At 47.5% G+C, this 71059-nt stretch overlaps 3 protein-coding genes and 2 long non-coding RNA genes across 6 annotated transcripts; 2 read left to right on the plus strand and 3 right to left on the minus strand.

Annotated features, from left to right (window-relative positions):
- Positions 1-6227: 6227 nt before the first annotated feature.
- Positions 6228-17839, minus strand: LOC134990515 (ankyrin repeat and SOCS box protein 17-like). The gene is made up of 3 exons (XM_063950692.1): positions 17797-17839; positions 17372-17540; positions 6228-13952 (listed from the first exon to the last, which is right to left on the minus strand). Exons 1-3 carry the CDS (start codon positions 17837-17839, stop codon positions 13688-13690), a joined length of 477 nt encoding a protein of 158 aa, XP_063806762.1. The 3' UTR covers positions 6228-13687.
- A 2144-nt stretch (positions 17840-19983) lies between these two features.
- On the plus strand, positions 19984-23098 carry LOC135002659 (uncharacterized). Its single transcript, XR_010203851.1, has 3 exons — positions 19984-20854; positions 22582-22731; positions 22841-23098. It is a non-coding gene; the product is annotated as an uncharacterized LOC135002659 (long non-coding RNA).
- On the minus strand, positions 21237-23848 carry LOC135002643 (myb-related transcription factor, partner of profilin-like). The gene is made up of 4 exons (XM_063951683.1): positions 23510-23848; positions 22867-22926; positions 22579-22791; positions 21237-21964 (listed from the first exon to the last, which is right to left on the minus strand). Exons 1-4 carry the CDS (start codon positions 23835-23837, stop codon positions 21285-21287), a joined length of 1281 nt encoding a protein of 426 aa, XP_063807753.1. The 5' UTR covers positions 23838-23848; the 3' UTR covers positions 21237-21284.
- A 1427-nt stretch (positions 23849-25275) lies between these two features.
- Positions 25276-27887, plus strand: LOC135050562 (myb-related transcription factor, partner of profilin-like). Its single transcript, XM_063957029.1, has 4 exons — positions 25276-25614; positions 26197-26256; positions 26332-26544; positions 27160-27887. The coding sequence occupies exons 1-4, from the start codon at positions 25287-25289 to the stop codon at positions 27687-27689; spliced, it is 1131 nt and encodes a 376-aa protein (XP_063813099.1). The 5' UTR covers positions 25276-25286; the 3' UTR covers positions 27690-27887.
- On the minus strand, positions 26079-28557 carry LOC135050563 (uncharacterized). 2 transcript variants are annotated; one of them, XR_010241664.1, is made up of 3 exons: positions 28270-28557; positions 26392-26541; positions 26079-26282 (listed from the first exon to the last, which is right to left on the minus strand). It is a non-coding gene; the product is annotated as an uncharacterized LOC135050563 (long non-coding RNA). The 2 variants fall into 2 exon arrangements; XR_010241665.1 differs by lacking the exon at positions 28270-28557 and adding an exon at positions 28092-28259.
- Between the last annotated feature and the right edge of the window lie 42502 nt (positions 28558-71059).

The raw sequence follows: 71059 nt of genomic DNA on the forward strand, positions 1-71059 counted from the left end.
TCTCAAAACATAATACAGCTAAGATGTAAGTAGCGAGGGAGTGATCATCGTATTACTTGTGGCTGGCTGCCATAGATAGAGATGAGCCTTTACCAGCAGGAGAAAAAGCGGGTACAGATGGTCGCTGAGTAGGAGAGTGAAATGTGTCGAGAAGAGGGCTTAGACAACAAGAGGAAAGAGGGTCCTGCTCTGAAGAGCTAACAATCTAGTGGGAAGGGGCAACAGACAGATGACATGAGGTGCAAGCAAGTGGAAGGTAGCCTGATGGCAGAATGTACACAAAGCAGAGATTTTCAAGGCGTGGGGATGGAGGAGCAGCCTCAGGACTAGCTTATACAACGGAAGGGTACGCTTTGATGAAAAGGTGGGTTTTCAGTGCCTGTTTGAAGCTTTGCAAGGTAGGGGAGAGTCTAATGGAGCGGGGAGCGCATTCCACTGAAGGGGTGCAGCACGGGCAAAATCTTGAACTCGAGCATGGGAAGCAGTGACCAGGGCAGAGTAGAGGCGACGGTCATTGGCCGACCGTAGGGGGCGGGAGGGAGTATAAAGAGAGAGGAGGTCGGAGATGTAGGGAGCAGTGGAATTAGAGATGGCCTTGTATGTGAGGGTGAGGAGTTTGAAGAGGATTCTGTAGGGGAATGGGAGCCAGTGTAGATTTTGTCGAAGGGGAGTGGCAGAAGTGGAGCAGTATCTAGTCAGGGTTCAGTGTACACCTTAGCGTACAGACAAGGCGGCTATTGGAGGCTGGGCAAGAGTAGGTTGCAGTACGGTAAGATGTACACTGAACCCTGACTAGATACCGCTGCACTACACACGGACAGAGAGAAATAACCTAGTGCATGTGAGTGCGACTGTGTACAGGTTGGAATACAAAGTTTACATAATCACTAAGTACTGCACTACACACAACAGAGAGAAATAACCGAATGCACGTGAGTGCAACAATGCACAGGTTGGAATATAAACTTAACACAATCAATATATATATGCTACAATGCTTTGGATGTTATTAGCAACAAGATCGTATATACATGTAATAATGCACAGGGTGTTATTAGCAACAAGACTGTATATACATGCAACATTGCACAGGATGGTATGAATAATAAATAATTAGCCGTGAGTTCCTAAAGGAGCTTGGCAGAGCAAGGCAAGGTATGGATAACAAGATTACTTAGCTGCAGGAGACCCCTGGATTCCAGGCAAGGCAGGACAAAGCAAGACAAGGCAAGGTAGGGCTGGAGCTGTCTGAAAGTACTTCCAGACTAGGTCTCACATCCACAATCAGGAACTCAGGTGACAGGTGATGAACTCAAGATTCTGGCAGGACAGGGTACACAGGATTCTAACTGGACTGGGTATCGCAAGTAGTGTAATAGCACCAACTGCACAGGTACCAGAAACCACCATAGGACAGGGACTGGACACAGGTACAAACAGGAACTTGGAGCTATAACCAGCCTCAGATGAGGGGCAGGCTGGGAAATAAAGGAATCAAGCCCCAATCAGGATGGCTGGAAGCCAGACACAAGGTAATGGCCTAATTATCTGACAGGTGAGACTGCACAGACCACACATACACGAGACAGGCTGCAGTTACAAAGACTCACCAAAGGTGGCCCGCAACAGTACCCGAAACAAGTACTTAAGAAAACCTGGAATGCTAACAAAATACAACAGACTCACAACATAAAAACATAAACAGAAATGAGCAACAGCTGTGGCTCATGACTGCATGAGGGGGAGGCTTAGGCAGTGGGAGAGGCGGGTTAGGATTAGGCTGTGGGTGGGAAGGGTTAGGGGGAGAGTGTAAGGTGTAGGGTTAGTTTACTTTTCAAAAAAGTGTCTAAATTCTAACTGTTGGGATTCCATGGTCAGTATTCTGACCATCAGCATCCTGACTAGGGAGGCCAATCCCGGGATCGATTTGAATCCCAGGATTGGAACCTCCAATCCCAGAATTCACGGGATTAGATTGCGCATGTGTATTGTGGAATTGTGCAGTGAGGGAGGGTGGGTGTAAGTAATACTACTTACTATTATGCGGGCGGCAGATATTGACACGCTGAACGCGGCGGCATTTCAAATGTAGCGCCGGCCGCCAGCCAATCAGAGCTGGCGGACTGGCAGCCAATCAGGGGAGCGGCCGCAGTAGCGGCAGCCAATCAGAAGCCGCTGCTGCTGCCGTTTCCCTGATTGGCTGCCGGTCCGCCAGCTCTGATTGGCTGACGGCCGGCGCTACATTTGAAATGCCGTCACTTTCAGCATGTCCATGGCTGCCACCCGCCTAATATTAAGTAGTATTACTTACACCCACTCTCCCTCACTGCAGTGCTCTCTTCAGCCTCCCTCCCGGGCCATTATCTACACCAAACCTCCCGCGCCGCTCCCTACAGCCTCCCTGCTCCCTACACCCTTCTCCACTGCCCTCCACTGATCCCTACTGCAATCCCGGGATCCCGGGAATCCCGGGATTGAGCGTTTTTCAATCCCGGGATTGAAAAAACGGCCCGGGATTGGTCTCCCTAATCCTGACTATCGGGATTCTGTACCCAACCCGCACAATTGTGCTAAATACATATGTACCAAATCTTAAATTTTTAGAATTGGCATGACCATCACATTGTGGGAGCACAAGGTTACACAACATCATCCTCCCCTCAGCCGAAACCACATCTGTACAGCCACATGCATCAAAGACAGGTGTGTTCCACAGCAGAAAAACTCTGCACAAGACATATCTCCTAGCAGGTAAACTGGACTGAGGTATTTAAGGGTGGTTACACCGCTACAAAATATGTCTGCAGATAACCCGCTGTGCCAACCAGGCAGATGATTTGGCATGCTATTCACACCATATCTGGGCAGACATCACAAGTGGGCGAGCACTTACATTTACTCGCCCAGTTGTGATGTCACTGTCAGCAGCTCCGGTGGCTTCCCATCTTATGAATGCGACATTCCCTTTGAGGCCATGACCCTTGTTGCTAGGTCATGCCCTTGTTGTGAGGCCACGCGCACCTTCATGGGACCGCACGCCTTCGGCATGCACAAGGTGCCCTCCCTGTCATTTTTTCCTGGATCCGCCCCTGCTCACGCAGATTATCTGCTTAGCTGGCAGAAAATCACTTTTACAGTACATGTCATGGAATTTAAAATCTCTAGTTCTCAAATGGTACTATAAAGAAATAGTTGCCAATTAATATAGGGGGTAATTCAGAGTTGATCGCAGCAGCAAATTTGTTAGCAGTTGGACAAAACCATGTGCACTGCAGGTGGGGCAGATATAACATGTGCAGAGAGAGTTAGATTTGGGTGGGTTATATTGTTTCTGTGCAGGGTAAATACTGGCTGCTTTATTCTTACACTGCAATTTAGATTTCAGTTTGAACATAACCCACCCAAATATAACTCTCTCTGCACATGTTATATCTGCCCCCCATCCCCCCCTACAGTGCACATGGGGGGTCATTCCGACCTGATCGTAGCTGTGCTAAATTTAGCACATGTACGATCATCTTCCTTGACATGCGGGGGGATGCCCAGCACAGCGGCGATGCTTTTGTACTTGTAGAGTAACTCCCAGGCAGCTCAGCTCCTGCGGCTGGCCGGGAGCTACTCGTCGCTGCCCGCCTCGCAGCGGCTGCGTGTGATGTCACGCAGCTGATGTGGCCTGCCCCCCCCCCCCCCCGCACGGTCCGGCCACACCTGCGTTGGCCGAAACGGCGCCCAAACACCGCCATGTCGCCCCCTCCTGCCCAGCGAATGCCTCTGCCTGTCAATCAGGCAGAGGCGATCGCTAGTGAATGACAGCCGTCGGCTGTCTGGCATGCGCCGGTGCACTGCGGTGCTGGTGCATGCACAGATCTGACCTGAATGCTGCGCTGCGAAGAACTGCAGCGAGCGTTCAGGTCAGAATGACCCCCATGGTTTTGCCCTTTAGCTAACAAATTTGCTGCTGCGATCAACTCGGAATTAGGTCCATAGTCCTCAGTTACATCTAATACAGTTACCAGTTTAAAACAGCTGCTTAAAACTGCAGTAGAAGGTCCATCACCCAAACTCCTTACCTGAGTAGTATCCTAGCCAGAACACATAGCGATCAGTACTCACTATAAGCCTAATTCATGTTTGCACTCACATGCCTACGTTGCTGCAAATGTTTTGACAATGAAATTGCCAATCATCGTAAATGAAACTGACGCCCAGAAAAGGATATAGATGCCCAAAGTGCTCAGCAACTGTGTCAGGGTCGGTTCTAGACAGTTTGGCTCCCAGTGCGAACACTAAAAAAATGTGCAACACACACATATAAAAAAAATTACATTTGCGCGTACTCCAAAACGACCTCGATGTAATGGGCGTGGCTTTGCTGCAATGGGTGTGGCCTTGCAGGAAAAGGCTACTTTTCACCGACATAGTGTCCCTTACACCATATTATGCCCTGACTGTAATGCGCTTAACACCATATTATGCCTCCACATGTCCCTGTCACCATATTATACCCTCAATGTAATGCCCTTGACACCATATTATGCCCCCACATGCCCTTAACCATATTATGCCCCCACTGTAATGCGCATCTTGTTGATGCCTGAACAGTAAAGCATATTCTACAATATATACAATACTAGCTAAAGTACAGGTTTAAATCTTCATGTTATTAAGTTACCAATGAGTTGGATGTAACTGTCAACAATTTAAAATAATTAGCAGCTCTTCCAACACACCCATGAGGTGGCTGCCCGGTGTCGTTTTTTTTATCTGGGGTGTCGCCAGTAGCCCTAATCCCCAATTATTACCAGCGGCTGCTGTATACCCTGTAGCTTGCTGAGTGCAACACATAGCCTTGAGCCGATGTGGCAAGGCTCCCCCCCTTTGCACTGTGTGGTCAGCGCTGCAGCAGCCGCCGCCGCGTATCACAATGAGATATTACTGTTCGAGATTTAAATACTCCTGCAGGCATCTTGGGATCTCCAGGCCTGGTATTGCATCTTGCAGGTGTTCGGCCGATAGCAATTGCTTACGTATCTGTGACTTGCACAGACGTACCAGCTGGTGTGGGTTGTTAGGACTGGTAGATGAAATGTAGTCCTGCCAGTTAGGAATGATGGGGGCTGCGTTACGCAGCTTTGCCTCTAACTGGGTGACAGGAATAGAGGGTAGTGTGAGCGTGCACCGTGCTGGGGGAACAAGGGAGGTCCCTCACCTTCATTTCCAACAGACGGGAGGCGGTACGCGGTGGGATGCGGCAGCGCAGCGAGCTTCCGGGACGGAGGTGCTTGCATCGGTTAGGATTCAAGCCCCTCCAATCACGTCGCGGCCATTTGAGTTTGGCGCCGGGCGTGAGCCAATCGGGGCTCACGTCCGGTCAGCCAATAGGAACGGGCCGCAACGAGCCCTCCCAGCGTCATATAACAGACGCTGCGGAGTGGGAGAGCTCAGTCGAGCGCCGGAGCAGGGAAGAGCTCCAGAAGATAGGCAGGAGCCAGCGGCGGATGAAGACCCGGTGGCTGAAAGAAGAGGAGGCGGCAGCCGAGGACCAGGAAGAGGCAGAGCCCCGGATCCAGCGGCGGAGGTCCGGTGGAGAGTGCTGCAGTGTGTGGGCAGCAAAAGAGCTAACGAAGCTCCTCACTGCAGCCTCTCCCACCGATCTGGGTAGGAGGCCTTGGGCCATCACCACAGTCCTCTAGACCACCAGGTGTTCAGGCATTAGGCCTGTGGGCATAAACAGGCAATAGGCCTGAGCTGCAGATAGGAGTACGGGCCACCATCTTGTCAGTAGTAACCTTGGCATTAGGTCAAAGTTACTTCTACCTTCAGTCAGGCAGGCATTAGGCCTGGGCGTACTACAGGCTTAGGGCCTGCAGGGATTTAGGAGTATTAGCCACAGGTACAATTTGTAATCTCGGCACTAGGCCAAGGTTACGGCATCACTAAGCAGGCAATAGGCCTGAGGGGCAATTACCAGCATTGGGCCGCGTGTGAGTTAGGAAATAGGAATTGGATTGTGGTCTTTGCTCTAGGCCAGGACCACCATTGATTAAGTGGAGGGCTCTAGGTCTACAGGGTTATTACAGGGTTTCACCCCCACAAGTGGGAGAAGTTCACAGTACAGACCCCCTCTCTGGCTGGGTACCCGCAGCGGGTGGGCTGTACGGTAGCTCGCTCGGGCCAGCTGCAGGTCAGGTGTGGAGGGCCGGCTGGCCCTCATATTCTGTACACAGCTTTAGTGTTAGGGAGGCTGTGGAGAGTCTGTCCCGCCACACACGGCCTACCCCATGACTCTGGAGTGGACGGCGGCCCCCATAGGGAATTAGATTACGCAGGCATTTGTCCACTTGCGCGAAGCGGCTTAATCTTCCACCAAACCGGACTAGAGGTAACTCACATTTTGTTTTATCGTCACTTTGTTGCCTTGTATGTGCTTGTACTGCTTGCTGGAGTTAGGTGTAGTAGCTAACCAAGTTGTATTGTTTAGAGTTTGTTGTAAATCAGCCCAGGTCCGTTGTTTGCCTATTTATTAGTTTGTAGGGAGGTTGCTGTCATTCTCTTTCCAGGAGCAGAGACCCACGACAGGCAAGTTGAGAAGAGTGTCAGTGTGAGTATACTCTGTGTGTGTGTGTCCTAGTCCATGTTGAGCGCCAGTTTGCGAGACCCCGCTAGGCCTAGTGGGCTCGCTTTCACCTAGGTGCGCAAGTGCCAAGTAGGTGACGTTTGGGTGGCTGAGGCCTTAGGGCCAGTGATGACATTCACCTAACCGGTGAAAGTCGTGGCCATCCCGATGTGTCCTCTTCCCCATCGCGGAAGAGTTGACACACGGTGATTAGTGTCTCTCTTCCCCCTAGCCATCGGGCCCTCCAGGCTGAGTCCCCATCTTGAGGTTCAAAGGAAGGATTTTCCTGGAAGAAGAGACTACGCAGTCGGGAACTAAGGAAAGCAACTTGTGGTAAGGAGCACGGTACACCTGCACAGCAGCAGGCACTACACTGCACCGCACCCTTACATTTGGTGTAGTCGGCAGGATCCTCTTGTAAGGATGGACCGGAAAGACAAGTCGGAGGGCGACAGTGATGAGTCCCGGGCCAAGCTACCCATTGGGGTGGCCCTAACCCCTCTACACAAGTTCGATGGACAAAATATGCCCCTGACAGAATGGATTGAACAGCTGGAGACCACTATCGAACTCTATCAGATCCCAAAGAGCGTACAGGTTAATCTGGCATTGAAGGTCCTAACTGGTGACGCCCCAAAAACGGTACTACGCCCCGAAAGGCTCCAGAGGAGCCTGGCGGACATCTTCAAAATTCTAAAAGGTGTATATGGAGACAAGGCTACTACGACCACACTGAAGAAGCGCTTTTTTGCTTGGGTCCAAAGGGAGGACGAGACCATTTCCCAATTCGCCAACGCAATATAGGAATACATGACCGAGAGCTAGACAAGGGAGGATGAGGAATTGATGATGGGGAATCCGGATTCGACCTTGAGAGGTATCCTAATTGGTAAACTGTGGAACTATCTCCAAGACAAGGTCAATGTGGATGACAAACTTACCTTCTTTGAAGTATTGGGTATGGCGCTGAAGAAGGAAGAAAATGCAGAATTTAGTTCCAGTGCCGTATCCACCCAGCAAGCACAACCAGTAGATAGAGTTCGGCCCCCGGAGGTTAGTCCCTTGGAGGGCTGCATCAACGAATTAACCACGACACTCTTGCTCATCCAGGAAGAGGTGTCCCAGTTAAGGCAGAGAGTGGAAAGGGCGGAGAGTCCGGACGTCAACCAACAGAAGAGGGGTTGGGATACGAGGCTCGTTATAAAGAAAAGTCTCCTCGGAAGAGGAGAGAACAGGGGATAACTGGACGTCGGGGAGAGGAGGTGCGCCCAAGGGGTTCACGCAAATTGGTGTGCTGGGAGTGTGAGAAGCCTGGACACTTTGCTCGAGACTGCCCGGTCAGCCGACGTGGCAGAGAAGAGCGCAGGAGACCTTTAAACTGAGGTCCCTCGCGGTGGCGGGACAATCCGTGCGCGGGGGGGAGGCGAGCGAGTAGATGTCAGCTCATCCGATTTGTTTGGTGAGTGTCCCACTGTAGTAGCAAAGTTGGGAGGGAGGGATCAACGTTGTCTTTTGGACACCGGATCACAAGTGTCCACTATGTCTGAGAAACGTTTTCAAGAAGACTATGCCCATCTCACGATGACCAGTGTCGGGAATTGGGTGACCCTCGTAGCTGCGAACAATCTCCCTATTCCTGTAAAAGGGGTCGAGGTGGAGGTGTATGGACAATCCCTCGGGAAGAAAGGTTTTGTAGTGGTCAGCGAAGAAGAATTCCAAAATGGACTGGTGATCCTGGGGATGAACATCCTTCGGAGTCTGGACCAAGTTCTCGTTCAAGACAAAGGTCCACAGTATTGGAAGTACCTCGGAGTCCAGAAACCAGTGCAACAAGCTTTTCAGGGGGCCGTCCGGCGGAATGAAGAGGCCACCTCCGTGGAGTCTTCACGTCCTCTAGATCTGATCAAGACACGACATAATCAGAAGGTGAGGATTCCGGCAAGACAAGAGGTGGTCCTGGAATTGCCCGTCTGTTCGCAGCAACGGTTGGAAGGGAGAGAGGTTGTGATAGAACCTTGCTGGTTCAGACAAGTGGAGGCCGGTTTGCTGCTGGCCAGAGCCATAGCGGTGGTGAAGGATGGCGTTGTACCCCTACGCGGCAACCTGGGAAACTCTCCGATCAAGATTCCCGCTAGATCTGTCTTGGCCCATCTGGAGGCCATTCCAGAGGATGGTATTGAACCTGGCCCCAGAGTTACCCTAAGGCCTGATGCATGTGAGCCTTGGACGTTGGCCGTCACAGTCGAGGAAAAACAAGAGCCAATCGCTGAGTGGAATGGGAGAGTAATACTGGAACAGATTGACGTATCTCTGGAGGGCCTTAGTAAAACAGAGGTAAACAGGGTGGAGCAGATGCTGTGGGCAAGACAGAAATCGTTTTCACGTAATTGAGGAAGACTTCGGTCACACGATGGAGATAGAGCATGAAATTAACACTGGAGACAGTCCACCTGTTCGGGAGCGATATCGACAGATTCCCCCAAAGTTGTACCAGGAGGTCAAAACTGTGATTCAACAGATGTTAACCAACGGTGTCATCAAGAAGAGTAAGAGTCCATGGGCTGCCCCGATTGTTTTGGTGAAGAAGAAGGATGGGACGATTCGATTTTGTGTGGATTATCGGAGGTTGAACAGCTGTACCATTTGGGATGCTTATCCGTTGCCCTGTATCGGGGAATCACTGGCTGCTTTGGGAAAGTCTTGGTATTTTTCCACGCTGGATCTGGCCAGTGGGTACTGGCAGGTGCCTGTGGCGGAAAAAGATCAGGAGAAAACAGCGTTCATCACTCCCATGGGACTCTTTGATTTCTGTCGAATGCCCTTCGGGCTCTCCAATGCACCGGCCACATTCCAACCCCTTATGGAGTGCTGCCTCGGGGACTTAAACTTTGAGGCGATTCTTATCTGTCTGGATGACATCATAGTGTTTGCCCCTACTTTGGAAGAACACTTGCACAGATTGGAACAAGTGCTCCAACGATTGGAGCAGTACAGTCTCAAACTGAAATCAAGGAAATGCCATCTCTTGAAGTCCAGTTTGGAATATCTGGGACATGTGGTCTCGGAGGAAGGGGTAAGGCCCACCCCTGACAAAATTGCCGCAGTCCAAGGGTGGAAGACTCCGGGCAGTGTGATGGAGTTGAGAGCATTTCTTAGATTGGTGGGCTACTACAGGCGGTTTATATGGGACTTTGCTAAGATCGCGGGACCACTACACAAATTACTGGGAGGTGTTGCTACCAGTGGCATGGAATCACGCTCAGGAGGATGCATTTGGTTGTCTGAAATAGGCCTTCACCCAGGCTCCAGTACTGGCTTATGCCGACTTTAATAAGCCGTTTATATTGTACACCGACGGGAGTCACCAAGGGCTGGGGGCTGTACTCTCCCATATACAGGAAGGCCAGGAACGAGTGATTGCTTACGGGAGCCAGAGCCTATGAGAATCAGAGCAGAATCCAGACAACTATAGTTCCTTCAAGCTAGAGCTACTAGGGGTCGTCTGGGTGGTTACTGAAAAGTTAGCGGAGTACCTAACCGCCGCCGACTTTGAAGTTGTCATGGATAACAACCCTTTGTCACACCTGAACACAGCCAAGTTGGGGGCTCTGGAACAATGCTGGGTGGCTTGTTTGGCAAAATTCTCGTTCAAGATTCGATACTGGCCAGGAAGGGCAAATACGAATACTTATGACCTGTCCCGCTATCCAGTGGAGTCACCTACTGGTCCCACGGATGAGGAGCAAGAAGGGCAGGAGATCCCTGACCTCACCAGGATGATTCCCCCTTCAGAAGAACCAAAGATGATGTGTGGAATTTTGCTACGAAAAACCTTGCCGAACTGGGCTGTGGAACAAGGGCGGGATCAGGATGTGCAATGTGTCCGCAGGTGGAAGGAAATGGATCACTGGTCTTCCTCTTCGGAAAGACTACAACTTAGCCAGTGGGGTAGGAAACTGCTCCATCAATGGAATCGGATGACCATACGTGAAGGGGTGTTATGTCGACAGGCTTACTTTGAGCAGGAGCTTCGGAAGGTGTGGCAGATCGTTCTCCCTAAAGATCTGGCCTGTGCTCTGGTGACCGAAGCACACAAAGAAGGGGCCCATTTCGGAGCTGAGAAGACGCTACAGTGGATCCGTCATAAGTATTTCTTTCCAGGCTTGCAGACAATGGTTGAAGAGGTGTGCCAGATGTGTAGAAGATGTGCCGATATGAAGGGTGGTGAGCAGAGGAGACCGGTACAGACAATTAGGACCACAAGACCCCTTGAACTCCTCATGGTGGACTATGTTTTGATTGGGGAGTCATTGCATGGGTATCAATATGCCATAGTGATGACCGACCACTTTAATAAATTTACGGTAGTTGTCTCTACCATGGACTAAACGGCCGACACGGTGGCCAAGGCTATTGTTGAACATTTTATCTGCAGATAAGGCTGCCCTGAGCGCCTCTATTCTGATCAAGGTGCGTGTTTTCAAGGCTGGGTAATAGAGCGGCTGTGCCGCACCTATGGCATGCACAAATCAAGGACCACAACATACCACCCACAGGGCAATGGATCCTGTGAGCGATTTAATCGGACTTTGCTACAGATGTTGAGGGTCCTAGAGGCCGAAAAGAAGCGGCGTTGGCCTGACTTCATCCCAGAATTGGTATGGGTGTATAATAATCGAGTACACCGGACCACTGGTTTCTCGCCGTATTTTTTGTCAGTGGACGCACAGTGGATGGATCGAGGAGCAGAAACGGCACTTAAAACTTGCCGGGGATGTGGCGGCGGGGAACATCGGGTCCAAACTGCATCCTGGATGGAAGTTGGGAGGACCATTTGCTGAGGGTCAGAGGGTGCTAGTTTGAGAGAAGCGACCTGGGAACAAGTTGAGCGAGCGATGGGAGGTGATGCCTTATGTCGTGCAGCGTCGGGTGTCTCATGACAACACGGTCTATGAGGTGAAGGCGGAAGACGGTAGCGGTCGTGTCCGCACTCTACATCGGAACATGCTGCGGCCTTGCCTCTTCGAGGATTTGCTTCCCCTAGAGGCGATCCCAAAGGCCACCTCGGGACTGGGTGAAGATGATTGGGAGTGCCAGCCCCACGCTTTGCGGATCCAAACTTTGACTGGATGATGGCTTGCATCTTTGTAGGGACTACAAAGGAAACGGGGGGGGGGGGGGGGGGGAATGAGAACGGGCACCGTGCTGGGGGAACAAGGGAGGTCCCTCACCTTTGTTTCCCCGCGGGCGGCGGTACGCGGTAGGATGCGGCGGCGCGGCGAGATTCCGGGACGGAGGGGCTTGCATCCGTTAGGATTCAAGCCCCTCCAATCACGTTGCGGCCATTTGAGTTAGGCGCCGGGCGTGAGCCAATCAGGGGTTCGCGCCGGGCGTGAGCCAATCAGGGGTTCGCGCCCGGTCAGCCAATAGGAACGGGCCCCGACGAGCCAATCAGGGCTCGTTGCGTCATAGCTCCACCCCCTCCCAGTGTCATATAACAGACGCTGTAGAGCGGGAGAGCTCAGTCGAGCGCCGGAGCCGGAGCAGGGAAGAGCTCCAGAAGAGAGGCAGGAGCCAGCGGCGGAGGAAGACCAAGCGGTTGAAAGAAGAGGAGGCGGCAGCCAAGGACCAGGAAGAGGCGGAGCCTGGGATCCAGCAGCGGAGGTCCGGTGGAGAGTGCTTCAGTGTGTGGGCAGCAAAAGAGCTAACGAAGCTCCTCACTGCAGCCTCTCCCACCGATCCGAGTAGGAGGCCTTGGGCCATCACTACAGTCCTCTAGACCACCAGGTGTTCAGGCATTAGGCCTGTGGGCATAAACAGGCAAAAGGCCTGAGCTGCAGATAGGAGTACGGGCCACCATCTTGTCAGTAGTAACCTTGGCATTAGGCCAAGGTTACTTCTACCTTCAGTTAGGCAGGCATTAGGCCTGAGCGCACTACAGGCTTAGGGCCTGCGGGGATATAGGAGTATTAGCCACAGGTACAATTTGTAATCTTGGCACTAGGCCAAGTTTACAGCGTCACTAAGCAGGCAATAGGCCTAAGGGGCAATTACCGGCATTAAGCCGCGTGTGAGTTAGGAAATAGGAATTGGATTGTGGTCTTTGCTCTAGGCCAGGACCACCATTGATTAAATAGAGGGCTCTAAGTCCACAGGGTTATTACAGGGTTTCACCCCAACAAGTGGGAGAAGTTCACAGTACAGACCCCCTCTCTGGCTGGGTACCTGCAGTGGGTGGGCTGCACGGTAGCTCGCTCGGGACCAGTTGCAGGTCGGGTGTGGAGGGCCGGCTGGCCCTCATATTCTGTACACAGCTTTATTGTTAGGGAGGTTGTGGAGAGACTGTCCACCTCACACGGCCTACCCCGTGACTCTGCAGTGGGCGGCAGCCCCGTAGGGAATTAGATTACGCAAGCATTTGTCCACCGGCGCGAAGCGGCTTAATCTTCCACCAAACCAGACTAGAGGTAACTCACATTTTTTTTTTATCGTCACTTTGTTGCCTTGTATGTGCTTGTACTGCTTGCTGGAGTTAGGTGTAGTAGCTAACCAAGTTGTATTGTTTAGAGTTTGTTGTAAATCAGCCCAGGTCCGTTGTTTGCCTATTTATTCGTTTGTAGGGAGGTTGCTGTCATTCTATTTCCAGGACCAGAGACCTGCGACAGGCAAGCTGACAAGAGTGTCAGTGTGAGTATACTCTGTGTGTGTATGTCCTAGTCCGTGTTGAGCGCCGGTTCGCGAGACCCCGCTAGGCCTAGTGGGCTCGCTTTCACCTAGGTGCGCAACTGCCAAGTAGGTGATGTTTGGGTGGCTGAGGCCTTAGGGCCAGTGATGACGTTCACCTAATCGGTGAAAGTCGTGGCCATCCCGGTGTGTCCTCTTCCCCGTCGCGGAAAGAGTTGACATACAGTGATTAGTGTTTCTCTTCCCTTTAGCCGTCGTGCCCTCCAGGCTGAGTCCCAGTCTTGAGGTTCAAAGGAAGGATTTTCCCGGAAGAAGAGAATACGCAGTCGGGAACTAAGGAAAGCAACTTGTGGTAAGGAGCGCGGTACACCTGCACAGTAGCAGGCACTACACTGTACCGCACCCTTGCAGTAGCACTCTGGCACATAGCCTGAGGGAGATCTTCACCTCATTGGTCGCAAGAATAACCGACCCATCCTGTCTGGCCCGATCTAGTACTTGATTGGTGAGAAGCATCATCAGAAGATCTAGTGGGTTCTTCTCCTCCTCCAATACCCCGTACGTGAAAGTTTCTGCTTTCTTAGACAGAACAGCCCAGTGTAAAGGTGAAAACGCTGTCCAGCGGGGGGTCCCAAATCGTTCTTTAAAGGGTCTGAAAATGAAGTAAAAGCTTATATGACTATTGATGTAACAAGTACCATGCATATACAGTCATATGGTCATTATCCAATAACCAACTCATATCTTAATATATTAATTACCCTTAATTGGGACAATTGAGACAAATATATTTAGTGCTGGCTTATGGTCGAAATAAACATTTATAAATGCTATTTTAGCATAAGTGCATTCAGTGGTAGAGACTGCTGTATACCAGTATGAAACCAGTCACCCTCTCATACACTATCCTACTATGTCCTCTTCTCAGGGGAATTATAACACCTCGGATCTGATGTAATGGGCCAGTCATGCTATTTCTTTTTCATGTGCTGTTCTGTATATCTGCGCCCAGGACATGTAAGTGCTGTATTGTGTATTGTATGGCATTTGCAGACTCCAGGAACTGTATGTATAGCATACAAGGTGCAGGGGAAATATCTTTTATAATAATAACTTGTTCAATTTAATAAAATATCTATTTTTTTCTTTCTTTTTTGTACAGGGTGTTTAAGATTTAGCCCCAGTTCTGACCAGTATGCTGTATAAATCTACTATATATAAAGCAGGAATAAAATTGTTGGTTGGTAAAATTAAAACTGTATTAGGAGATAAGTTGCAAAGGGAGCCCCAATATTTTGACTGACTTGGTACCTCCACAAGGTTTAATCTGACACCGCAGAAATGTATCAAAGCATAGCGAGAGATACAGTGGAGAGAGATAAAGTACCAACCAACCAGCTCCTAACTGCCACGTTACAGGCTGTTTAAAAAATGGCAGGCGCTGGTTGGTTGGGTCTTTAGATCCGTCCACTTCATCTCTCTACAAGGATTAGTACATAGCAGTGGCGTGCGGTGAGGTCTGTGGCTGGTGAGGCACTGCAGTCATAATGTTCGCTGAGTCCAACTGATGACCCATACCACCACTGTGTTTGTAGACATGTCCCCTCATAGAGAGCCTTCCTCATGCTGACGGCCAGGCCAAGCAGCAGAGGTTTGCAGTTGCAGCGATCCCTACTTGTACCCCCTGGGGCTCCCAGCGCCTGTAGTGATCCCCACTGCCAGAGAATCCTCTCATGGAGCCGTGATCCTCCCCTCCATGGCACTCCCTGCTCACCTGGACCCCCGACCAGCGCTCACTTGGACATTTGTTGGTAATGCAGTGTACAGGGAGGATCTGGAGATATGGTGTGGGGACACTGGGGACCAATAGACAAGTAGCAAACAACAACTCTCTAACCCACTGCTGACCGTGTCGGCAGACACCATGTGACCTGACCCAGCCGGAGACACATGGGGAAAGGAACCTTATACACGTTATGCCACACACTTGTGCCCCTTATACACGTTATGCCACACGGTAGAGCTCATTCACATTATGCCACACAGAGTTTCGCGTTATGCCACATAGTAGTTCCCCTTATACACATCACTAAATTTGCATGCTCACAGTAAAATGGAAGCACAATAATAGTTTAATACAGAATAATCTAATTGCTATAGGTAACACTAATGTATATGGTAAGACTACTGTATTTAATCTGAAGTAAACTGAAAAATAAAACATAGCTGTATTAACTAGTATAGCCAAGGATTTATCCAGTCATACACAAAATAAATGCACTCCTATGTATTATAAGGATATTGATATAAGGACAATGGACCCAGACTGAAGTAGGTATAATAAATAGCAGCAAACATTCCACTTTATGTCACAGATCTCATTATATATCAATGAAGGTATAATTTACAAGTGTATGCCAAGTGTTTCATGAAGGCTCTTTGGATTCAAAATATTGAGGCTGTCACTCCAACCTTCAGGCAGCAGGTGCTGTGCAATGGGAATCCTTCCCTGTGTGTCTAGCCTCCAGGGGCTCCTGTGAGTGGTGGGCTCAGTGGCGCATGTGTACCTTAGGCGCTTCCCCCTTAATCTGGCCCTCCGTCACCATGGTAACCAGCTAGTAAATCAGAATCACATATAACAATATTAACAGTTGACTACTGGATCGAGTACTCTGTTATCATGGTTGTATGTGAAACCGGTTTACTAGTTACTAGCTGGGCAGGGGTGTGAGTGGTGTTGGGGATGGAAGGGGCGGGGCATCAGACAGCACAGGTTGTGAGTGACAGGAATTGATTTTGCTTCCTGTACACACTTCCAGTCTCCAGCAGATCTGACTGATATAGAATAGATTATTGATGATGTCCGTGGGGAAGATACATATGTGGCATGCTCTCTATTGAAAGGCAGGGTGTGCTTGTTGTGTATCATTATTATTAACAAGAAAAAAGTAGTAAAATAGAGAAATCATCACCCGGATAATAGGCAGTCTCCTTAGACCGGACATGCTGTCAAGTGTAATAGCCCAGTAAATCTGCTTCTCCCGCCAGCCTCTGGAAAGGGAAGTTTATTATCTCATGTGCCGGCGCCGAGGACACTATCAGCAGTAGCTGCTCTTCACGCTGCAGCAGCCGGCAGCAACAACGCAAACCAGCAAGGCTGCAGACCACACCTCCCTGCTTTGCATCCCTTACTGAGCGGTGCGCGCACGGCCTGGGTGCAGGGACACTGGGGACCCATGGACCAGTAGAACACCCACCGCTGACAGTGCCAGCAGACACCATCTGACCCGGCCAGCTGCGGGGACAGCAGGAGAAACATGGGGAATGAGTGGATGGGGGAACACAGTGGTCTCTGCACCCAAGACAGGTGGGGGGCAGAATGACTTACTGCGGCATGGTATGTTGGGCAGTGGTGCCCGCGCCGTACACAGCGGCTGCCTCAACCAGGTCCAGAAGTAATGATCAGGCCGGCCCTGCCCCCCCTGCCCAATCACATCTTCCCCAGTGACAGGGGCGTGCTTTCATATGGACTGAGAGCACGCCCCTGTCAAAGCGGCACTTCTGTTAGGTGCCGCTTCTTCTGCTTTTTTTAACGTGCTTTTACTGTCCAGTGCTTAGGCCCGCCCCCCGCTTCCGGCGCTTTAACACTGATAGCGGGAGGCACAGAGATTGGTGCCTCCGAAACAAATTTAAAACTGGTTTTATATGGCAAAAATGAATAAAATAATACAGTCTAAAGCAGATACTTATGACACAGAACAGAACATGTGTCATAAGTATCTTCTTTGTATTATTGTACTCATTATGACAGGGGAGGCAGTGCCTCCCCTGCCTGCACGTCCCTGGTACATAGGTCCCACAGGCCTGTAACATGGCAATTAGGAACTGATTGGTTGGTACTTTATCTCTTTTCACTTTATTGCTCTCCAATGTTTGATACATATCCCCCTAAATATTTTACATGTTGTACCCCCCCTCTTGGAAATCCTTTTGTCCATCTGTATGAACAGAATAAATAGGCCCCTCTCACCTATGCTGCATCAGTCTTGATGACGGGGACATTATACATACCTGTAGGCAAAGTTCAGCAGGCTGCTCTTGTCCTTCATGTACGGCTTGGTCTTCCTCAGCAATAGTCTCACCAATGCAGGGTCATTATTCCTCTCGAAAATCATGTAAGATATCGTGTTCACGCAGATATCTATGAAGTCCTTCTTCAGCTCCTGGAAATATCCAGATTCTGATCAATCCACAAAGGATATCAGTTTCGTGAGCAGGACATCCAGCTCCTCTGGGGTGATACTTTGGAGTTTTCTTGTAGAATTCTGTCAGTCCTTCTCGTGAAGTGTTATATAACGTGAGGCTTGACAAACGTCGTCTCCATGAGATGCATGAAGAGATTAGCTTTGCTGAAAAAGCGAAAACGTCTCTGGCAACACAAAAAAGCCATAGCTGCAGATGCCACTATGGAGAAATGAGCAGTACTGCTGGGGCACCGCTATTTATCAGGTACAGTACTGTAAAGGTCTGTGATGTCATAATTACATCACAGAATACTGTTAGTGTCAGGTCAGTTATTACAGGTAGAGGTATATGATGTCATACTTGTATCACAGCTCTTGGTTTCTGAGTGGGTGTGTTTGGTTGTCCTGTCTGTTCTGTAGTGCCGCCACCATTTCAAAATTTAAATGTAAAAGTTTCACTTGTCAATAATAAATTTGAATTTTTATATTTTTTTAAACTTCAGCACTGCTGTCCTTGTTTTTCAACGTTTCAGGATCATTTATTTAGACTCTTTCGTCTGGATATAAAGTTACAAAATGACACCAACGCCCCACACCCTGTACACCAGTGGCGTGCGGTGACGTCAGTGGCTGGGGAGGCACAAGCAGCTAACATCCCTTCCCCTTCCCCCATAGAGGGGGGGGGGGGGAGCGTACCTCCCCCCCCCCCCCCCCCCCCCTATATTCGTAAAACCAGCACCAGGCAGAACCAGCCAGGGGGGGGAAGGGGGGGGGGTAATGCCATAGCACGGGAGACATGCCATAGCATTAATCTACCCCCACCCCCCCAAACTAGTCAGCCCAGGGCTGGAATTCCTCGGTAGTGGGGATCCCAAAAAATAAGAATGGGGTCCCCCTCCCGAGCAATAACCAGCACTGGGCTGATAGCCCAGTGCTATGCCGTGCACCCCTGGTGGCGGTGGGTGCTGGGTTCATTGTTAAAATGAGAACCACAAGTGCCAGCATGCCCGGACATAAATGGCCCGCTGGCACCTGTGGTCCACCTGTAAAGAATAGTAATATTGGCTCTCATTCCGAGTTGATCGCTCGCAAGGCGAATTTAGCAGAGTTGCTCAGGCTAAGCCTACGCCTACTGGGAGTGTATCTTAGCTTCTTAAAATTGCGACCGATGTATTCGCAATATTGCGATTACAAACTACTTAGCAGTTTCAGAGTAGCTTCAGACTTACTCGGCATCTGCGATCAGTTCAGTGCTTGTCGTTCCTGGTTTGACGTCATAAACACACCCAGCGTTCGCCCAGACACTCCCCCGTTTCTCCGGCCACTCCTGCGTTTTTTCCGGAAACGGTAGCGTTTTTATCCACACTCCCCGAAAACGCCGTGTTTCCGCCCAGTAACACCCATTTCCTGTCAATCACACTACGATCGCCGGAGCGAAGAAAAAGCCGTGAGTAAAAATACTATCTTCATTGTAAAATTACTTGGCGCAGTCGCAGTGCGATTATTGCGCATGCGTACTAAGCGGAATTTCACTGCGATGCGATGAAAATTACCGAGCGAACGACTCGGAATGAGGGCCATTGTTCTTTACAGGTGGCCTACAGATCCCAGCAAGCCTGCCCAAGCATGCTGGCACTTGGAGAACCACAAGTGCCAGCATGCCTGGACATAAATGACCTGCTGGCACCTGTTGTCCACCTGTAAAGAAAATTTTAAAATAAAAACACCACACAGGGGGAAATTTACTAAGCTCCCGATTTTGACCGAGATGCCGTTTTTTCTTCAAAGTGTCATCTCGGTAATTTACTAAACACTAATCACGGCAGAGATGAGGGCATTCGTAATTTTTTGCAAGTCCAAGTAAAAAATTACGAATGAATACACCATCGGTCAAATTACGCCTGTTTAGATATGAATCTCGGTCATTTACTAACCATTCGTAATTGTAATTGCTGCCGTGAAAATGCATTCGCGGCCGCGAAAAATTACAAATCGTAATTTTTTCCTAAAAAAAAACGCGCCAGCATTTGAAAAGCGTGTTTACATGTGTACTCAATTATCCATTACTCACACCTGAATGTTTGGCCCTATAAAAGTGTTCCAGGCACATTTTGAACTTCTCTCACTCTGAAATGGCGGCTGTGGTGTGTGGCAATGATTTTTTGTTTGCTGTGGGATACCTTAGACTGCTCCATGAGGCTTCCAGGAATCAGGCCCAGGTAAGTGAACATGGTCAACAGGTTGTCCAGGTACCGCGGAGGCTGCGCCAGCCTCGTTTTTTTAGAGGGCGTTTAAACTTAAATGCATTGTCCGATGATAGGGTCATACAGATGTTCCGCCTAAATAGAAACAACATTTTCCACCTGTATGACCTTGTCAAACTGGGCATAGACCCTGAGACAGCACGCTCTCGCTCTGTCTCAGGCCTACACAAACTCCTGGCTGTGTTACACTTTATGGCTACTGGGAGCTTCCAGGCTGTGGCAGGCGACGTCATTGGTATCTCACAGCCCACCTTTTCCAGATATTTGATGCAGGTGAGTCTAAAAATACATAGGCGGTTATGTCTAAGTGTTGCTTCTGTAAGTTCAAACAACACAGTATTGTAGAGAATACCTAACATGACACTCACCTTAGCTTCTTTAATGTCCACTCAGGTTTTGGATGTGTTGGAGCCACACATTAATGCCTCAATCTGCTTCCCTACCGAGGAGTCGGAGTGGAGTGCTGTCAGGGTAGCTTTCTATGAGCTTGCTGGCATGCCCAATGTGCTGGGGGCCATAGATTGCACACACGTTCAGCTGAGATCACCTAAGGGCCGCCAATATATATATACTAATAGACATCTGTCCCAATCAACTAATGTCCAGGTGGTCTGTGATGCAAACTTAAAAATTATGAGTGTTGTTGCAGGTTACCCTGGTGGCTGCCATGACTCCTTCATCCTCAGTCAGTCATCGCTCTTCGATAAATTTGAGGACGGACAAATGCCTGATGGCTGGCTGTTGGGTATGTTTAAAATGTTTTGTGTGTATGTCTTTTATCCACAAACTCGAGTTATGATTAGGTGAAAGAATAATCTAACATATGTACTAATGTGGACTATATCTGTTTTTCAGGTGATGGGGGTTACGGCTGCTACTCTTGGCTCCTTACTCCATTGTCCCAACCTGATTCTCCTGCTGAACACAGTTACAATCATGCACATAAGGCTACGCGGAATGTGATAGAAAGATGTTTTGGTGTGCTGAAGTCACGGTTTCGGTGTCTGGATAAATCTGCTGGCCTTTTGTTGTATAGTCCCTCAAAGGTGACTAGAATTGTGTTCTGCTGCTGTTTTCTCCATAATCTGTGTTTAACCCAACATCTGGCACATGATGAGGGAGAAAGCAGTCGGCAAGCAGAGGAGTTAGACCCATCTGGTGACAGTGTGAGTACATATGTAGGGAGGCAGGTACGGCAAGAAGTGATCCTGCGCTATTTTTCAGGTCAGTTTTAGTAGGCTGTAATTATCCTTGACTAAACACTTTGCACTACTTTCTATTGTGTGTTTTGTTACTTACTGTTTGTAGTTTATAGTGGTGTGTCCATTGTACTTAGTTTATGCTAAAAATACATTTTCAGTCATTACCCATGAAAAACATACATACATACAGAGCAGCTTCGACAATGTTTGAGACGGACACAGGAAGTTGTGTGTTTGTCAAATACAAATTTTTATTTTGCCAATCACATTGGGGTTATTTTTTCCGCTTGTGTGTGCTGGGTGCTGAGCTTTGTGCTGGCTCACTGGCACGTGCTCTGGAGGAACGCCGAACAGGGGAGGTTACTGGCGTTTGGATAGGGGTCGTGGTCCCCGAGCTGGAGGTTACTTGGTGAGCTCCCATCAATGAAATATTGCTGCTCAAATTATTAAGGCTTGCAATCAGCTGAGTGTTGGTTGCAGTGTGGCTGGCTACAATCCTGGATAACGACTCATTCACCACTTGGTTGTGCTGAATGAGCTGAACGAGTACCTGCTGATGGCGCTGTTGCTCATCTATGATGCGCGATAAATGAGCAAGCATTTGGCTGTTGTCAGCCCTTATTTGCTCCATTGAGGTTGCCATTCGCCCTACTTGTACAATCAGTCTGCCCGAGTTGCGACTAATACGCGGTAGATGATGGGGCAGACTGGCAAGGTGTTGTGTATGTGCGGTCAGGCTGGCATTGCTTTGGGCCTGTTGGCTTGTCCAACTGGCCCAAAAATCATCTGGTATTTGGCTTGGGGGCGGAGCTTGTGCCAGTTGTGGACTGATGGAGGCTTGGGGGATATCCTGCAGCTGTATTGGCTGGCTTGGGTCAACAGGTGTAAGTTGCAGTGTGATGGTTGCCTGTTGGTCTTGTCCCTGCTGGTCCACGTCGGCCATCAAGCTGGGCTCTGTATGGGGTGGCCAACATGCAATGTTTATTTGTAAATTTTTTGCAAGGCTACTTCTACACATTACTACATTCATAATACTCCATTTTTTAACTTTTTGGCGTTGATTTTATAAACTTATAATGTTTTTTATGCTCAAAAACATATATACCAACACAGGCGGCCACATAGACAGATTTGCATAATCCTCACCTAACTAACTCCCCTCCACAGCATTACACTGTTAGATTCCCTCCCCTGACCACGATATAGACTACTTACCTGGATAGTCCAGAGGAGCGGAGCAAGTAAGCCATCTACATACTGGACAGGGGAGATGTGTGAACACTATAATGTTGTGGATGCTGTTTTTTTTTTGGAATTTTATTGTTATTTTATTTAAATGTGCACGTGTGTGGGCCAAATTTTAAAAAAATTCTGATATTTATTAAAAATGATGTTGGCGAGAACATCCACTAAGACCTTATAAAAAATTTTTTTTTCACCTTTAGCAATTGAAGACGTAACATCACATTGCTTGTTCTGGAAAACATGTAATCTCAAAACCAACTAACAACATATTAACTGTACTGTGTATATTATTGCCTATGTGTTTAATTTCTGTTTTTACTCACCAGATAACTGAGGGGATCGGGGCTCATCACTCTGCGAACTCGCCAATAGTGCCAGTGGTGGCTGGGGTGACACTGCCGAAAGTCGTCGCCTGGGTGGGGATGATGGAGCCGCAGATTCCGAGCCAAGACGCCGTGTCTTACTTGGCCTCCTGGGTAAGTGGCCCAAGCCCTGTGATGGGCGCCTTACAGGAGGTCGGCTTCCAGAAGCAGAACCTATGTGAAAATATAAACATTAATATTTTGTACTTCTATGTGTTTGCAGAATATGTGACTACACTGAAGTCTTACCTGCAATCCCAGCCTCATCCTGACTTGTCTGAGGCCTGTCTGGCCGGCTGGTCTGTGGGACTGTTGAAAAAGTGTACCAAACATTATTACCATGCTTTATGTAAAAAAAAACCCCTGCAAAGCCTTATTGTACTGTAACCATCTATTAGGTATTGGATAAACAAATAATTTCTGATTAAGAGCTTCAAGCTTCATTATTTTGTGGTGTATATCCAAATGTACATGATGTTGCACACAATAAATCTGTTACATTTTAGAATTATGCCTCAGATATTGCAGAGATTGACTACTTGCAAATGTTTCACAAATTTAATGTTGAAATAATTGCACCGTTTTTCAGAAGTAAATAAATACAAAAATCTTTTTAAAATAAGCAGACAACACAGATGTCCAAGCAATATCGTCAAAAAAAAAATCTTTTTTTTTTTTAAATTAAAAAGCCATTGCACATGTTTTTGCGCAATATTAAATTTACCAAACAGCCAATGCAAGGTGAAAAAAGCACATTCTAAACACAAACACACCTTAAGGGTGCATAGGCCTGCAATATGTGAAACACAATTTATGCATCCTTTACCCTTTAAAAATGACATTTACAACATTTAGAGGACATTTAAATAAAAATATAACACATCAAACTTACCATCCTGCGTGGGTCGGTCCGAATCCCGGACATGAGTAGCAGACACCACTTCGGCAGGAATCAATGCCCGCACAGGCTCCTCCCAGTCCCGATAGGTGGCCCGGAAAGGGGGGCCACCTCCGGTTTTTCTTGCAGATTTGGCCTCTTTGGCCATCTTGGCCTTGACACGCCGCTTTATATCATAAAACCTCTTGCGGCACGTGTCCTCAGTCCGCCTCACCACACCCTCACTATTCACGGCAAGTATTACTTGCCCCCACAGGACAGACTTCCTGCGGGAGGACACCTTGCCAGCATCCTGACCAAACAATTGGCGATGGTGCTTCATCAGCTCACGCACCAAAGCCATGTTTTCAGCATAGCTGAACTTTATATTCCTGCCAGTCTTGGTAGTGGTGCGTGGCTGCGGAGCCACAACACCATCACTATCACTGGAAAATACAGCAACAGGCACCCCCTCCTCCTCCTCCTCACTAACCTCCTCCCTCTCACTACCCCCCTCCACCTCACTACCAGCCTCCACCTCACTACCAGCCTCCACCTCACTACCAGCCTCCACCTCACTAACCTCCGCCACCACACTGACCTCTGAGTCTGACATGACAAACAACAAAAAACACTGAAAAATCAAAACACAAAACACACTCCTCCACTACTCCTACTACTACACACCACACAGCCAACACACACGCTCACTCACTCACTCACAAACAATGACAAAAGACTGTAAAAAAAAAACAAGGACAAAAAAGTAGACAAACTGTGAAAAAACAATACTACAAATATGACAAGACTACTTACACACACAGGGGTAAATTTACTAAGATTCGTAATTTCCAGAATCATGTCCAAGTTCAATCACGAATGACATCGACAGTGTAAAATTGCAACTTTTTGAATTGATTACGACTAATTTACTAAGCTGTCGTATTCGTATTTTTCGTTTCTTCCGATGTCGATGTCATTCGTGCTTTTCTGCTGTAGATTGCGGCCGCGTTTGCTGTTTCGCGGCCGCGTTTATGGGTTTTTTTACGACTGCGTCACATGTCTGTTACGGCAGTGATTTAGAAATTGCTGCCGCGTTTTTAGTCCTAAGTTTCGTTTTCGTCACGCGGCCGTGATTGGTTGTATTCGTGAAGGAGGAGTGTCTGTGCATATTACTATAAAACCGCCCCAAACACACCGCACCTCGTGGGTTTAGCTAGTGGAGAGGAGAGAGGAAGGTGTATTTGGAGTTGGTGAGTTTGGTGGAGTTTTTGGTGGATTTGGAGAGGAGTTTGGTGATTGTTGAGTGCTGTACTGTGTGTGTAAGTAGTCTTGTCATATTTGTAGTATTGTTTTTTCACAGTTTGTCTACTTTTTTGTCCTTGTTTTTTTTTTACAGTCTTTTGTCATTGTTTGTGAGTGAGTGAGTGAGCGTGTGTGTTGGCTGTGTGGTGTGTAGTAGTAGGAGTAGTGGAGGAGTGTGTTTTGTGTTTTGATTTTTCAGTGTTTTTTGTTGTTTGTCATGTCAGACTCAGAGGTCAGTGTGGTGGCGGAGGTTAGTGAGGTGGAGGCTGGTAGTGAGGTGGAGGCTGGTAGTGAGGTGGAGGCTGTTAGTGAGGTGGAGGGGGGTAGTGAGAGGGAGGAGGTTAGTGAGGAGGAGGAGGGGGTGCCTGTTGCTGTATTTTCCAGTGATAGTGATGGTGTTGTGGCTCCGCAGCCACGCACCACTACCAAGACTGGCAGGAATATAAAGTTCAGCTATGCTGAAAACATGGCTTTGGTGCGTGAGCTGATGAAGCACCATCGCCAATTGTTTGGTCAGGATGCTGGCAAGGTGTCCTCCCGCAGGAAGTCTGTCCTGTGGGGGCAAGTAATACTTGCCGTGAATAGTGAGGGTGTGGTGAGGCGGACTGAGGACACGTGCCGCAAGAGGTTTTATGATATAAAGCGGCGTGTCAAGGCCAAGATGGCCAAAGAGGCCAAATCTGCAAGAAAAACCGGAGGTGGCCCCCCTTTCCGGGCCACCTATCGGGACTGGGAGGAGCCTGTGCGGGCATTGATTCCTGCCGAAGTGGTGTCTGCTACTCATGTCCGGGATTCGGACCGACCCACGCAGGATGGTAAGTTTGATGTGTTATATTTTTATTTAAATGTCCTCTAAATGTTGTAAATGTCATTTTTAAAGGGTAAAGGATGCATAAATTGTGTTTCACATATTGCAGGCCTATGCACCCTTAAGGTGTGTTTGTGTTTAGAATGTGCTTTTTTCACCTTGCATTGGCTGTTTGGTAAATTTAATATTGCGCAAAAACATGTGCAATGGCTTTTTAATTTTTTTAAAAAAAAGATTTTTTTTTTGACGATATTGCTTGGACATCTGTGTTGTCTGCTTATTTTAAAAAGATTTTTGTATTTATTTACTTCTGAAAAACGGTGCAATTATTTCAACATTAAATTTGTGAAACATTTGCAAGTAGTCAATCTCTGCAATATCTGAGGCATAATTCTAAAATGTAACAGATTTATTGTGTGCAACATCATGTACATTTGGATATACACCACAAAATAATGAAGCTTGAAGCTCTTAATCAGAAATTATTTGTTTATCCAATACCTAATAGATGGTTACAGTACAATAAGGCTTTGCAGGGGTTTTTTTTACACAAAGCATGGTAATAATGTTTGGTACACTTTTTCAACAGTCCCACAGACCAGCCGGCCAGACAGGCCTCAGACAAGTCAGGATGAGGCTGGGATTGCAGGTAAGACTTCAGTGTAGTCACATATTCTGCAAACACATAGAAGTACAAAATATTAATGTTTATATTTTCACATAGGTTCTGCTTCTGGAAGCCGACCTCCTGTAAGGCGCCCATCACAGGGCTTGGGCCACTTACCCAGGAGGCCAAGTAAGACACGGCGTCTTGGCTCGGAATCTGCGGCTCCATCATCCCCACCCAGGCGACGACTTTCGGCAGTGTCACCCCAGCCACCACTGGCACTATTGGCGAGTTCGCAGAGTGATGAGCCCCGATCCCCTCAGTTATCTGGTGAGTAAAAACAGAAATTAAACACATAGGCAATAATATACACAGTACAGTTAATATGTTGTTAGTTGGTTTTGAGATTACATGTTTTCCAGAACAAGCAATGTGATGTTACGTCTTCAATTGCTAAAGGTGAAAAAAAAATTTTTTATAAGGTCTTAGTGGATGTTCTCGCCAACATCATTTTTAATAAATATCAGAATTTTTTTAAAATTTGGCCCACACACGTGCACATTTAAATAAAATAACAATAAAATTCCAAAAAAAAAAACAGCATCCACAACATTATAGTGTTCACACATCTCCCCTGTCCAGTATGTAGATGGCTTACTTGCTCCGCTCCTCTGGACTATCCAGGTAAGTAGTCTATATCGTGGTCAGGGGAGGGAATCTAACAGTGTAATGCTGTGGAGGGGAGTTAGTTAGGTGAGGATTATGCAAATCTGTCTATGTGGCCGCCTGTGTTGGTATATATGTTTTTGAGCATAAAAAACATTATAAGTTTATAAAATCAACGCCAAAAAGTTAAAAAATGGAGTATTATGAATGTAGTAATGTGTAGAAGTAGCCTTGCAAAAAATTTACAAATAAACATTGCATGTTGGCCACCCCATACAGAGCCCAGCTTGATGGCCGACGTGGACCAGCAGGGACAAGACCAACAGGCAACCATCACACTGCAACTTACACCTGTTGACCCAAGCCAGCCAATACAGCTGCAGGATATCCCCCAAGCCTCCATCAGTCCACAACTGGCACAAGCTCCGCCCCCAAGCCAAATACCAGATGATTTTTGGGCCAGTTGGACAAGCCAACAGGCCCAAAGCAATGCCAGCCTGACCGCACATACACAACACCTTGCCAGTCTGCCTCATCATCTACCGCGTATTAGTCGCAACTCGGGCAGACTGATTGTACAAGTAGGGCGAATGGCAACCTCAATGGAGCAAATAAGGGCTGACAACAGCCAAATGCTTGCTCATTTATCGCGCATCATAGATGAGCAACAGCGCCATCAGCAGGCACTCGTTCAGCTCATTCAGCACAACCAAGTGGTGAATGAGTCGTTATCCAGGATTGTAGCCAGCCACACTGCAACCAACACTCAGCTGATTGCAAGCCTTAATAATTTGAGCAGCAATATTTAATTGATGGGAGCTCACCAAGTAACCTCCAGCTCGGGGACCACGACCCCTATCCAAACGCCAGTAACCTCCCCTGTTCGGCGTTCCTCCAGAGCACGTGCCAGTGAGCCAGCACAAAGCTCAGCACCCAGCACACACAAGCGGAAAAAATAACCCCAATGTGATTGGCAAAATAAAAATTTGTATTTGACAAACACACAACTTCCTGTGTCCGTCTCAAACATTGTCGAAGCTGCTCTGTATGTATGTATGTTTTTCATGGGTAATGACTGAAAATGTATTTTTAGCATAAACTAAGTACAATGGACACACCACTATAAACTACAAACAGTAAGTAACAAAACACACAATAGAAAGTAGTGCAAAGTGTTTAGTCAAGGATAATTACAGCCTACTAAAACTGACCTGAAAAATAGCGCAGGATCACTTCTTGCCGTACCTGCCTCCCTACATATGTACTCACACTGTCACCAGATGGGTCTAACTCCTCTGCTTGCCGACTGCTTTCTCCCTCATCATGTGCCAGATGTTGGGTTAAACACAGATTATGGAGAAAACAGCAGCAGAACACAATTCTAGTCACCTTTGAGGGACTATACAACAAAAGGCCAGCAGATTTATCCAGACACCGAAACCGTGACTTCAGCACACCAAAACATCTTTCTATCACATTCCGCGTAGCCTTATGTGCATGATTGTAACTGTGTTCAGCAGGAGAATCAGGTTGGGACAATGGAGTAAGGAGCCAAGAGTAGCAGCCGTAACCCCCATCACCTGAAAAACAGATATAGTCCACATTAGTACATATGTTAGATTATTCTTTCACCTAATCATAACTCGAGTTTGTGGATAAAAGACATACACACAAAACATTTTAAACATACCCAACAGCCAGCCATCAGGCATTTGTCCGTCCTCAAATTTATCGAAGAGCGATGACTGACTGAGGATGAAGGAGTCATGGCAGCCACCAGGGTAACCTGCAACAACACTCATAATTTTTAAGTTTGCATCATAGACCACCTGTACATTAGTTGATTGGGACAGATGTCTATTAGTATATATATATTGGCGGCCCTTAGGTGATCTCAGCTGAACGTGTGTGCAATCTATGGCCCCCAGCACATTGGGCATGCCAGCAAGCTCATAGAAAGCTACCCTGACAGCACTCCACTCCGACTCCTCGGTAGGGAAGCAGATTGAGGCATTAATGTGTGGCTCCAACACATCCAAAACCTGAGTGGACATTAAAGAAGCTAAGGTGAGTGTCATGTTAGGTATTCTCTACAATACTGTGTTGTTTGAACTTACAGAAGCAACACTTAGACATAACCGCCTATGTATTTTTAGACTCACCTGCATCAAATATCTGGAAAAGGTGGGCTGTGAGATACCAATGACGTCGCCTGCCACAGCCTGGAAGCTCCCAGTAGCCATAAAGTGTAACACAGCCAGGAGTTTGTGTAGGCCTGAGACAGAGCGAGAGCGTGCTGTCTCAGGGTCTATGCCCAGTTTGACAAGGTCATACAGGTGGAAAATGTTGTTTCTATTTAGGCGGAACATCTGTATGACCCTATCATCGGACAATGCATTTAAGTTTAAACGCCCTCTAAAAAAACGAGGCTGGCGCAGCCTCCGCGGTACCTGGACAACCTGTTGACCATGTTCACTTACCTGGGCCTGATTCCTGGAAGCCTCATGGAGCAGTCTAAGGTATCCCACAGCAAACAAAAAATCATTGCCACACACCACAGCCGCCATTTCAGAGTGAGAGAAGTTCAAAATGTGCCTGGAACACTTTTATAGGGCCAAACATTCAGGTGTGAGTAATGGATAATTGAGTACACATGTAAACACGCTTTTCAAATGCTGGCGCGTTTTTTTTTAGGAAAAAATTACGATTTGTAATTTTTCGCGGCCGCGAATGCATTTTCACGGCAGCAATTACAATTACGAATGGTTAGTAAATGACCGAGATTCATATCTAAACAGGCGTAATTTGACCGATGGTGTATTCATTCGTAATTTTTTACTTGGACTTGCAAAAAATTACGAATGCCCTCATCTCTGCCGTGATTAGTGTTTAGTAAATTACCGAGATGACACTTTGAAGAAAAAACGGCATCTCGGTCAAAATCGGGAGCTTAGTAAATTTCCCCCACAGTACAGCACTCAACAATCACCAAACTCCTCTCCAAATCCACCAAAAACTCCACCAAACTCACCAACTCCAAATACACCTTCCTCTCTCCTCTCCACTAGCTAAACCCACGAGGTGCGGTGTGTTTGGGGCGGTTTTATAGTAATATGCACAGACACTCCTCCTTCACGAATACAACCAATCACGGCCGCGTGACGAAAACGAAACTTAGGACTAAAAACGCGGCAGCAATTTCTAAATCACTGCCGTAACAGACATGTGACGCAGTCGTAAAAAAACCCATAAACGCGGCCGCGAAACAGCAAACGCGGCCGCAATCTACAGCAGAAAAGCACGAATGACATCGACATCGGAAGAAACGAAAAATACGAATACGACAGCTTAGTAAATTAGTCGTAATCAATTCAAAAAGTTGCAATTTTACACTGTCGATGTCATTCGTGATTGAACTTGGACATGATTCTGGAAATTACGAATCTTAGTAAATTTACCCCACAGTCTTAAAAAATAAGTTTTATTGCACAGGGTCTTCACCTGGGGGCGGCGGCCTTTAAGCTCTTTTGCATGGCCGCCGCTTCCCCAGGGCTTCAGGCATCTTCACCTGGGGGGCGCCACCTCCCCAGGGCTTCCAGCGTCTTCCTCTGACGTCTTCACCTGGGAGGCGGCGGCCTTAAAGCTCTTTTGCATGGCCGCCGCCTTCCCCAGGGCTTCCAGCGTCTTCACCTGGTGGGGGCGGAGGGATGACGCTGCGAGCCGTGATTGACTCACGGCGGCCTTCTTGAATTTCAAAAATGACGCTGAGGCGCCATTTTTGAAATTGGTACCGCTCCGCTGCTCAAACTCTGCACCGCCACCCGCACCCACGCCGCCCGCACCCACGCCGCCTGCACCCATGCCGCCCACAACCACGCCGCCAGCACCTCCGCCGACGCCCGCACCTCCGCCGCGCCCACAACAGTGATTGACATCGGACCCAGTGACAGATCCGCTGGCCAATCACTGTGGCCTCACTGACAGGGGCGTGCTTTCATGGGTTGAATGGTTAAATGGTGCCGCTGTCCCATGATTTTTCAATGGGCTTTTAATGCCCATTGCTAGGCCCCGCCCGCGCCCGCCCCCCGCTCCCCATACCTTTCCCTATCTGACAGGGAGGCACCACGATCGGTGCCTCCCAAACACATTTTACACAGGACTCGGAGTAATGATTAGGATAATATAAAGCAAATACTTATGACACAGAATATGTGTCATAAGTATCTTCTTTATATTATTTTAATCAGTAATGACAGGGGAGGCACTGCCTCCCCTGCCTCTCCTGACTGCACGTCCCTGCTGTACACAGACAGGTGTGGAGACATTAGTAACATATGTGAAACAATCCTCCACCACATAATGAGCCAATACAGACACCCAAAAGGAACAAATTACAATTCTCACATTGTTTCTGGTTAGATCCAATTACATTGCTAATTACAGGGCAGTAGCACATGGATGTTTTATAACCTACTCGCTGATGTGCCCGGTTTCACCCGGGCAAAGGTTTGCCGGGTGGAATATTTTACCCATTTTTTTCCCCCTGTATCTGGACTCTAGGTTGACACCCATTAGGTCGATACCCAATAGTCGACAGTGAATAGGTTGACACTAGAAACAAGTAGACAAAGCCATTAGGTCGACATGAACAAGGTCTACATAAAAATGGTCAACATGAGTTTTTCACATTTTTAGGGGGGACTTTATCATACTGTACTTCGATCCATGTGGACTACGATTGGAAACGGTAACCTGTGCCGAGCGCATCGGTAGTGGAGCGAGGCACCTTTCCTGCAGCATAGCGAGCGAAGAAGGAGTAAACGACACCAAAAAAACATAAAAAACTCATGTCGACCCTTTTTCATGTTGACCTTGTTCCTGTCGACCTAATGGCCACGTCAACATATATGTAGTGTCGTCCTACCCTCTGTCCACCAATTGGTGTCGACATAATGGCTGTTGACCTAAATGGTGTCGACCCTGAGTCCCATACCCTTTCCCCCCTAAGGAGTCAAATAAAAAAAATAAACAAACTGCTTAGTTTGTGGCTGCAAATAACTGTCACAGTTTCCAGACAACCCAGCAGGTCACATGTTCCAGGTTACCCAGGAGGTGTATAGGGAAAATGGCATCGGGAGTGTAACTATACATCTCTACATCCCGAACACTTTGGATTTTTACATGTCACCCCCTTCTTACCCCCACCCCTAGGGGTGTCTTACCCCCACAGTATTTTTCCTTCTCTGTCCCCATGCTGACGGGGGCTGAACTTATACTTAAACGGCATCGGGAGAGTCACTATTCATCTCCGCGACCCCGAACACTATGGATTTTTACATGTCACCCTCACCCCTAGGAGTGCTAGGGGTGTCTTACCCCCACAGTATTTGTTTCCAGATTGTAAGACATACACATCCATCCATTTTTATATATATATATATATATATAGTGGAGAGACGTGCGGCACTCAGCCCAACAGAAAACAGCAAAGAGTCAGAAGTATATAACAACGTTTCAGTGCATCCGCACTGTCGTCAGGTTTATTAAGAATAACACAACAAACATACCTTATAACGCTGTGCCACCCACGTGAAGGAACATCGGCTTCCGGGAACGGGACCACGCACCCGACCGGCGGCCGCATCTGATGACATCATCAGAAAGATTCAAAGTGCACACCCCCACCAGATGATCAGGCTGCCATGGAAACAGAAAAACAAATGCTGAAAGTACATGAAGCGGAGCAGTAAAGAGGCTATTGCAGCCGCATATAATTGCATATAATTGCATAATACCATAAAGTAAAACAAAATAGAACAGACTCAATGGATAGGGTATGTAATTATGCAAAATGCAACATGATGGAGAAAATGCGATATTATAAAAAACAGGCATAATTAATAGACTCATTGAGACCTTTAGGTGTAATGACATCTAAACGTATTATCCAGCGTGTCTCACACTGCAACAGTTTACGCCCCCGATCACCACCTCTCTTAGAGAGTGGAATGTGATCGATCATACGATATCTGAGACTATTTAAAGGGTGTTTAAATTCAGAAAAGTGCCGTGCCACAGGCTGGTCACTTCTACCAGTTTCAAGGGCATGACGTATGGCCGACCGATGCGCCGTCATGCGCTCTTTGAATTTGCGCTCAGTTTTCCCCACATAACTAAATCCACAGGGGCATAACAGCTGATACACCACGTAAGTGGAATTACATGTAAGCAAGTGGTGTATTTTAATTTTGTTGCCCGTATGTGGATGACAAAATGAATTGCCTGCAATCAGGAATTGACACGTAACACATGTACACCGAATGCAACCAGTTTTTTTAGAAGCAGAAGTTGTTTTCATAAGAGGTGCAACATCAGTTTTAACCAAAAAATCGCGCAGATTGCGACCTCTAGAATAGCAAGACATAAGGCTATGCTGTTGTAAAGGGAGTGATTTATCAGACTCAATTATCGGCCATAATTTTTTTGAAATGTGATTGATAGTGGGGGAAGCAAGATTAAATTTATTTACCCAGGGTAGCTTGGGTCTATCAAAGTTGTTACGGGCACGATGGGAATGCAGTAATGTATTTCTATCAATCTTCAAAACTCTCTCCTTAGTGGCTAATAATTCCTTACGAGAGTAACCCCTATGGATAAATTTTTCTATCAACACATCAATCTGTGCTATAGATGTCTCAATCTGGTTATTGATACGATGTATGCGTATCATTTGTGAATAAGGGCCCTCATTCCGAGTTGATCGCTCGCAAGGCGAATTTAGCAGAGTTGCTCAGGCTAAGCCTACGCCTACTGGGAGTGTATCTTAGCTTCTTAAAATTGCGACCGATGTATTCGCAATATTGCGATTACAAACTACTTAGCAGTTTCAGAGTAGCTTCAGACTTACTCGGTATCTGCGATCAGTTCAGTGCTTGTCGTTCCTGGTTTGACGTCATAAACACACCCAGCGTTCGCCCAGACACTCCCCCATTTCTCCGGCCACTCCTGCGTTTTTTCCGGAAACGGTAGCGTTTTTATCCACACGCCCCTAAAACGCCGTGTTTCCGCCCAGTAACACCCATTTCCTGTCAATCACACTACGATCGCCGGAGCGAAGAAAAAGCCGTGAGTAAAAATACTATCTTCATGGTAAAATTACTTGGCGCAGTCGCAGTGCGATTATTGCGCATGCGTACTAAGCGGAATTTCACTGCGATGCGATGAAAATTACCGAGCGAACGACTCGGAATGAGGGCCAAGGAACACCTCTGGTGAGGCTTTTAGGGTGACAACTCTGAGCTTGCAAAAAGGTATTACGATCAGTTGGTTTAGTATAAACCATGGTATTAATCTGGTTATCTTTAAGAGAGATTAAGACATCTAGAAACGCAATCTGTTCCTGATTAAATGTGTACGTGAATTTAATGGGGCATGTACCGCCATTATGTAACTCGATAAGATTAATCAAGTCCATAACATCACCCCGCCAGATGATAAACAGGTCGTCAATGTAGCGTGTGTATAGAATCAGGTTCTCAGTAATAGCAGCATCACTAAAAAAAAAATCATGTACAATGGCGAACATAACAATGTTAGCATATACCGGGGCTGCGCAAGACCCCATCGCGCAGCCCATGACCTGTAGGAAAAATTGATCATTATATAAAAAGAAATTCTTAGTGAGAATAAGTTCAAACAGTGTCAAAAACAAGTTAATTAAATCCATAGAAAAACAATTACATTTGATCAAAAATGTCCTCAATAATGCTAAACCAAAATAATGCGGGATGGAGGTGTACAAATTCACCACGTCAATGCTGACAAGCCAACACCCCTCAGGTACACTAACATTAGCCAATTTTTGCAACAGAGTGGTAGTATCCAGCAAAAAAGTAGGTTCAGCTTGAACAAAAGATTGCAATATAGCATCTAAATACGTGGCTACAGGTTGAAATAATGAACCACGGGCGCCAATGATGGGACGCCCTGGGGGTGGGAAAAGATTTTTGTGAACCTTAGGTAAGGTATAAAACAAAGGCACACAAGGATGCAACGGCAACAAAACATCAAATAAATCCTGTGAAATAATCTGTCTATCAAGAGCCTGTTGAAGAATATTTCTCAATTCACATTTAAACTTGATGGAGGGATCCTGATGTAATTTGATATAAACGGTGGAGTCCGTAAGTTGACGTTCCACTTCTTTATGGTAATCACCCAGATCTTGGAGAACAATTGCACCCCCCTTATCGGCGGGGCGGATTATCAGATTACGGTTCTCTGATAAAGAGTGGAGGAGTGGAGTGGAGGAGTTCACATTGAGACAAGTTGGAAAAGGTGCGTCTAGGTGTTTTAAGAAAATCAGTTACCTGTTCATCTAAAAGACGCATATAAGTCTTGATCGAGGAATTACTTGATAATGGGTCAAAAGTAGAGGTAGGGCGGAATTTATGCAATTATTTAGGGATATTGTCAGGACTGGTAGATGGAGTATCTTTGAAAAATTCTTTAAGCTTGAGTTTACGATGAAGAGAAAATTTCTCAATGTTCCATTGTAAAACGTCCGCAGGGACTGTTGGAACATATGACAGTCCTTTACTCAACAGCTTAACTTCACTCCTGCTCAATTCATAAGATGATAAGTTGAAGATTACTTCCTCCTGGGCAATGGCGGTCTTCCCCGTCCCCGTCCTCTTGTTTTGGCCACCCCGATGTGTAAATCGTCTCCTTCTCGGTTCTGAACGGTTCTGGTCGCAACGCCTAAAGGGCCCCCTCTTATGGTAGAAATATCATTCTCACTGTTGGAACTACCAGTGTCTTTAGATGTGTCGGTATCAAAACGTGAGAGCTGTCTGCGGTTTCTTCTGAAAAAAGGCCGTGGATCCTTATCACCTGACAGCCATTTATACACGGTGTGTCGCTCATAATCCAATTCCACTTTAGAGAGTTTCTCCTTCTTGAATTTAATGAGATCCCGTTTATATTGTGTAACTTGTGATTGTAATTTCTCAATCCAATCATTATCCTTATCTGCTTTAAGGACAGAGAGATGTTTAGTTTCAAAATCGGAGATCTTAGATTTAATTTTCTCAAGTTCTTTAGTGGATTGTTCAATTACTAGTAATAAAAGGTCAAAACTACACTTATTAAGAATAGCGACCCAGCGTTTGCAAAAGGCTGGGTCGTATCGTCCAATAGTTGGACAATTTCTAACTCGGAAGCCCCGAGGAATTTTTTTAGACTTGTAGTAATCGCTCAATGAGACTCCGTGTAAATAAAAATCGGTTTCTTTTTTCTTAAGTCGCAGTAGGTCACGAAAGATGCCATCCACAGAAATAGCTTCCGCTTCATCATCAATGACTGTGGTGTATAGCCGTGTCTCGGCTTCAGCCTCAGAAAAAGACAAGACATCACCAATAGGGTAGTTCAAATAGGAAGATTGTTCATAGATTTCCTCAGTCATGATAAAAATGCAAAAACACAGTCAGTCTGTTAGTAAAGGGTTAACTCAGCAAGAGTGCAACACCTTCAATAGAAAGCAGTATTGAATTCCAGAGTCCACATGCAGCGAGAGCAAAGTGCTGGTGCAAAACAAACAATGTGAATGAATGTCACATATGGACATTACATAATAAAATCATGTAAAAACAGAACTTCACCGGGACAGACAGTCTCTAGATGAACAAAGTGCTGGGTGCCTAGGCAGGGAGACACAAGGACCAATTGCGTTCACCCAAAAAATACACGAAAGGGAGTCTGGCACTCCAAATAACAAACGTAGCTGCGGCCGGTGCCCTCACATATGCAGTGAGATATAGTGGAGAGACGTGCGGCACTCAGCCCAACAGAAAACAGCAAAGAGTCAGAAGTATATAACAACGTTTCAGTGCATCCGCACTGTCGTCAGGTTTATTAATAATAACACAACACACATACCTTATAACGCTGTGCCACCCACGTGAAGGAACATCGGCTTCCGGGAACGGGACCACGCACCCGACCGGCGGCCGCATCTGATGACATCATCAGAAAGATTCAAAGTGCACACCCCCACCAGATGATCAGGCTGCCATGGAAACAGAAAAACAAATGCTGAAAGTACATGAAGCGGAGCAGTAAAGAGGCTATTGCAGCCGCATATAATTGCATATAATTGCATAATACCATAAAGTAAAACAAAATAGAACAGACTCAATGGATAGGGTATGTAATTATGCAAAATGCAACATGATGGAGAAAATGCGATATTATAAAAAACAGGCATAATTAATTAATAGACTCATTGAGACCTTTAGGTGTAATGACATCTAAACGTATTATCCAGCGTGTCTCACACTGCAACAGTTTACGCCCCCGATCACCACCTCTCTTAGAGAGTGGAATGTGATCGATCATACGATATCTGAGACTATTTAAAGGGTGTTTAAAGTCAGAAAAGTGCCGTGCCACAGGCTGGTCGCTTCTACCAGTTTCAAGGGCATGACGTATGGCCGACCGATGCGCCGTCATGCGCTCTTTGAATTTGCGCTCAGTTTTCCCCACATAACTAAATCCACAGGGGCATAACAGCTGATACACCACGTAAGTGGAATTACATGTAAGCAAGTGGTGTATTTTAATTTTGTTGCCCGTGTGTGGATGACAAAATTAATTGCCTGCAATCAAGAATTGACACGTAACATATGTACACCGAATGCAACCAGTTTTTTTAGAAGCAGAAGTTGTTTTCATAAGAGGTGCAACATCAGTTTTAACCAAAAAATCGCGCAGATTGCGACCTCTAGAATAGCAAGGCATAAGGCTATGCTGTTGTAAAGGGAGTGATTTATCAGACTCAATTATCGGCCATAATCTTGCTTCCCCCACTATCAATCACATTTCAAAAAAATTATGGCCGATAATTGAGTCTGATAAATCACTCCCTTTACAACAGCATAGCCTTATGCCTTGCTATTCTAGAGGTCGCAATCTGCGCGATTTTTTGGTTAAAACTGATGTTGCACCTCTTATGAAAACAACTTCTGCTTCTAAAAAAACTGGTTGCATTCGGTGTACATGTGTTCCGTGTCAATTCTTGATTGCAGGCAATTCATTTTGTCATCCACACACGGGCAACAAAATTAAAATACACCACTTGCTTACATGTAATTCCACTTACGTGGTGTATCAGCTGTTATGCCCCTGTGGATTTAGTTATGTGGGGAAAACTGAGCGCAAATTCAAAGAGCGCATGACGGCGCATCGGTCGGCCATACGTCATGCCCTTGAAACTGGTAGAAGTGACCAGCCTGTGGCACGGCACCTTTCTGAATTTAAACACCCTTTAAATAGTCTCAGATATCGTGTGATCGATCACATTCCACTCTCTAAGAGAGGTGGTGATCGGGGGCGTAAACTGTTGCAGTGTGAGACACGCTGGATAATACGTTTAGATGTCATTACACCTAAAGGTCTCAATGAGTCTATTAATTAATTATGCCTGTTTTTTATAATATCGCATTTTCTCCATCATGTTGCATTTTGCATAATTACATACCCTATCCATTGAGTCTGTTCTATTTTGTTTTACTTTATGGTATTATGCAATTATATGCGGCTGCAATAGCCTCTTTACTGCTCCGCTTCATGTACTTTCAGCATTTGTTTTTCTGTTTCCATGGCAGCCTGATCATCTGGTGGGGGTGTGCACTTTGAATCTTTCTGATGATGTCATCAGATGCGGCCGCCGGTCGGGTGCGTGGTCCCGTTCCCGGAAGCCGATGTTCCTTCACGTGGGTGGCACAGCGTTATAAGGTATGTGTGTTGTGTTATTCTTAATAAACCTGACGACAGTGCGGATGCACTGAAACGTTGTTATATACTTCTGACTCTTTGCTGTTTTCTGTTGGGCTGAGTGCCGCACGTCTCTCCACTATATCTCACTGCATATGTGAGGGCACCGGCCGCAGCTACATTTGTTATTTGGAGTGCCAGACTCCCTTTCGTGTGTATATATATATATATATATATATATATATATATATATATATATATAAAAACAACCAGTGTTGAACTGGCCCACAGGGGTACAGGGGAAATCACCGGTGGGCCCCACAGCTGGGGGGCCCCCACCTTCCCCTCTAGGGATCAAGGTTCCAGACTGTGCACTGGAATAATACATTACATGTGTTACCTTATACTGCACAGGACTATTTTGTATTCTCTACAGTGTATTGCTGTTATTAATCTGGTACATTATCATGCATGCACTACCAGTCTTTACTATATAAATATATTAAGGGCCCTCCCAAATGCAGGAGTGGGCCATTTAAGGCCCGCACAGCCTCTTCACCCGGCCGGTGGCTCACCTAACCCATGAGGTAGATGTCAGGCGCTGAGTAGGGGTGGGCTTGGAGGTAGGACAAAGTAATACTCAGCAAGTGACCTGAGACTGAGACCACACTGGGCCGCTCCAACAAGCCCAAGCTGTGCTAATCAATAACCTTGCCGCTTGTGACTGATCCTCCCACTTAATAAGCTTCCAAGTCCTGTAAAGTTCTAGAGATGTGCAGTGGCCATATTTCGGGTTTTGTGTTTTGGTTTTGGATTCGGTTCCGCGGTCGTGGTTTGGATTCGGACGCGTTTTGTCAAAACCTCCCTTTCGAATTTTTGTCGGATTCGGGTGCGTTTTGGATTTGGGTGTTGTTGTTTTTTTCAAAAAACCCTCAAAAACAGCTTAAATCATAGAATTTGGGGGTAATTTTGATCATATAGTATTATTAAGCTCAATAACCATAATTTCCACTCATTTCCAGTCTATTCTGAACACCTCAAAAACCCAAACGCACACAGGTGCAGCAGGAAAAGCCCAAACACACACTACAGGCTCGTATAGGAAAAACAAACAAACACACACACAGGTCCCTGAAGGAAAAACCAAATGCACACACAAGCCTCCTTTGGAAAATCACCAAACGTACACACAGATTCATGTAGGAAAAAAACAAACACACACACATGCCTCTGTAGGAAAAAGCAAACATACACACATGCCCCTGTAGGGAACATAACGCACACACATGCCCCCACAGTAAAAACAAACAAACGCACACACAAGCTCGCACAAGAAAAAAAACAAATGCAGGCCTCCATATGAAAAAGTCAAATCACGAAATCGCACACAAGTTCTCGCTACCCTATGGAGCTGCGAGCAGTTTTGTGAGAGTTTGGGCTGCCGTAAAGTGCTGATTCAGCGCTACTGTGCATACGTGGTTCGCTGACAATGCATGCAAGAGCAAAAAGTGCCATTCCAGTAAATTTTGTGATCTATAGCCCATAGGGTACAGCAGCTAAGGTAATCTAAAGATGATGTTATCTGTTGGGGCCAAGCTCCACAATGCATCGCAAAAAAGCAGCCCATTAGAAACCCATAGGCCCTCATTCCGAGTTGTTCGCTCGTTCTTTTCCTTCGAATCGGTGCGATTTTACGCTAACTGCGCATGCGCAATGTTCGCACTGCGGCTGCGCCAAGTAAATTTGCTAAGAAGTTTGGTATTTTACTCACGGCATTACAAGGTTTTTTCTTTGTTCTGGTGATCGTAGTGTGATTGACAGGAAGTGGGTGTTTCTGGGCGGAAACTGGCCGTTTTATGGGAGTGTGTGAAAAAACGCTGCCATTTCTGGGAAAAACGCGGGAGTGGCTGGAGAAACGGGGGAGTGTCTGGGCGAACGCTGGGTGTGTTTGTGACGTCAAACCAGGAACGACAAGCACTGAACTGATCGCACTGAAAGAGTAAGTCTGGAGCTACTCAGAAACTGCATAGAAAAATCTTTTCGCAATATGGCGAATACTTCGTTCGCAATTCTGCTAAGCTAAGATTCACTCCCAGAGGGCGGCGGCTTAGCATGTGCACTGCTGCGAAAATCGGCTAGCGAGCGAACAACTCGGAATAAGGGCCATAGTGACTACTTTTGCAAGTGAAAACGGGACCAAAGCAGTAAGAAAATGCAATAACTATTTGTTTGCACTTTGTTCAGGGGCAAGAACTTTTTTGTCAGACTGAAATGAGCAGGAATTTAAATGTTTATGCTATCTGTTATGAATATCAGTAATGTAATTAGCTTATGAATACCGGAGAAGAAAATAAATGTATAAAAGTGTGTTGATGTAGGTAGGCACATAATTATGCAAACGTCACAGCCTGCAACTGTGATCATTGCAGAAACAGTAGATGGTTGAATACATGTCTTACTACTGCCATCTACAGGATTATGTAGCTCATGCAAAGAGTTCAGCGTTTTTTAAATATAATAATTTATAAAAAATTAAAACCTTTACAAAGTACTTTTCATTGAATTTTAGGCTATAGGGCAAAGACCCCAGTTTTCAAAAATAATTCTTTGCATGTCTTAAATTGGTAAAAGTTTTTTCACTAGCAGTAGAAAGTGCATCAATTTAGATATGGGGGTATATGCATGTTGGACATTAAATAGAAAAAAAGCCTGATATTATATTTTAGATTACTGTCAAAGAATCAAAACAATTGGGATTTAAAAAAATAAAAATAAAAAATGTGACTTATATTCCATGATTATTTAAAATTTCAAATACTGTATAGCCATCAATGTTGACCCAATAAATAAACAATGATTTCTTGCTTGCCATCTTGTTTCTAGGATGCCGTAGGGTGATACAATACTCAGATACTGATTTTCATGTACAGTAGTAGCATTCTGTTTGCATTAGATTTAGGGGTCTAGTTACTAAGCCTTGGATGGAGATAAAGTCAGCGGAGATAAAGCACCAGCCAATTGGCTCCTAACTGTCATTTTTCAAACACAAGGGCAGATTTATTAAGCCTGGTGAAGTGATAAAGTGAAAGGTGATAATGCACCAGCCAATCAGCTCCTAACTTCAATGTCACAGGCTGGGTTTGAAAAATGACAGTTTGGAGCTGACTGGCTGGTGCGTTATCACCTTCCACTTTATCACTTCACCAGGCTTAATAAATCTACCCCACAGTCTGTGGCATGGCCAGTAGCGGATCTTGCCACGGGCAAGCAGGACTTTTGACCGGGGCGCCGCCTTCCGGAGGGCGCTGGCGCCACCCGGAGGGCGCTGCGCCATGACAAGATCCGCCACTGCTGTGCCCTCCGCTGCCCGCTGTGTCCCCCGTCTGTGCCTCCTGTGAAGGGAACTAGACGCGTAGCGTCTAGTTTCCCTTCGTGGAGAGTACCTTTGCTGAGCGGTGCGTGATGACGTCATCGCGCACCGCACAGCAAAGGTCCTCTCCACGAAGGGAACTAGACGCTCCGCGTCTAGTTTCCCTTCGTGGAGAGGACCTTTTGCTGTGTGGTGCGCGATGACGTCATCGCGCACCGCTCAGCATTCAAGCGGCGCTACTAATGTACAGGGGGCGTAACTGACCACGCCCCCTGTATTAAGCCACACCCCATTTCCTGCCTAGGGCGCAGAGCGGGCTTGAACCGGCCCTGGGCATGGCAGTTAGGTGCCGATTGGCTGGTACTTTATCTCCAGCGAGTTTATCTCCATTCAAGGCTTAGTAAATAGACCTCTTAATTACAGTTTGAGGCTGCACTTTGCGCTGCACAAGTTCAAATTGTACTCAAGTTGCATTTCTACATGATCCAAATGTCAATTGTCTATAACTTTTACTCCAGAAGGCTAGTACAGTTGGAACAAAGGTGGTGGTACAACAAGTTCCAGTCTCTGTCTTCCTCAGGCTGGATTCCTTGGACTCAGGGCTGTTTCTAGCCAATTTGGCTCCCAGTGCGAGATTTAAAAATGCGCCCCCCCATGACATAAAAAAATGTGCTCCCCCCCCCCACACACACACACACACACACCTAGAGAAAAAAAAATTGTGCGCGCTCGGCAAGGGGGCGTGGCCTCATATAAATCGGTGTGGCCTCATTTAAAATAAGATTTTAAACCTACCGGTAAATTTATTTCTCCTAGTCCGTAGAGAATGCTGGGGACTCCGTAAGGACCATGGGGTATAGAGGGGCTCCGCAGGAGACATGGGCACCTAAAAGAACTTTTCCTATGGGTGTGCACTGGCTCCTTCCTCTATGCCCCTCCTCCAGATCTCAGATAGAGAACTGTGCCCAGAGGAGATGGACAATACGAGGGCAGGATTTTATAAATCCAAGGTCAAGATTCCTACCAGCCCACACCAATCATACCATGTAACCCGGAACATACATAACCAGTTAACAGTATGAACAAACAACAGTAGCGGTCCAAGACCGATTCCAACTGTAACATAACCCTTATGTAAACAACAACTATATAACGGTCTTGCAGAGTTTCCGCACTGGGAAGGGCGCCCAGCATCCTCTACGGACTAGGAGAAATAGATTTACCGGTAGGTTTAAAATCTTATTTTCTCTTACGTCCTAGAGGATGCTGGGGACTCCGTAAGGACCATGGGGTTTATACCAAAGCTCCCAAATGGGTGGGAGAGTGCGTATGACTCTGCAGCACCGACTGAGCAAATGCTAGGTCCTCATCAGCCAGGGTATCAAACTTGTAGAATTTAGCAAAAGTGTTTGACCCCGACCAAGTTGCTGCTCGGCAAAGCTGTAATGCTGAGACGCCCCGGGCAGCCGCCCAAGAAGAGCCCACCTTCCTAGTGGAATGGGCCTTAACCGAATGCGGTAACGGCAATCCAGCCGTAGAATGAGCCTGCTGAATCGTGTTACAGATCCAGCGAGCAATAGTCTGCTTCGAAGCAGGCGCGCCAATCTTGTTGGCAGCATACAGGACAAACAGAGCCTCTGTTTTCCTAATTCTAGCCGTCCTGGCTACATAAATCCTCAAGGCCCTGACTACATCCAGGGACCTGGAATCCTCCAAGTCACTCGTAGCCACAGGCACCACAATAGGTTGGTTCAAATGGAATGAAGAAACCACCTTAGGCAAAAATTGAGGGCGTGTCCTCAATTCCGCTCTATCAACATGAAAAATCAAGTAGGGGCTCTTGTGAGACAAGACCGCCAATTCTGACACTCGCCTTGCAGATGCTAAGGCCAACAACATGACCACCTTCCAGGTAAGAAATTTCAACTCAACCTTGTTAAGTGGTTCAAACCAGTGTGATTTTAGGAACTGCAACACCACGTTCAGGTCCCATGGTCCACTGGAGGCACAAAAGGAGGCTGAATGTGTAGCACTCCCTTTACAAAAGTCTGGACTTCTGGAAGAGAAGCCAATTTCTTCTGAAAGAATATCGAGAGGGCCGAAATCTGTACCTTAACAGAGCCTAATTTCAGGCCGATATCCACTCCTGTCTGTAGGAAATGGAGAAAACGACCCAAATGAAAATCTTCGGTAGGGGCGTTCTTGGTTTCACACCAAGACACATATTTTTCGCCAGAGACGGTGATAATGTTTTACCGTCACCTCCTTTCTAGCCTTTATTAGAGTAGGGATGACCTCCTCCGGAATCCCCTTCTCAGCTAGGATTCGGCGTTCAACCGCCATGCCGTCAAACGTAACCGCGGTAAGTCTTGGAACACGCAAGGACCCTGCTGCAACAGGTTCTCCCTTAGAGGAAGAGGCTAGGGATCTCCTGTGAGCATCTCCTGAAGATCTGAGTACCAGGCCCTTCGAGGCCAGTCTGGAACAATGAGTATTGTCTGTACTCTTTTTCGCCTTATGATCCTCAACACCTTTGTGATGAGAGGAAGAGGAGGAAACACCTAGACCGATTGGAACACCCATGGCTTTACCAGGGCGTCTACTGCTACTGCCTGAGGGTCCCGGGACCTGGCACTATACCTCCGAAGCTTCTTGTTGAGGCGTGACGCCATCATGTCTATTTGAGGAACTCCCCAAAGACCCGTTATCACTGCAAAGACTTCTTGATGAAGTCCCCACTCTCCTGGATGGAGATCGTGTCTGCTGAGGAAGTCTGCTTCCCAGTTGTCCACTCCCGGAATGAAGACAGCTGACAGAGCGCTTACGTGATTTTCCGCCCAGCGAAGAATCCTGGTTGCTTCTGCCATCGCGGCTCTGCTTCTTGTCCCACCTTGGCGGTTCACATGAGCCACTGCTGTGACATTGTCTGATTGAATCAGAACCGGTAGGTTGCGAAGGAGACTCTCCGCTTGTCGAAGGCCGTTGTATATGGCTCTTCGCTCCAACACGTTGATGTGTAGACAGGACTCCTGGTCTGAACACAGTCCCTGAAAATTTCTTCCTTGGGTGACTGCTCCCCATCATCGGGGGCTCGCGTCCGTGGTTACCAGGATCCAGTCCTGAATTCCGAACCTGCGACCCTCCAGAAGGTGAGCACTTTGCAGCCACCATAGAAGAGACACCCTGGTCCCGGGGGACAGTGTTGTTTTCCGTTGTAAATGTAGATGGGACCCGGACCATTTGTCCAGAAGGTCCCATTGAAACGTCCTTGCATGGAACCTGCCGAAGGGGATGGCCTCGTAGGCTGCCACCATTTTCCCCAGAACACGAGTGCATTGATGAACTGACACTCTTTTTGGCTTTAGCAGGTCTCTGACCATGTTCTGTATGTCCTGGGCTTTTTCCAACGGGAGAAAAACCTTCTTTTGTTCCGTATCCAGTATCATACCTAGGAACGTTAGTCGAGTTGTCGGAATCAACTGTGACTTCGGTAGATTTAGAATCCAACCGTGTTGCTGGAGCACTCTCAGAGAGAGTGTCACATTGCTCAGCAATTGCTCTCTTGATCTCGCCTTTATCAGGAGATCATCCAAGTATGGGATAATTGTGGCTCCATGCTTGCGCAGGACCACCATCATTTCCGCCATTATCTTGGTGAAAATCCTTGGGGCCGTGGAAAGCCCAAATGGCAACGTCTGAAATTGGTAATGACAATCCAGTACAGCGAATCTCAGGTACACCTGATGGGAAGGATATATGGGGACATGAAGGTAAGCATCCTTTATGTCCAGTGACACCATAAACTCCCCCTCCTCCATGCTGGCTATTATTGCCCTGAGCCAGAGGTTCCCAAACTGTGTGCCGTGGCTCCCTGGGGTGCCTCAGGACACTTGCAGGGGTGCCCTGGGTTGGTGGTCCAGGACCAATTCAAATTATTCATGGTCAATATAATAGGCAAAACCAGTGCTGGTGGCTGCCAGTCATAAAATATGTGGCCAAACAGAAGCAAATCTTGTCCCTCACCACACAACTGACCCTAAGGATGACATAAACGCGATCTACTTAATGCAATATTTATTTCTAAATTTCTCATGAAGACATTTTTGGCCTAGGGGTGCCGTGAAAAAAATTCTGATATTCTAGGGCGCCGTGATTCAAAAAAGTTTGGAAACCACTGCCCTGAGCGATTCCATCTTGAATTTGAATCTTTTCATTTAGGGATTTTAGATTCATAATAGGTCTGACCGAACCATCCGGTTTCGGGACCACAAAGAGGGTTGAATAGTACCCTCTTCCCTGTTGGTTCAAGGGAACCCTGATAATTACTTGCTGTTGATACAGCGTTTGAATTGCAGCTAACACTACATCCCTGTCTGGGGTAGAAGCTGGTAAGGCCGACTTGAAAAATCGGCGTGGGGGCCTCTCTTTGAATTCCAGTTTGTAGCCTTGGGAAACTATTTCCAACGCCCAAGGATTCAGGTCTGAGCTGACCCAGACCTGGCTGAAGAGTCGAAGACGAGCCCCCACCGCTGCGGACTCCCGCAGGGGAGCCCCAGCGTTGTGCAGTGGGTTTTGTAGAAGCCGGGCAGGACTTCTGTTCCTGGGCACCAGCTGAAGCAGGTGTTCTTTTCCCTCTACCCTTACCTCTGGCAAGGAAGAAGGATCCCCGACCTCTTCTGGACTTTTGTGACCGAAAGGACTGCATCTGATATGTTTGAGTTTTCTTCTGCTGTTGGGGAATAAATGGTAAAAAGTTAGATTTACCTGCGGTAGCTGTGGAAACCAGGTCCGCCAGCCCATCCCCAAACAACACGTCTCCCCTATAGGGTAGAACCTCCATATGCTTTTTAGAATCCGCATCACCCGACCACTGGCGGGTCCATAAGGATCTTCTCGCTGAAATAGCCATGGCATTGGCTCTGGAAGCCAGTAATCCAATGTCCCTTTGAGCGTCTCTCATATACAAGACTGCGTCTTTGATATGGGCTAGAGTTAACAAAACAGTATCTCTATCCATGGTATCAAGGTCAGCCGACAGGTTATCTGTCCAGGCTGAAATTTCGCTACATACCCATGCCGACGCAATTGTCGGTCTTAGCAAAGCTCCAGTATGTGAATAAATAGACTTTAAAGTAGTCTCTTGCCTGCGATCTGCAGGATCCTTGAGGGCCGCTGTGTCTGGAGACGGTAGCGCCACTTTCTTTGACAGGCGCGTTAAAGCCTTGTCCACAGTGGGAGAGGATTCCCAACGTACCCTGTCCTGTGTAGGGTAGGGGTATGCCATATTAATTCTTTTGGGAATCTGCGGTCTCTTATCCGGAGTCTCCCAAGCTTTTTAAAAAAACTCATTAAGTTCATGAGATGGGGGAAAGTTTATTATCTGTTTCTTTCCCTTAAACATGTGTACCCTCGTGTCAGGAACAGAGGGTTCATCAGCAATATGCAACACATCTCTTATTGCTATAATCATACCCTAAATGCTCTTTGTCACCTTAGGGTGCAATTTAGCTTCATCATAGTCGACACTGGAATCAGAGTCCGTGTCAGTAGTTGTGTCCACAATTTTTGCCAAGGGACGCTTTTGAGACCCCGACGAGCCCTGTGAGTCGGTCCAATCCGAGGATTGACCCCCTGACGCCTCCCCGAATTCAGCCTTATCTAGCCTCTTATGTAAAGACTAGGTGCTTCATCGCGCCCTACGGGCGCTCTTCACACCGTCGCAAGGGGCTACACCCCCTTAACCCTTGCATACCTTTCTGGGGTTCAATATTTGCATTATATGGAGTATTACCTGCATTCCTTTGTTAGTGGTTAAATATTGCACAATGAAAGGGCGTGCGTTGGTGAAGGAGGCGCAGCCCCTTGCGACGGCGTGAACAGCACCTGCAGGGCATGATGTACAGAATGTAGCGGGTGCGGGGGGGACTGCGGATGGGGGAGGGTGTCTGTAGATGCTGCAGGTGGAGGAGGGGGCGGATGCGTGGGGGGGCCTGGATGGGGAAGGGTCGGGAGGTGCTACGGATGGGGTAGTGGCAGAGGAGTGGGGGCTGCAGATGGGGGAGGGGTCCAGAGGCACTGCAGGTGGGGGAGGGGCAGGGGTGCCATGGGTGGGAGAGGGGCAGGTGCGGGGATGTTGCGGATGGGTGAAGGGTTCCAGATGTGCTGTGGGATGGGAAGGGGCGGGGGTGGGGTAGGGGGTCCGGAGGCACCATGGGTGGGCGAGGAGCAGGTACAGGTGGTGTGGCAGATGGGGAAGGGGGTCTCGAAGCGCTGCAGGTGGTGGAGGGGCAGGTGGAGGGGTGCTGTGGGTGGGGGAGGAGTGGGGGGGGAACCACGGATTGAGGAGGGTGTCTGCAGATGCTGTGGGTGGGGGGGGCAGGTGTGGGGGGAGACATATATGGGGGGTGGATGGTGGAGGGGGCCTGGAGGTGCTGTGGGTGGTGGAGGGGCGGGGGAGTGGGAGCCGTGGGTGGTGTAGGGGGTCTGGAAGCACAGCGTGTGGGGGAGGGGTGGGGTGCCGCATGTGGTGTAGGGGAAGGTGCGGAGGTGTGGTGCATTGGGGAGGGGTCTGGAGGCGCTGCGGGGACTGTATTTGTCAAAAAGGTAGTTGGAGGGTATGCAGTAACAGGGCCAGGACAGGGGTGACAGGGCCAGGACAGGGGTGACAGGGTCAGAACAGGGGTGACGGGGCCAGGACAGGGGTGACGGGGCCAGGACAGGGGTGACGGGGCCAGTACAGGGGTGATGGGGCCAGGACAGGGGCGACGGGGCCAGGACAGAAATGACAGGGACAGGATAGGGGTGACATGGCCAGGGTAGGGGCGGCAGGACCAGGACAGGGGTGACAGGGCCATTATAGGGTTGACAGGGCGAGCACAGGGGTGACAGGGCCAGGATACGGGTAACAGGGCCAGCATAAGGGTGACAGGGCCAGGATAAGGGTGAAATGGCCAGGATAAGGGCCAGGATAAGGGTGAAATGGCCAGGATACGGGTGACAGGGCCAGGATAAGGGTGACAGGGCAAGGCCAGGGGTGACAGGGCAAGGCCAGGGGTTACAGGGACATGACAGAACACAGGGCACGGGAGAGATTGGTATTAGGGACAGAACAGTGGTGACAGACAGATGTGTCTTACCGGAGTCACTGCTGCTGGCTGCTGCTGTTCCACTCCAACCTGTTGGGATCTGCTGCTGGTGGAGACTTGGCATGGCTGACTCTCTCAGGCTGGAGTCCTGCTTCCTCTGCCCGTCTGCATCCCTCCCCCCCTCCTCAGTCACACACCGCAGACCTCACACAGCTGCCAGGCTCTGTGGTAAGGGGAGACTGGGAGTGACTGGTTAGTCCCCGGGAGATGCTGCGGCTGGAGGGAGGAGGAGGTCATATAGCATGCACGCGGCGCGGACCTCGCGGCTGCCGGGCACTGTAGAAAGGGGAGACTGGGAGTGACTGGTTAGCTCCCAGGAGACGCTGCGGCTGGAGGGAGGAGGGGGTCGTAGCATGCACGCGGCGCGGGCCTCGCGGCTGCCAGGCACTGTAGTCAGGGGAGACTGGGAATGACTGGTTAGCTCCCAGGAGACGCTGCGGCTGGAGGGAGGAGGGGGTCGGAGCCTGCAATCAGCGCGGACTTCTGCAGCGCTACCCGCCGGCTAAAGTGTGTGAAGGAGCTGGGCGCACCTCACTGCGGGTGGCAGCGCTGTAGCTAGCAGTGGGGTTGCCGGGGCTGGAGATAACAGAGGCAGTATGGAACCTGCACAGCGGCAGGTGCCCCACAAAACTGCAACTAAGAAGCGTGGAGTGTGCCAGAAAGTGACGCTCCTCCGCGCCAGAGTGCCCCTGCTGAGTTTGCTGATGTGGGGGGTCAAGCACACAGTGAGCTGGTGCCCGTCTGTCTGTACGGCATACCCCCTCACACAACCCCATACCTCCCCACTGTCCCGATTTTCGCGGGACAGTCCCATTTTTTTGGGTCTATCCCGCTGTCCCACCCGTGGCCCGCAGTGTCCCGCGGTGAAGGGGGGTCAGTTGGGAAGCTCCTGAACTCGCTGTTCTGCTTAGCAGAACAGCGGTGAATAGATGCGCACAGCGTCTATTTAGTGGAGACAGGAGGAGAGGGGGCATCAGGGGGTACGGATTAAAGGGGGGTTCCGGCAGCAGAGCCGGATTAAGGGGGGAGGGCCAGGGGGTACGTACCGTGGGCCCCACAGTTTTAGGGGCCTCCCCGGCTGGAGTAGCTCTGTCCCAGCTCTTAAGCTCCCCGTCCTGCCAGTAACAGCAGCAGCATTGTGCTACAGCCAGCGCATGCTGCTGCGTGTTGGCAGGTCTGTGGTGTTGCAGGGAGACAGCAGCCTCCCTGCTTTCTTCTGCCTGTGCGGGTGTGTAGGGGGGAGCGACCACCCCCTCTGGATTTACCCCTAGCAAAGGGGCCAAAATCCCATGGAAAAAAAAAACCTTCGGAATTTGCATAAGGGGGCGTGACCACGCAGCCGCGATTAGGCCACGCCCCAAACCCACAGCAGGCACAGCAATGAGATAGGGCCCCCCTGTCTCAAGTGCCCTGGGCCCCCCGGACTCATAATCCGCCCCTGGGGGCATGCCAGCAGCTCACAGAGCGCTGGGCATGCCCCCTCACTGACGAAAACGGGGGCCCTCCAGTGAAGCCACGCCCTTTTCGTTAGTCACGCCCCCTTTCCACGGCATGTGTGTCCCTCCTGCCTGAAGAAAGCTGGTAGGTATGCACCCCTGCCTGTGCCATGCCCATACCATCTGCTTCTGCTCCTAGTCTCCTATAGATTTGCCCAGATCTGTGACTCATTTGACCAACTCCGCCCAGTGTTGTGACTCCACCCAGCGTTAGCAAATGAGTCACAAAGTCACAGATCTGGGCTATTATATAGGAGATGTCACACTTGCATTCAACATATTCCACATGTCCATCCATTCCTGAGTCGGCACTACCGACGGGGACACACCACTCATCTGCTCTACCTCCTCCTTGGAGAAGCCTTTCGCTTCAGAAATGTCGACACGCACGTACCAACCCCCCACACACACAGGGATATACCTATAAGGGGACAAAACCCCAACCAGGCCTTAGGAGAGACAGAGAGAGGGTTGCCAGCACACACCTAGCGCCCAAATGACACTGGAAAAACCAGATAGCGCTTTTATATTATATATATATATATCCAATTTCCCACTCACTGCGCGCCAATGTGCCCCCCCCCCTTCTTTTTTCCAACCTCTGAAGCGTTCAGCAGGGGAGAGTCCGGGGAGCCAGCGTTTCTCATGCAGCTCTGTGGAGAAAATGGCGCTGGTTAGTGCTGAGGGATCAAGCTCCGCCCCCCCAGCGGCGGGCTTCGGTCCCTCTTCAATTTTCACAAAAATGGTGGGGGATCATCTATTTGCTGCCTCCGCAGCCTAATAGCACCTTATTGCCCAAAAACGAGGTTTATTGCTGCCCAGGGCGCCCCCCCCCCCTGCGCCCTGCACCCATCAGTGCTGTCTGTGTGTTGTGTATGGGAGCAATGGCGCGCAGCTTACCGCTGCCCGCCTTACCTCATGAAGATCTGAAGTCTTCTGCCGCCTGAGATGTATTCTTGTTTCTCATACTCACCCGGCTTCTATCTTCCGGCATCTGTGAGGAGGACGGCGGCGCGGCTCCGGGACGAACCTGTTATGAGCCAGGGCTGTGGCTCATTCCTGTTTTGCATGTCAGTTATGTATTTTATGTTTATAAGTTGTCTTGCAGGCCAGGATTTCCCGTTGCTCTGTTTTAGAATACTCTTGGTTGCTGCCGCTGGTGAGTCTGTGTAATTGCAGCTTGTTCCCATGTGTCCAGCCTCACCTGGCTGCTAATTGCATCTTGTCAGTTTGGAGTCATGCAACAGGGCAGCTGCATGAAATTATTAATTAGGCCTCTCTGTTATATGCTGGCTCAGTGCAGTTCACAGATGCTGGTGATATTTCTGCGTTTCCAGTCTGCTTGAGTTCTGAGCTTGGTTCCTGCTAGTTCCTGAGCTTCCTGTGTCAGTCCCTGTGTCGATTCCTATGTCTGATCCCGTGTCCTGTCGTGAGGCGTTCCTGTCCTGAGGTCCAGTACCTTTGCCTGTGCCTGGTCAAGTTTCTGGCTTCTTGGTGTCCACCGGTCTGTCGTTTGGGATTCTGCCTGTCCTCCAGTTCTGAGAGTCTGTGTCAGCAGCATTGGGAGTTCCTGTCCGTTTGCCAGTATTCGTACCGGTTCCGTGAGTAGCGGCACTGCCGCGTCCGTTGGCCTAGGCCGCTGTATTCCCTTATTATTTCTGTCACTGGTGTTTTGCAGAAGGTTCTGCTTATGCTGTCACCGCCGGTACACAAAAGTATTGTGTTGGCGTGTGGTCAGCATTTCCTTTGTTGTTCTTTTCCTTTGGCGGCAAGCCGCACATACTTTGGTTTTAGGTTTGTTAGTAGCCCCTGGCCTTGTTGTTTAGTCAGAGGGTCCCTTGTTATCACCCTGTCTCGGTTCACTCTTTGTCTCTCATTAAGACCTGAGGGGGCATCGAAGTTGGGCAGACGTAATCCGCCCTTCAAACGCGGCTGCCATGGGCTCAAGCAACCATAGTCTCGCAAGAGTGTACTGACAGCACGGGCGAGACAACGGAGATAGGGCGCCAGGGGCTATTCCCTTTCCATTCCCCTTTCCCAGCATTACGTCCTGGTGCTCTGGACTCGCTTCATAACATCTCCCTTGTTCTGAGCACCAGGAACCTAACAGAACCCCAGGGTGAAACCTGTGTTCCGACTCCCTCTGGAGCTAATGGTGTCCAGTAGCCTCAGTTAAGTAGGTCTGCTTCTCTCCCCTCAGTCCAACGATGCAGGGAGCCTGTTGCGAACAGGACTCTCTGAAAATAAAAAAACTAACAAAATTCTTTTTCCACAGAAAACTCAGGAGAGCTCTCTGCAGTGTACCCTTCTCCTCTGGGCACAGAATCTAATTGAGGTCTGGAGGAGGGGCATAGAGGGAGGAGCCAGTGCACACCCATAGGAAAAGTTCTATTAGGTGCCCATGTCTCCTGCGGAGCCCGTCTATACCCCACGGTCCTTACGGAGTCCCCAGCATCCTCTAGGACGTAAGAGAAATGGGCATGGCCTCGTCTGAAAAGACTACCTCACAATCCAGTTTTTGACCCTGCTCCAACAGATCACGACCACCACAGGAAAATAAAATTCTACCATATTAAGCCCCACACAGTAATGCCCCCTGCACCATATTATGCCACACACCGCAATGCCCTTGATACATTAAATCCCCACACTACGGCAGGCAAGAGTTCCCATTTCACACATTACAGCAGGTGTCCCCATTTTACACATTGAGAGACAATACTTACAGAGGCGATTACCGCTCTCCGGCCCGCCTCACCAGTCGCTCCTCGTGCCGGCCTTTCCTAACTTGGATCCCCCTCTGTACTCCGCTCGGGTGGGTTGGAGTTTCGTGGAGTGACGGGATTGCGTCGTGATGTAACGACGCAACCGCGTCATTCCGTGAAACTCCGCCCCCCGAGCAGGTTACTCGGGGAGAAATAGGAGGGGGAAGCAGGGAGCCACAGTTAGTGCCACGGCGGGCGCCCAGTGCGGTTGCTCTGCTCGCCTGCCCCAAGAAACGGCCCTGCTTGGACTGTACTGTGGCTGGGATCTCTCACATGCAGTTTCCCTCTGCTTCTGCAGCCTCTTTGGATTTCTTTTTGCAGATGAGAGCTCTGTCTCTCTCTCTGTTCAGCTCTTCACAATGCAGGCAGTCGCAATGTATTAGCTCACTGCCTCAGAGGCTGAGCTGTTCATCCTTATACTCTCTAAGCTGTACACAGAGGGACACCTTCATCCTTATCTCTTCTCCAGCTTCTTACTATGGGCTACAGCCCACACATCTGCTCTTGTGGGGTTCTGGAATACTTTGTTACCTGGTCTCTTTCATGGGTCTTGCCAACTCTTGATCCGTAGGCTTTCCTCCTGAGGCATGACCCAAGCTCTCCTCCATGCCATACAGGGGCGTAACTTCATACCAAGCGCAAAATAAATGGTGGTGCCCCCCGAAGATCCCCCACCCCCCCCTTTTCATTGCCAGCGCAGTAGTACAGCTGAGGGAGAAAAGAGGTAAATAATATGTCAGTAATCCTGCTAGTTATGAATAATCTCCAGCCACTTTCCCCACAGTTCTCTTCAGCCTCATCCCCAATGTTGATGCAGCTCCAGCCCCACAGTGTCTTTCCAGCACCAGCCAGCCACCTTCTGACCCTACAGCCTCCATCTGTCTCTCCAGCCAGTACCCCTTAAGTTTCTCCAGCCAGCACCCATACTGTCTCTCCAGCCAGCCCCCTTTGTCTCTCCAACCAGCCCTCCTTCTGTCTTGTCAGACAGCCCCCTTCTTTCTCACCATCACCAGCCAGCCCCCTTCTGTTTCATCAGCCATCCCCACTTCTGTTTCATCAGCCATCCCCACTTCTGTTTCATCAGCCATCCCCACTTCTGTTTCATCAGCCATCCCCACTTCTGTCTCATCAGCCATCCCCACTTCTGTCTCATCAGCCATCCCCACTTCTGTCTCATCAGCCATCCTCCCTTCTGTCTCATCAGCCATCCCCCCTTCTGTCTCATCAGCCATCCCCCCTTCTGTCTCATCAGCCATCCCCCCTTCTGTCTCATCAGCCATCCCCACTTCTGTCTCATCAGCCATCCCCACTTCTGTCTCATCAGCCATCCCCACTTCTGTCTCATCAGCCATCCCCCCTTCTGTCTCATCAGCCATCCCCACTTCTGTCTCATCAGCCATCCCCCCTTCTGTCTCATCAGCCATCCCCCCTTCTGTCTCATCAGCCATCCCCCCTTCTGTCTCATCAGCCATCCCCCCTTCTGTCTCATCAGCCAGCCCCTTTCTGTGTCTCCAGCTAGACCCTCTTCTGTCTCTCCAACCAGCTCCCCTTCTGTGTTTACAGCCAGCTCCCTTCTGTGTATCCAGCCATCCCCACTGCTGTCTCCCCATCCAGCTCCTCTTCTGTTCCTCCAGCCAGCCACCTTCTTTCTCTCCAGCCTGCACCTCTGCTGTTTCTCCAGCCTGCCCCCTTTTGTCTCACCAGCCAGCCCCATTCTGTCATACTGTCACCAGCCAGCCCTGATGCTGTCTCATTGGCCAGTCGATCTCCTGTGTTATCAGCCACTCTCCCTTCTGTCTCCTCAGCCACCCCCCTCTTCTGTCTCTGCAACCAGACCTGCTTCTGTCTCACCAGCCAGCCCCCTCTTCTGTCTCTCCAGCCGGCACCTCTTCTGTCTCTGCATCCAGTCCCCTTATTTTTCTTCAGCCAGCTCTGCCAGCCCTCCTTTTATCTCATCAGCCAGTCCCCCTCTGTCTCATCAGCCATCTCCCTGTCTGTCTCATTAGCCAGCCCCCCTTCTGTCTCACTGTCACCCTCCCCTCCCCCCCCCCCCGCCCTTCTGTCCCTCCAGCCTACCTCAAAAGCAGTTCACCTTCCTTCTGATAATTATGATCTCTTCCAAGGTCCACATTGGCAGTAGTTCTTTCTAATGTACACCAATGCAGTCTTTTTCAAAATGTCTGCCTTTGGGCTAGCAATATCAATCCTTATACTCATTATTGTGCCTTTCTAAAAAAGGATCTCTGTGGTACGCAGCCATTGTTTACTTGTGGTTTAATTATAACTATGTTTATCACTTTGATGTATTAATAAATTTGACGGTATTACCCTATGGCACGTCCCCTCTATGATTTTATTTGGAGGTGCTGTTGACACTAAGGAAATGTGTGTGTTGAAGGACTTCACGGAGGATTGAAAATGGAATTTAATACTTATCCACCAGATGAAGATTTCCATTTGTCTGAGTGATTATTGGTGGACTCCATTATTATTATTATTATTATTATTATTATTATCATGCTTTATTTATATGGCGCCACGTGGGATCTGCAGCGTCCAATTACAGAGTAAACAAATAAGCAAACCGTGAAGACAGTGACCTACAGTTCAATACAATATAGGACAAATACAGGGTATATAAACATAGCTGCGTCAGTAAACTGCACTGAAATAAGGATCAGGGTGGCAGAAAACCAAAGGATTTGGTGCCATGAAAGGGAGTATTGAAAAGAAGATAGGTTAAGTAAGAGACGTAAAAGCACATGAGGGAAGAGGACTCTGCTCGTGAGAGCCATTACTTTACATTGGAAATTATTTCTATATACCTTAGTGAAGGAGCACTTGTTATGACTTTTTATGACCACTTCCTATTATGACCACCTCATACATTGATGTTGGCAATTCGTAGCCCATGAAGTGGCTTGGCGGATATATAATATGTGTGATAGGCTGTCTGCACACATATCACTCGCTGCTGTTATGAGTGATAGGGCCGATTTATCCTAGCTGCACAAAGGGATGATTATCGGCTTTCGGGTCAAAAGTGGCAGTATTTCTGAAACAGCGCAGTTTGTGAACTGTACGCGTGCTGCTGTGGTGAAAGTGAAATATGACTGGACAAATGGCAGCATTGCAAATAGCCGACATGGAAACTGTGGATCACCACTTGCCATTGATGTGACAGGTGAACAGCAGCTCACCAATAAGCTACAGTGGAGCAGCTCACCATCAAAATGAACCTGGGGGCTACCAGACATGTGTCTAAAACTACATTTCGGCCCATCTAGCTGCTGTCCACTGCACACTCTATTAGTTGGTGTGATGCCACCGTGTATATTTCTTTCTTTGTGATTAGTAAATATCACATTCATATTAAGCTGCACCTTCCTGTGTGGAGTGCAGGAGATTATTTATTATCAGAGAGGCTTGTCTAGATTGTCCAGGATGTCATAACTGGTGGGGGTTATGGCTACTGCTGGACTGTCCTAAGTATCATAGGCTGCAGCCTATATTTTTAATTTGTCCTTAGCTTATTGCGCTGTTCCTGAATGTTTTAAGAATACTTTGGTTATACCAGTCCCAAAAAATTAAAAGGTTGTGGGTCTTAATGATTTTCTACTGATTGCATTTACCCTATTAATTTTGAAATGTTTTTTGAGAAGTTGGTATTGACGAGTATGAAATGTAATCTGCCTGCTGGCTTTCACAGTTATCAATTTATCTATAGGCATAATACTGTAGGTCAACTTATCATGCATTTAGGTAAATGTATTATAGCGGCACTCATCGAAATTTGCTGATACGATAGTTAATCTCATCTCTGATGGGGATGAGAAGGTGTATCATGATGAGATGGAGTACTTGGTCAAATGGAGTGAGATTAATTGTTTAGCTTCAAACTCGAAAAACAATAATGAGAAAAAAAATTGATTATAGGAGGACGAATAGATAATTTGGAACTTGAGAGGGTAAAATATTGTAAATTACTGGGTACCATTATCTTGGATGATTTATCATGGAGAGTTCTAATATAGTGCCCGTGGTAAGAAGACCCAATGGTGATTATAGTTTTTGAGGCGACTGCAGGTAGTGAATTTATCTAAGAAAAATTTGGTGAATTTTTACCACTGCTTCCTTACTGTACTCCTGTTTGGTATGGGTCACTTTCACACAGAAAAAGAACCCGTGTTTTTCATAAAATTACCGGGCAGAACTGCTTCACCTGGTAATTTAGTTTTCTGTGTGAAAGGGATATGAGTGGCCCAGTATTGTGGTAGATGCCTTAAGCACAACTATGCACGGTTAGATTGTGACCCTAGTTAGAATTTCCAGTATATTGGTGCAGTATCTCTTTCATTGGTTAAGTAAAGGGGGATTTCTTGTTAATTTAAACCAAACTGACAATGCAGGTTCACTTGTAACGGATTCTAAAGTGTAACCAATTCAGCCCAGACTGTCAGTAAATTTACACAAGCTATGTTCTTTTTATGATGCTGAGTACTAGTAGCAGTGAAAGTGTCACGATCCGGGTATCTGGACGCCATTACCTGCCTTTCAGATGTCTCCTGAGGCTCCCTCAGCGTTCCAAGGCCAGATCTCATCTGTGTCCACATACTGCACATTCCTCCTGTCACGCTGAGATGCTGTCACAGCGGCGCCATGTTTGAATCCTGCATGGCGTCTCTCGTTCTCCGCGGCCTCCGCCGCCGCTCCTGTGTTATAGGTGCAGGTTGTCAGTGTGGTGTTCCATGCCTGCCGCTGCCTTTGTTGTCATCCACGAGTCTCAGCATACATTTGTCAGTCTGGCGTCTCCTGTCCTCTGTGGCCGGCGCCGCCATTACAGTTATGTTTCCACATGGTTTCCCAAGCCAGTTTTCCCTCCAAGTTCTAACATGGGCGCAGCCATGTTGGATCTAATCCCATGTCTCAGTTCCTCCAATCCACTGCCTCTGGAAATCTGCATAATTGCCCAGCCAATGCCTGCATTGCTGCAGGTATAAGTATCCTGTGCCTGGGCCAGGAAATGGTCAGTGCTTTGTTTGTCATACCTTGTTCCAGTCTCTCTCCTGTGGTTGTGTTTCCAGGTTCCAGCTCCTGTCTCCAGCATCCACTAAAGAGACCCGCACCTGCCTACCATCCTGCGGTGCAGCCTGACTCTGCAGTCCTCCGTGGCTGATCCAGTTTCCAGCTTCCAGCTATTTCATCTGCTTCCAGCAGTATCCACTACCACCGGTAATCATCCTTCAACTCCTCTGTTTCCACGCTCCCTAGCATCTTACTACATTCACTCCGTGTTTCATCACCTGGCTGGTTCCACCCAGCATTCATTCAGTGACTTTATCATCTGGCTGATTCCATTCCGCATCCACTCCGTGTCTTACCACCTGGCTGGTTCCATCCAGCAATTACAACAGCTGATTCAAGTTACCAGCTTCATCTGTTCCATCTACTGGCATGTTCCTTGGATATCTTCACTACTACAGCCAGGCCTGGTAAGGTTATTCCATCTAAGGACTTTAACAACTGTTCTAACCTACCAGTGTCCTGTGTAACCAATTCATGGTCAGAGTGCTCCAGGAATCATATTATTTATCATTGCCATTATTTACCTTGAATGCTGTTTCTTTACACGGAGTCTGTTAATAAACTTTTATTTTGACTTTTACCTGGTTGTCATGGTCACACCTTCGGGTTTCCTTTTAACACTTACATGTCCAGGGGTCTGATTAAACCTCCCCGGTTTAAGTTCCTCTCAGCCCCTACAACTGAGGCTTTCTCCTGTCAGCCAAAACCCTCAGTTGTGACAGTAAGCACTGACCATATGAATCCAGCCGGAGACCAGGATCAAGCGGCTAGGCCGATGCAAGAACTGGCAGCCAGACTCGAACATCAGGAGGCTGCACAAGGCCACATCATCCGCTATCTCCAGGATCTCTCTACGCGGCTGGATGGGATTCAAGCGACCCTTCGTGGACCTGGCACGTCCGGTGCGTCCACTACAGTGACACCAGTTGTAACCCCACCCTCCTTACCCATTTCCATTCCACGTCTTCATCTCCCAACGCCAGCAAAGTTTGACGGATCTCCAAGGTTCTGCAGGGGATTTCTTAACCAATGCGAAATCCACTTTGAGCTTCAGCCTGGCAATTTTCCCAGCGACCGTACTAAAATTGCCTATATCATTTCCCTTCTCAGCGGCTCAGCCCTTGACTGGGCATCACCTTTATGGGAGAAGTCTGATCCCCTGCTGTCCTCTTATACGGACTTTGTGGCAACATTCAGGCGCATCATCGACGAGCCAGGCCGGGTAACCTCTGCTTCATCTGTGATTCTCCGTTTACACCAGGGAACACGTACTGTGGGACTGTATCTCATACAGTTCAAAATCCTGGCATCCGAACTGGCATGGAACGACGAGGCCCTGTATGCTGCATTCTGGCATGGCTTATCAGAACGCATCAAGGATGAGTTAGCTACCAGAGACTAATTTCTCTTTGCACAAAGGTTGATCTACGTTTCAGAGAGAGAGCAACCGAGCGAGGAAGATCGTCTGCTCCAAAATCTTCTGCTCCTCCTCTTCGTCAACCGTCTCCATCCAAGGATGAGCCCATGCAAATTGGCCGTTCCCGTCTATCTCCCGCTGAGCGCCGAAGACGTCTCTCTGAGTCTCTCTGTCTCTATTGTGCAGCTCCGTCTCACATTATCAATGCTTGTCCCAAACATCCGGGAAACTCCAAATCCTAGCTCGCCAAGGAGAGGGCCGGCTAGGAGTAATGATCTCCTCTCCATCTCCTCATGATTGTAATCTCCCAGTCTCGCTCCAAATTGCTCAACGTTACAGGAACGTCATTGCCCTCCTTGATTCCGGAGCAGCTGGGAATTTCATAACCGAAGCTTATGTTAAACGGTGGTCCCTACCCACTGAGAGACTTCCTTCGTCCATCTCCTTAACTGCAGTAGATGGCAGCAAGATTTTCGACGCAGTTATTTCTCTAAGGACTCTACCAGTTCGTCTGAGAGTGGGAGTTCTTCATGCAGAATTTATTTCCTTCCTAGTGATTCCAAGAGCCACACATCCAGTGGTTTTGGGCCTTCCATGGCTCCGTCTCCACAATCCGTCGATTGACTGGACGACTACGCAAATACTAGCATGGGATCCCTCCTGTGCTAAGACTTGTTTATCCAAAGTGCTTCCTGTTTGTTCTTCTTTCCCCAGGTCGTCTGATGTTCCACCTCCTCCATATCAAGACTACACGGACGTGTTCAGTAAGGCTTCTGCTGATATCCTTCCTCCTCATAGAGAATGGGACTGCCCAATTGATCTCATTCCAGGGAAGGTTCCACCTCGAGGCCGAACTTACATGTTGTCTCTGCCTGAGACGCACTCCATGGAGGAGTACATCAAAGAGAACCTGGCGAAAGGTTTTATCCGACCTTCTTCTTCTCCAGCTGGCGCAGGCTTCTTCTTCGTTAAGAAGAAGGACGGTGGTCTGCGACCGTGCATCGATTACAGAGGTCTGAACGACATTACCGTCAAGAACCGGTATCCTTTACCTTTGATTACAGAGCTCTTCTATAGAGTCAGCGGAGCAACCATCTTTACAAAGTTGGATTTGAGGGGTGCCTACAATCTCATCCGGATCCGTGAGGGCGACGAGTGGAAGACCGCTTTTAACACCCGTGATGGACATTATGAGTACCTCGTCATGCCCTTCGGATTGAGCAACGCTACAGCTGTCTTCCAACATTTCGTGAATGAGATCTTCAGGGACATTTTATACCGCCATGTCGTGGTTTATCTAGATGATATCCTCATCTTTGCCAATAATCTGGAGGAACATCGTTTCTGGGTAAAGGAGGTTCTGTCCCGTCTCCGTGTCAATCATCTCTATTGCAAATTGGAGAAATGTGTCTTTTAAGTTAAATCCATTCCGTTCCTAGGTTACATCGTGTCCGGTTCCGGACTAGAGATGGATCCTGAGAAACTACAAGCAATCCAGAATTGGCCGATACCCTTAACCCTCAAAGGGGCCCAGAGGTTCTTAGGGTTCGCCAATTATTACAGAAAGTTCATACGAGACTTTTCCACCATTGTGGCGCCTATCACTGCATTAACCAAGAAGGGTGCTAACCCGTCCAAGTGGTCTGAAGAAGCTACGCAAGCTTTTCATCTTCTAAAACAACGTTTCATCTCTGCACCAGTTCTGAAACAGCCCGACACTGACTCTCCTTTCATCTTAGAGGTGGATGCCTCCTCCGTTGGAGTAGGAGCGGTGTTATCCCAGAGGGCTAAAGATGGCCATCTACATCCTTGCAGTTTCTTCTCCCGGAAGTTCTCCCCAGCTGAGCGCAACTATGCCATTGGCGACCAGGAGTTGCTAGCCATCAAGCTCGCTCTAGAGGAGTGGAGATATCTGTTGGAGGGAGCTTCTCATTCAATCACGATACTTACCGACCACAAGAATCTTTTATACCTGAAAGGCGCACAATGTCTTAACCCTCGTCAGGCCAGATGGGCACTTTTCTTTTCCAGGTTGGACTTTAAACTCCAGTTCTGTCCGGGCTCTCAGAATCGCAAGGCCGATGCCCTTTCCCGCTCTTGGGAGCAAGAAAGCGAGTCAGAGTCTTCAGACAAGCATCCTATTATTAATCCGTTGGCATTCTCCACGGTAGGGATGGACTCTACGCCCCCACCAGGGAAAAGTTTTGTGAAGCCGGTGCTGAGGAAGAAGCTCATGCATTGGGCCCATGCTTCCCATTTTGCCGGACATACAGGCATTCAGAAAACCCTCGAGTTTATCTCTAGGTCCTACTGGTGGCCAACTCTGAAGAAGGACGTCAAGGAGTTTATTGCCTCTTGCCCAAAGTGTGCCCAACACAAAATTCCCCGCCAGTCGCCTGCGGGGCAACTGGTTCCATTATCTGTTCCCAGTCGACCGTGGACCCATTTGTCGATGGACTTTGTTACAGATCTGCCTATATGCAACAAGTTTAATACCATCTGGGTGGTAGTTGACCGGTTCACCAAGATGGCACATTTCATACCCCTCACCGGTCTTCCGTCAGCTTCCAAGTTGGCTCAAGTGTTTATCCAAGAGATCTTCCGACTTCACGGTCTTCCTGAAGAGATCATCTCCGATCGTGGAGTACAATTTGTAGCCAAATTTTGGCGAAGTTTGTGTCAAGCCCTCCAAGTCAAGTTAAAGTTTTCTACAGCTTACCATCCTCAGACCAATGGTCAAACCGAGAGGGTGAATCAGGACTTGGAGGCCTTCCTCCGCATTTGTGTCTTCCTCCAAAGATGACTGGGTTCAACTCCTTCCTTGGGCCGAGTTTAGCCACAACAATCAATACCATTCCTCATCCTCCTCAACACCATTCTTCATCAACTATGGATTTCACCCTAAGGTTCCAGAATTCCAACCGCTTCCAGCAACTTCTGTTCCAGCAGTGGATGTCACCTTGCGTCAGTTTTCAAACAACTGGAAGAATGTCCGCGCAGCCCTGCTTAAAGCCTCATTTAGGTACAAGAAGTTTGCCGATAGGAAGCGTAGAGCGGTTCCTGCTCTCAAGGTGGGTGATCGAGTATGGTTGTCCACGAAGAATTTGAGGTTGAGAGTTCCCAGCATGAAATTTGCTCCTCGTTACATCGGTCCTTTTAAAATTGAACAAGTCATCAATCCTGTTGCTTACAGACTCCAGTTACCTCCCTTCTTGAAAATACCCAGGACATTCCATGTTTCCCTGTTGAAACCGCTGATCCTGAATCGGTTTCATTCTGCACTTCCTCCAACTCCTAAAGTTCAGACTCAACGGGGAATCGAGTATGAGGTGGCCAAGATTCTGGACTCACGTTTCCGTTATGGTCAGTTGCAGTATCTTATTGACTGGAAGGGCTATGGTCCTGAAGAACGCTCTTGGACCAATGCGTCTGATGTCCATGCTCCTGCCTTGGTCCGGAATTTCCACTCGAAGTTTCCTCTAAAGCCTAAGAAGCGTCCTGGGGCCACTCCTAAAGGGGGGGGTGCTGTCACGATCCGGGTATTTGGACGCCATTACCTGCCTTTCAAATGTCTCCTGAGGCTCGCTCAGCGTTCCAAGGCCGGATCTCATCTGTGTCCACATACTGCACATTCCTCCTGTCACGCTGAGATGCTGTCACAGCGGCGCCATGTTTGAATCCTGCAGGGCATCTCTCGTTCTCCGCGGCCTCTGCCGCCGCTCCTGTGTTATAGGTGCAGGTTGTCAGTGTGGTGTTCCATGCCTGCCGCGGCCTTTGTTGTCATCCACGAGTCTCAGCATACATTTGTCAGTCTGGCGTCTCCTGTCCTCTGTGGCCGGCGCCGCCATTACAGTTATGTTTCCACATGGTTTCCCAAGCCAGTTTTCCCTCCAAGTTCTAACATGGGCGCAGCCATGTTGGATCTAATCCCATGTCTCAGTTCCTCCAATCCACTGCCTCTGGAAATCTGCATAATTGCCCAGCCAATGCCTGCATTGCTGCAGGTATAAGTATCCTGTGCCTGGGCCAGGAAATGGTCAGTGCTTTGTTTGTCATACCTTGTTCCAGTCTCTCTCCTGTGGTTGTGTTTCCAGGTTCCAGCTCCTGTCTCCAGCATCCACTAAAGAGACCCGCACCTGCCTACCATCCTGCGGTGCAGCCTGACTCTGCAGTCCTCCGTGGCTGATCCAGTTTCCAGCTTCCAGCTATTTCATCTGCTTCCAGCAGTATCCACTACCACCGGTAATCATCCTTCAGCTCCTCTGTTTCCACGCTCCCTAGCATCTTACTACATTCACTCCGTGTTTCATCACCTGGCTGGTTCCACCCAGCATTCATTCAGTGACTTTATCATCTGGCTGATTCCATTCCACAGCCACTCCGTGTCTTACCACCTGGCTGGTTCCATCCAGCAATTACAACAGCTGATTCAAGTTACCAGCTTCATCTGTTCCATCTACTGGCATGTTCCTTGGATATCTTCACTACTACAGCCAGGCCTGGTAAGGTTATTCCATCTAAGGACTTTAACAACTGTTCTTAACCTACCAGTGTCCTGTGTAACCATTTCATGGTCAGAGTGCTCCAGGAATCATATTATTTATCATTGCCATTATTTACCTTGAATGCTGTTTGTTTACACGGAGTCTGTTAATAAACTTTTATTTTGACTTTTACCTGGTTGTCATGGTCACACCTTCGGGTTTCCTTTTAACACTTACATGTCCAGGGGTCTGATTAAACCTCCCCGGTTTAAGTTCCTCTCAGCCCCTACAACTGAGGCTTTCTCCTGTCAGCCAAAACCCTCAGTTGTGACAGAAAGACCACGTATTGGATATGTGAGGAGCTTTTTAAATCTTGTAAACTATGGGGGACATTTACTAAGCAGTGACAAGAGCGGAGAAGTGATCCAGTGGAGAAGTTGCCCCATCAACCAATCAGCAGCTCTCTATAATTTTATAGTATGCACATTATAGATGTTACTTCAGGGCTGATTGGTTGCCATGGGCACTTCTCTACAGGCTCACTTCTCCGCTCTTATCACTGCTTAGTGCATGTCCCCCTATGTGCCAACTTACCAACTTCAGTAACTCCCTCTAGGCATAGGCGTGCGCAGCACATTTTATTAGGGGGTGCACGACTGGAGTTGCGTGCCTAGCCCCGCCTACTGGGCGTGCCTAGCCCCGCCTATCCAGTCAGAGGGCACCGGAGTGCCAGCCCACAAGAATATTATTATATATATATATATATATATATATATCTTGTCGGTCTGGCACTCCCTTCAACAAATTATATCACCTGCACCGGTGCCTTCATGTAGATACAAACACAGTCCCGGAGATGCGGCACTCTTGTTCACTTTAGCAAGCAAGAGGCGGGCGTGGACTCCCAAATATGAATCAACGTTTCAATATTTATTTATATTGTCATCAGGATACAGCTAAAACAAACATAGACATACCAAAGTTTATACAAGCCCATCACCACGTGAATGCCGGCGTCGGGAGCGGGACCGCTCACCTGCCCCTTTGCCGCGCTGAAAACGGACGTCATAGACCTGCGTCTAGTGAGTCCCGATGTAATCACCATGGCAACAAGAACAAGCCTAGAGACACAGGGCGCACCATAAGTACAACCATAATATCGTTATTCAAAACATATATCAAGCATTAATAACATGAATGGCCCATAAAGAACTAACTGATGAAAAGTAAAAGGCTACCATAGCAATATACTAACGTAATGCTGCGTAGGCTACGTTTTCATTAAGCCCCTTAGGGGCAATTACATTAAGGCGATGGATCCATTGTGCTTCGCAGCGTAATAGTTGTAAAGATCTGTTACCCCCTCTGATGTTAATGGGGACCGTATCAATCATACGGTAACGAAGACTAGTAAGTGGGTGTTTAAAAAGTGCAAAGTGGCGGGCTACGGGTTGATCACTCATGCCTGATGTAATAGCTGCCCGTATAGCTGCTATCAGGCATCACTTTACATGTAATTCCACTTTCGTAGTCTACCAAATTGTTTGCCCATGCGGTCTGTCATATATCGACAAGACTGAGCAAATTCAAGGAGCGCATGGGCAATCATAGGGCAGCTATACAGGCCAAACATAGTATAGCCAGCTTGCGATCAAAATTGATCGATCATGTACCAGCTACTATTAGGGGAGGCAATCGAGGTAAAGCGCTTCTCCAATTGGAGAGCAGATGGATTTTCCAGTTGGATACCATAGCCCCTAGGGGACTTAATGATACACTGGGACTGAAGTGTTTCATGTAATACAGCAGTCATTCATTTACCCACTAATGGATTTGAGAATAATTTTCGCTACCACAGCCAAGACATAGGGCCTAATTGAGCCGGTAATATTATTTAATAAATGAGTATTTGTTAGAGCATAAACATTAAGTGGTAACGATATTTAATACCCTTATCATTACAAAGTTGGTGCGTATTATTACCATTGGTTACTGATTGTAACACTGTTTTAATATTGTTTTTAACTGATAATGTTTTTTGTCTATTTTTGTCTCTGTATGTATGTGCATCAGTTACCATGGTGATATCCTGATGACGCCCGGCCGGACAAGCTGGGTGGACGCACAGGGATGACGTCACTGAGCGGGACGGAGCTGCGTCCACGCTGCACGGCAGCCGGAGTCTGACACTGCGGAGCCCAGCTGTACCTGGCCAGGTGATCTAATGAAGGTATGCCTTGGTATATAAATGTGTTAAGTTGTTTTATTTGTTATGCTATCCTGACGACGGGTGCCTACCCGAAACGTTGATGCCTTAAATAAAAGCAATCTGCTACTTACGTGAGTAAAAGTCTCTGAGTGCCGCCATCCTGCCAATTTATATATAATAATAATAGAAAACATTTATACGGTTAGTTAAGAGAGACACAATACCCAAGATTAGGAGTAAGAAAAAACTCTTTCAAAACTTACACACTGATGAAATTAAGGCAATACAGTCCCTAAAAAATAATCAACAAATTATAATACGTCCCGCTGATAAAGGCGGAGGTATTGTTGTCCTTAATAAAAGTGATTATATCAGTGAGGTGGACAGACAATTGTCCATCCAAACATGTTATAAAAAACTGTCCTTTGATCCTACGGGTCTCTACAAAAGGGAAATTGACACCATCATTGACCTTGGTTTTTCTAATGGGTGGATAGATGAACACACTAAACTTTTTGACACAAGACTTTCCCAAAATTCCCCTCCTATATATTTTACCAAAGATACATAAGTCTCTCAGCTCTCCGCCTGGTAGACCGATAATATCGGCTCGAGGTTCTTTGTGCCAAAATCTTTCACAGTTTTGTGATTATTTTTTGCAACCCGTGGTATTAGAAAATCCTTATCATCTTAAAGACACCACTGACTTTTTGTTGAAATTGAAACAGTTTGGTGTTCCTTCAGAAAACTGTCTTTTGGTTTCTTTAGATATAACCAGCTTGTACACAAATATCACTCATACTGAAGGCATTAATGCTGTGCGCCTTGTAGTGACAACCAGTTCTAACTACAAGGGTCCACCCATTGATTATTTGATTTTGCTTATGGAGATTATTTTACATAAAAATTATTTTTTGTTTAATAATGCATTTTATTTACAACTTCAAGGAACCGCTATGGGTTCGAACATGGCGCCTTCATATGCCAACATATTTATGTATGATTTTGAAACAGCGTACATTGTGTCAGATCCTCTTTTCTCGAAATTTATTAGTTGTTATTTTCGATATATAGATGATTTGTTTTATTTTTTGTTTGGTCAGGGACAATGGCAGATTTAGACATTTTTGTGGAGCAACTGAACCATAAAGTCGACAATATTTCCTTTACATGTAGGAGTAGTGCCACTAGTATAGAATTTCTGGATGTTCTAGTATCCATTGACAACAACATTTTTCATACAGAACTCTTTAAAAAACCCACGGACAAAAACACATTGCTTCTTGCAGACAGTTTTCACCCTCGGCCCTTGAAAAAAGGACTTCCATACTCACAACTTGTTAGAGTTGTGAGAACTACGTCCGATCCTACTAAATTAGAAGCAGCCCTTCATAAAATGGGCGATAACTTCATCCAGCGGGGTTACAGCAGAAACGAAGTTGTAGAAGCTATTGATCAATGCCTGCTATTGAAACAAGAAGATCTGCTGGTTTCACGGCGTGATGATGCTACTTCCACAAGATTGGTTTTTCCGACAACATACTGCATTACTTCTGGTCTCATCAGAAAGACCATTACTAAACACTGGCACATATTGCAAGCAGACCCGATCCTTGGACCAAGTTGCAAGAATCCGCATCTCTTTAGTTATAAGAGAAGCCGCAATTTAAAGGAACGCATCACCTTCTCCGACATTAGTCCTGGTGTATACACTAATTCGCACTGGCTTTCCTTGCAAAAAGGAGCCTATAAGTGTATGGGCTGTGCCAATTGCAGATTCCTTTTATTAGGAAAGACCTTCAAAGTTTCAAACATCCAATTACTAATAGCAACTACATGTTAAGACATCGTCTGACCTGTGAATCTCGCTACGTGGTATACATCATTCTTTGTCCATGTAACAAACTTTATGTGGGTAAAACCATCCGCATGCTAAAGGAACGAATATCCATGCATAGGAGTTCAATCAAAAAGGCCTTCAATGTTTTAGATTCTAGCACACCACCGGTAGCCAGACATTTTGTCACCTGCGGTCATACATTGTCGGACTTTAGATGTATGCCTATTGATCACATTCCCCCACTGCGTAGGGGTGGAGATAGACATCGCATACTTCTACAACGTGAATGTGAATGGATATATAAACTCAACTCTACTGCTCCCACTGGTCTAAATGAAGAATTAATTATGACTCCATTCCTTTAGTTTTTCTTGCTGTGATTATTAACATCAAACAGAGAGATTAAGTTATGCTGTTATTGTTGATAATCTTTTTTTCTTCTTTGGAATATTTATGGAAACATTATTATTATTTTTCACTAATATATGTTTATTTGTGATCGATGACATCATGCCGTTGCGTCAACATTTTTTCTAACATAAGTTGAATATTATGTTTTTCAAAATTTTATAAGTCTGCAGTTTGTGCAAACACTTGCTAACTACTACGAGAATTTTTTCACTTTTTTTTGGTTACAAAAATGCTGACGCTTAGGCAATATTATTTATAATTTTTTTTCTTTTTTTTCATTCACTGTATTTGCATTTTTTGTTATTATAATTCAATTTTGATTAGATTTGGTCCACCTGGAACATGCAGCGAGCCTTGTGTCTTGAGCCTGTGCACAGTGTCATTGCCCATGACCTGAGGCTGGTCTATAGCCTGGCGGAAGTTGATTGTCGCGGTTACGCGACGTCACTTCCGGCAGAGCGGCACCGATGTGAGTGTCCAGGATAACTTTTCCTGGCGCCTGGGTTCCGCTTCTTGCGGATGTTGATAGTCGCGGTTGCGTGACGTCACTTCCTGCACGGCGGAACCAGTGACAACGGTGTTGGGAATTTTGTCCTGTTCTTTAGGTTCCACTCTGGCTCTCTGCATTGTCTGGGAGGTGCTGTACAACACTAGTTAATTGGGTGAAGCAGGTGTATTCTATTTACACTGATTATGTAGCTTTATAAGGACCTATGTTTGCACAGTATGTTGTAGCTGACCCCATGATGGTGTAACAACCGAAACGGGCCGTAGGGATGGCTGATATGATGTATTATGGACTCTTTTCAGCGAACTTTGATGAGTACCAATAACTTTTTTCAAATGGCCTGATAATGCTGCTTAAATATTAAATGTTGTTTTTTTTCATGTTTCTACTTGGTGGTGTGCTGGTCTCCTTATGTATGACCCTGCTGGGTAAACATTGGGAACGATTGTATTACTAGGAATTGACACGGCACCCCTGGATCTCATTTAAGTGTGTGCGCTTCATTTCTGGACTTTATATATATATATATATATATATATATATATATATATTGGCACTCAGAGACCGCAAAATGATTCAAAGGCAATATGTAATATCCATTCTTGACATGGATATTACATGCTGCTTTTGAATCATTTTGCTGTCTCTGGGTGCCAGTTATTTATGTATGTGTGTATGTGTGTATGTATGTGTGTATGTGTGTATGTGTATATATATATATATATATTAGTAAGAATAATAAACCTTTACTTTATTGTGCCAAATTTTATCCCAACCCCCACCCCCGCCTGGCCTGAACTTTGCCCTGGTGCACACAGAGACTGAGAGACAGTGAGTGAGTCTCTCACTCCCATTCTGAAGGGCAGGCTCAGGCAGCAGGATGATGGGACGACTACTGTCCTCCTCTCCGAGTCCTCCAGCGGTCAAAAATGGCAGGACCGGGCGTCAGGGCGGCAGAGCAGGGCACACCCTTGAAATGAGCACGGCCAGGAGCCGGGACTCGGAGGACAGCTGACAGCGCAGCCACTCAGCCAGGAAGGGAGGGAGGGAGGGCGCGCGGTGTGATGTGCTGACGTCACACTCAGACCGCCAGGCAGTCGAATTATGACGGTGGCGGTGGGTGGGCTGAGCTGTGTGCAGCCAGCCCACCTGTCCATGAAGAAGCCGCACAGCTGACAGGCAGCTGTGTGAGTGCGACCGGCAAAAAAAAACCTTGCGCTATTCAGACTCAATTAGAGGCAACAAGGCATGAATAATCTCAAATAAGATTATAATTACAAGATGATTTTATTATCTATAAAATTGATCAAATATGAACATATATAATTCATTAACAACTGTAATATGCGCATATACATAAAAATAAGACTAAAACATTACTAATAATAAAACTACTAATGAGCATAAGAGGTGGATCATATAACTAACAGTGACCACAGTGGGCTAGACACTGATAACGTCCTTGCTTTTAATTTTCAAATAGGACCTTCTCATCAAATGTGTTCATGAATCATTCATAATTAGATATCATATGGTGTAATATATTTGAAGCCTTTGTTTAAAGATCTCTCAATGAATAGAATTCATCCAATTGCTCACATATACTGATGGTGCTTTACTTGTGGGATAACCATTCCAAAAGTCATGGAGGAAGTAATACACACCCGGGACTCTAGT

This window comes from Pseudophryne corroboree, chromosome 2, assembly GCF_028390025.1.
Source record: "Pseudophryne corroboree isolate aPseCor3 chromosome 2, aPseCor3.hap2, whole genome shotgun sequence".
Taxonomy (NCBI): domain Eukaryota; kingdom Metazoa; phylum Chordata; class Amphibia; order Anura; family Myobatrachidae; genus Pseudophryne; species Pseudophryne corroboree.

Excerpts from the sequence above, each read along its gene's own strand:
- LOC134990515 (XM_063950692.1), bottom strand. The coding sequence starts at position 17,839 with ATGACATCACAGACCTTTACAGTACTGTACCTGATAAATAGCG. Across the intron at positions 17,541-17,796 it reads ACTGTACCTGATAAATAGCG|AATCTGGATATTTCCAGGAG; the intron begins GTGCCCCAGCAG and ends TGGATTGATCAG. Across the intron at positions 13,953-17,371 it reads CTGCTGAACTTTGCCTACAG|ACCCTTTAAAGAACGATTTG; the intron begins GTATGTATAATG and ends CTTCATTTTCAG.
- LOC135002643 (XM_063951683.1), bottom strand. The coding sequence starts at position 23,837 with ATGAAGCACCATCGCCAATTGTTTGGTCAGGATGCTGGCAAGGTGTCC. Across the intron at positions 22,792-22,866 it reads GGATGAGGCTGGGATTGCAG|GTTCTGCTTCTGGAAGCCGA; the intron begins GTAAGACTTCAG and ends ATTTTCACATAG. Across the intron at positions 21,965-22,578 it reads CCGATCCCCTCAGTTATCTG|AGCCCAGCTTGATGGCCGAC; the intron begins GTGAGTAAAAAC and ends CACCCCATACAG.
- LOC135050562 (XM_063957029.1), top strand. The coding sequence starts at position 25,287 with ATGAAGCACCATCGCCAATTGTTTGGTCAGGATGCTGGCAAGGTGTCC. Across the intron at positions 25,615-26,196 it reads GGACCGACCCACGCAGGATG|TCCCACAGACCAGCCGGCCA; the intron begins GTAAGTTTGATG and ends CTTTTTCAACAG. Across the intron at positions 26,545-27,159 it reads CCGATCCCCTCAGTTATCTG|AGCCCAGCTTGATGGCCGAC; the intron begins GTGAGTAAAAAC and ends CACCCCATACAG.